We start from the raw sequence: 72,089 nt of genomic DNA, 5'->3' as shown, positions 1-72,089 counted from the left end.
ACAGATTTCTGTAAAAATATAGGAACATTAAAAAAAATCCCTTAAAACAGTGTACAAAGGACCCATCTGTTGCACAGCTATTACGCTAGACAACTTTTTTGGCGATGTATCTACAGCGTAAACACAGTTGACAAAGTGCCTGCCCTCAGGAAGCATACGTTTGAACGGGTGTAAGTCCAACCGTCAAGTAAGTGAGCAAGACAATTTCAGAAAGTGATAAACACTGTGAAGAAATGAATAGGACAACAATACAGTCACTCTAAGTTTATCTATGACTTTGGAATAGTAAAATATGAGTTATTTTACTTTTCTTTATGAGTTATTCTTTGGGGATATGGTTATAGTGTTCTTTCCTTATCCACAGGTAACAAAGATATTCTGTATTTTCTCCTTCCTTCCTTCCTTCCTTCCTTCCTTCCTTCCTTCCTTCCTCACTTCCTCCTTTCCTCCCCCTCCCTCTTCCTTTCTTGCTTGCTTGCTTTGTAGTTGTTTTTTAAATCTAGGCATTTAATATATTAGGTATCTATTTTTGTACATGGTGTAACATAGGAAACATTTTATTTTTTCTCTGTAAACTAAGCAAAAGTTTCCAACAACACAAGTGAATAATATATCTTATCCTCATTTGGTCATGATATATATATATATATATATATATATATATATATATATATACACACACACACACACACACACACACACACACATATATATACACATACATACACATATATATGTATATGTATGTATATATATGTATATATATGTATACACACACACACACATATATATATATATATATACGCACACACACACACATATCATGGTATATTTGGTCATGGTATATATATATGTATATACACAATGGTATATAGATATATAGATATAGATATATACACAATGCATTTCATAACCATAATTCTGAGCTTTTTATTGTTCTGATTGTTCTTCTTTAGGTTAATACTAAAGTGTATTTTATTCACACAGCTTTGTCTTATGCCTTAATATTAAGGACAATTTTTTCTTGTCTGTTTTTCCTTTTGCAACTTGCTTCAGCTATCTGTGAATATCTTTGTATCATACAAGTTGAAGAATGAGGTTAGAATATTTCTTCCCAAAATTATTTGGAAGTTCCTATTGGAATTACATCGAACACTAGAGTAATTGGGGGCGGGGGGGAACTGACATCTTTACAATGTCTGTCATCTACTTCATCAATACTTATATATGTCTTCTGTGTCTTTTAATAAAGTCAAATTTTTTTATATTAAAGCAGGATGGATATATTATGGAGCAGAATGCAAAGTTATGGATTTTAAAGATAAGCCCATAGGGCTTCAAGGAAATATCCCACTTGCGATGTATGGCAAGTCTCCTTATCCAGACTTTCTCACCACTGGGTCTCTGTCCTCTGTGCATAAAGACCTGGTTGAACAAGATTTAGGGGCACTGCCTTTCCCCATTTCCCTGCTCTCTTCTGCCTGCGGGGCTAAGTGGATGGGTGCTGGAGGCAGATCACTTGTGTTCAAATCCCTGACCACAATGACTAATTGTGGAACCTGGGGCATGTGCACCAACCTCCTTCAATTTTTAGTTTCTTTCTTTTTTTCTCCCCAGGAATAAAATGAAGAATCAAATAAGATAGTGCATGCCAAATGCTCAGCAGAGTGCCAGATGCTCAGCAGAGTGCCAGATCTGGAGTGAGTGCTTACTTGTTAGCTACTATGCCGAACAATTTTAAGCTACAGTCACCATAATGTAGCATGTGAGTACCCGCAAAGGCAGCTGCGGTCTAAAGCTATTCTTTGTTCTGTTCAAAATGTATAACTATACATTTGTATAGTTATAACAAAACGTATAACAAAATGTGTAACGATATCAAATGTGGGAGGGTAAATAGTCTCGGTAAATAAAGAACTGAAATAAGCCATAAGAGAGTAAAGGTGAGGCGACAAGAAGCTGATACAGTACGACATACTTAACAGAAAGGAGATAAAGGGTTTGCAGTGACAATTAGGAATCATTTCGTTAGTAGGTATTATATTGGGAGTGACATTAGGGATCCAGAGGCCGAGAGAGACTGAGGGTGAGTCCTTAGCAAGAGTTTTCACTAGTCTGGGCCTGGGGCGAGGGCAGAAGCAACAGGAAGCAAAGGGTGAAGGGTGTTATATTAAAAAGTTAAGCTGTAGTTGGGGAGGAAACCACAGCTCTGAAGATGACATTTTCTTGAAGGAATTGGTGAAGGCAACTGCGTGAACAAGTAGGTGTTGGTGCTGACACTGGGGAAGGTGGTTGCCCGGGCACGGGGCTTTTTCCGGTGAATTATCTCCGAAGTGAACATCCCACTCCCTTTAGGCCCCACTGGGAAGAGCGTGGCCCCCAGATGTCCAGCTCTTAGGAGCAGTCGCCTCTATTGCTACTGGAACTCTGAATAAATACGCAGGGTTAGATCCAATACTGATCAGGGGCCCCTGGGTGGCTCAGTTGGTTGAGTATCTGACTCTTGACTTCAGCTCAGGTTGTGATCTCATGGTTTGTGAGTTTGAGCCTCACAGTGGGCTCTGTGCTGACGGCTGGAGGCTGCTTGGGATTCTCTTTCTCTCTCTCCGCCCCTCCCCCACTCTCGCATACTCTTTCACTCTCTTTTTCTCTCAAAATAAATAAATGAACGTTAAAAAAAAAAATCAAACGCTAAGCCGTAGCAGTTGAAGCAGGGCAGTGGTGGGTGTGGGTTGAAGGGAGAACTCAGGCTCTCTCTGGACATGACTTTCCTTTTAATTGTGGTCTCAATAGTGATTTTTCTTATTGCGGAAACGTAAGAGTAGGTAATTTATGCTTAGTGTTTGTTTATAAAGCTCTTTTAGTGAAATTGCATTTTTATTGAAAAAGCATCATTACTATAGATCCTAGAAAATACTAGGAAACAGTTTAATGGTAGGTCAGGTGGCCAATATGATTAGTTCTTGGTAGAAGGAATGAGATTGAGAGCATAGTCTGGAACACATAACCACTTTCCAGGGGGCACACACGTATAAATTCAAATTATAAATATATACATTGTTGGAAGAAGGGTAAATAGATTTGGTCGATACCTTGGGCATAATACTGTCAAGCTTTCCCCTGGATCATTCCCATCAGCACCCACACTTGATAGCATTTCGCCCATCTAACAACCAAAATAAACAAAAACGCTCCCTGGATCCAGTTTCCTCCTTTCCGCTACAGTCCCTTTTCTTTCCAAGCCTCTATGGTGACATTTGGGAGGGAGCTGTATCCCAGCGCTGTTCTGCGTAAAGGATTATATGTACCGGCTGCCTCCTGTTCTTCTCCCAGGCTCTCTTGAACTCTCCTCAGTAAGGTTTTCACTCCTACTGGCCCACTGAAGCTTCTCCCTTCCGGTCATCTGTGCTTGTCGTGTGTTAAACCCAGCTGTCACTTCTGAGTCCTCATTTTCTGACCGATCTCCAGCATTTGACAAAATCGCTCACGCTGTTCCAACAAATACTCTCCTATCTTGGTTTCCAGGGCACCACATGCCCCCGGTCTTTCTTCTGTCTTTCTGACTACTTCTCAACTTCTCTTGCTGTTTCCTCCTCGTCTCCCCATCCTGTAGACTTCGGGGTGTCCCAAGGCTCAGTCCTTGACCTCTTCTCCGTTTCTGTTAGCTCTCACTGTGTTTGTGCTTTCATCCCTTATCATGGCTTTAAATGCCACAGATATGCTGATGACTTTCAGTGATTACTTCCAGCCCAATATTTCCTCTGAACTCCTGACCTAGCTCCCTGTCTATGTGACATTTCCATTTGGATGCTTCCTAAGTGTCTAAAACTCAACATGTCCCAACCTCTTCATATTCGTCCTAAAGCCAGCAGCTCCTCTGTTTCCTTCTCTCAGTTAATAAGAGGAGACACCATTCTTTCAGCTGCTTATATCAGAAAACTTGGTGTCACCCTCGACTTTACTCATTCGCTACCGTTCTACACCCGGTTTGTCAGCAAATTGCATCAGTCCTACCTTCAAAATAGAATCAGTGTTTGAGCCTTCCTCACCAACCCCCCGCCACCACTGGTCCAATCCTCCCTCACTTCCCACTTGGAATAGCCTCCATGTGGTGTCTCAGTATCTATCCCCCTGCCGTCTATGGTTAGCACAGCCACCAGACTGACCCGTTGACCTAGGTCAGATCGTATCACACCTTTTCACCTTCTCATCCAGTGTCTTCCCCCCCACCCCCACCCCCAATTCAGAGTCAAAGTCAGTCTTTAACAACAAACTATAAGGCCTGGAATGGTCTGGCACCCTGTCACCTCTATGACTTCATCGGCTACCTTGTCCCCTTTGATTTCTCAAATCAGCTACTCTGGACTTGTTGGCTACTTCCTGCCTGGACCAGGCAAACCCCTGCCTCAGGGCCTCTATTATTTTCTATCTCTGTTGCCTGCCTAGAATGTTCTTCCCTCCTTTGCATGCTTGACTCCCCCATTCCCTTCAGCTCTTTTGTTCAAAACTTGTTTCCTCGGTGGGGCTTTTTCTAGCGACCCTCTCTAACAATCTCGGTTACCCCTTCCCCAATATTTCATTCTCCTCTTCCGTGTTTTGTTTTTTCTCTTTAGCACTTTCTGGTATATAATATATTTTACTTGTTTAATTCTCTTTATTGTCTTGCTTTCCGGCCAAAATGTTTGCTCTTCGAAGTCATGGATTTGGTTTTGTTTACTCTTGTGGCCCCAGTTCCTAGGGGAAAAAAGAGACTGACATGTTGCAAGCCTCAATAAGTATTTGCTGCGCCGATGAATGTAGCTAAACGAATTGTGGGCAAAGGTAAACATTTCCTAAGAACTCACTTCTACTACTGTTCTTTCCAAACATACATTTACAAAGGATGCTTTCATCCTCTCTAGATGAATGATGCTGGCCGTTGGTGGCCACAGAACCACTGTAATCTTTAGCCACCAGAACTTTCAGATACAGAGAAGCGACAGCATTAATTGCCGCTGCGTGTGTGTCTTAATCGGTCATTTATCAAGGACCTATTTCGTGCCTAGGACTGGCCATCTGTTGCACTGTCACTAGAAAGGGGACGTCCGGAGGCCCTCAGCTTTATCGTTTCCCCACTGAGCGACCCTGCGTAGATTTAGAGTCACTAAGTCTTGCCGGGCCTCAGTTTCCTCCCCGTGAGTGGAGACAGTGGTATGCCACATTCCTGCGAGCCGTTGAAGGGTATGTGAAAGTCTAATACAGGCATTATTGCACACCGCTTGATATCGCCACCAAAGAAATACACCGTCACTGGAAATAATTATAGGTATCACAGATTAGAACCACTATGTAAATAAAGACCGTTGCTCCGGTATTAAAATGTTTTTACCATGTGCGCTTTTGCAAGCATTACAGATATGGCTGCCCATTCCTTCCCCTCAGCAGGAAGTAGGACTTGTCAGGGAAGACAGGGGCCAGAAGAATAGAATTCCGCCCCCCCCCAGTTTTATTGAGATACACTTGGCATACAGCGCTGTGTGGGTCTCGGGTGTACAGATCATGGATTGACTTACACGTACTGTGAAGTGACAACCCCAGCAAGTCTATTTGGCAGCCATCATCTCATATGGATACTCCAAGGCCAGCAGTGGGATGTGGAAAACCACCAAGGAAGAGTCTTTAAGCTCCTTTTCACATCCTCATAGGCACTCAGTGGGATGAAAAATGCCTGTGGCTTCACAGGTGCCCGGCCAAGGAATGTACCGTGAGATGGAAAATGGCGGTCCAACCAACAAGCCTTCTTCAAGGGGCTATCATGTTCCTGCCCCTGAGGGGAGTACAGGCGAGACTGGGTCAATGGTTTTGGTTGGCTGGCCGACAACCTCATCAAGATTCTCTTACCTTGTATCTGATTCCATGTACCACTCTGCGTAAAGACTCCAGGGGCTCCCCCCAAACACCCCAAAGTTGACATCCACATGCGTTGGTTTAATAGGCGAAATTCTTTGCCATCTGGCCTCTTCCCACCTCTGCTTCTCGCATCTCACTCCACACCAGCTTGTCCCATCAATATCCACATCTTTGCTTTCTCCATCCTCTCCATACCATTGGGTTTTTCCTTTGTCCAGAAAGCTGGAGCACCCTTCCTTCCTTCTTTAACTAGAAATCCCGACTCATCCTTTGAGACTTACCTGAGTGATCAGTCTTCTTTCCTTATGTCCCACGCTTACCCACTCGGGGAGATGCCCCTTCTCTGTGCCCCCGGAGACCCCTTTGTTGTTTTTAGTTACTGAATAGTTACTCAGGGTTACAGTTTTTTTTCTTGATTCACTCATTGTCCCCAGTACTATCACTGGGCTTGGAACTGCTAGATGCTTAGTAAAATGTCCATTGTATGAATGGGTAAAATATGAGTGAATTGTCAAATATGAGGTAATGATTGCAAAACAGTTTTACTTGTTGAGGTGCTTGGGTGGCTCTGTTGGTCAAGCGTCTGACTTTTGATTTTGGCTCGGGTTGTGATCTCATGGTTTGTGAGATCGAAACCTGTGTCGGGCTCTGAGGCTGATGATATGGACCCTGCTTGGCATTCTGTCTCTCTCTCTCTCTCTCTGCCCCTCCCCTACTTGTACTCTCTCTCTCTCAAAATAAATAAACATTTGTTTTAAAAAACCCCAATTTTAATTGTTGTGTGTAGCCTAGGACATGAAACCTGGAGCTCACATACAGTGAATATCCAGAGGCATAACCTCAACTGCCATACCTCTGGTCCCAATGCCCCTCAACACCACGGAGTTTGATAAACTACTTTCAGGGGTTCAAGGAGCATCCTAGTCAGACTCACACTGAGAAGGTGCTCAGGATCCCCCCCTCATAAAGTAAAGGTAGTGCTTCTCCAGAGTTGCGAGGTAAAGGTCATGGAGAGCCACAGGGCCATAAAGGTATCAGAGGAAATGTGCCTTTGCCACATGCACCCCACATAATACAGTACACACAAAGCACATCACGTTAGAATGCTGTAAACCAGAGTCACATGGTGAAGTATCAGGAAGAGAGAATCACAGTGGGACACGTATGTCATGGCGAATGGAACAAAAACCAGCTTTTCCGTGCACACCACGGCTCACCCAGAGCCACGCATTTCTAGAACGGCCCACCTGACTCGGTTGGCTCTTTTCCCAGCCTGCTGGTTAGGCGGCTGCATGGGTGGTCCCGCACCCGGGGGGGAAATGTCTAGCTGAAAAGAGGGGCCCGAGAACCTTAGAGTCTCTCTCCCCTGGAAAGTCTAATGAGAACCAATTCCCTGGTGGTCTAGTGGTTAGGATTTGGAAAGTCTAATGAGTAAGATTTCAGGTGGGTGAATAGCAGAGGCTGAGAAGCTTGGTGGTGAGGAGTAGGCCAGCGTTTTCCCCCTCAGCCTTTACGTCTCCTCTACACAACGCTTTCGAAATAGAAGCCATTTCCTCTCTGTTCTACCACCTGCCCCCAGCGTCAGCTTCAAGGTGGTCTACCACAAACATTCTATACCGACGGTGGAGAAACTGCCAACCTTCCTGCCAGGCACTACACCAAGCAGGGGAAGATTCAGCCCGGGCCAGACCAAAGAAAAAAAATCGCCTTTGATGTTCGGCTGGTCAACACAAAGAGGGAACGGAGGTGGCAAGAAGCTCTTGGAAAAAAACACATCACCTCTTGAAGTCTGAATGTACACAGGGGAAGGGGTACTGGTGATCTGGAGACTCTGCTTGGGAGATCCCTGAGTATGGGAAGTTTTTTCTGGACCTAGAACCAGCGTAACACCTAGTCCTGGTAGGGACTTGAAAATACTCAATAAACGATTGAATAAAGGAAAGAGGAAAGACGGGATTATTCTCCAGAGGATAACTGGGTGCTTTCCACGTAGGGGGAAACTGAGTAGAAATCAAATTTTGTCTTGTTTTCTATGGGGGGAAGGGTCAAAAAACCAAACTAAACCAAGACCAAAGCAAAAAACCAAAAAACCAACAAACCGAAACATCCAGGAGGGCTCAGCTATTTCCCTTGAATAACAATGGAGAGTTTGCACCATGGAAATCACATAATTGCTTTGAAGACACCATTTCCCACCACACAGAGGAGATATTTTAAGTCATGATTAAGACTTAATTGGGATGGGGGCGGCTTCTTTAAGGGTCAGGGTCTAGGTATTGAATAATACTCTCAGTTGTTATCATGGGTGGGGAAACTGCACAGATAGTTGGAATAGACCATCCTAAACGCAATTTGACTGAAGGAAGTGGTATTCCACACAGAGGGAACAGTGTGCAAGAAGGCACTGAGGTATGAGAGAGCAATGTCTAACAAGTAACTTAATAAATGAGGAAGGATCAATAGGATTTAGACAATGATCCTAGAAGTTCTAAGCAAAAGGAGAAATGTAGTAATTAATTCTATTCTTATGAACCAGCAACTATGGAATCATGGACCAACTTTCAAGAAGAGGTGCCTGAAAATCAGAGCTCGAGTTTAAGTATATAGCTTTTGAAGCCACCCTTACCTAGAAGCCGCCTCTGGACCCTTTCCCTCCTCCTACCTTAAATAAAATGTCAAAAAGGTACTGCATTCTTTGATTCTTCCTGGAATAAACAAATCTTCAGGTTGCCTCAGTCGTAGAGTGAGAAGGAAAGGAGGAGTTTGTTTTATGGCTCTGTTACTGAATCTCCGTATTTCAGTTTGAGTTTCAGAATGTTCCTTGTTGGCCTTCCTATTTTTTTTTTGTTAAAAAATAATTTAAAAAATTAAAATTAAAGAAATAATTAAAAAATAATTAATTACATAATTACTTCTTTTGATTTGGTCTTTGATACCCTAGTTATTTTGGACACCATTCATCTGTCTGCTTGGTTTCCCTTCCCGTGTCCTGAAAACTGCCCCCGTCGCCATCCCATATGTGAGAGAAACCATGTTCTTATAATAGAGTCTTCATCCCCCTGGCAATGGCTGATTGATCCAGGAGTGAGCATTTGACTCAGACTCTGGGCAGAAACTTGGGACTGGGTGTAAGTGATTCCAGGTTTAGTCTGGATGGGACTACAAACAGAAAATGGAAGCCAGGCTTCAGCAAATGGTTCTGGGAAAACTGGACAGTGACATGCAGAAGGATGAACCTGGACCACTTTCTTACAGCATAATAAGCACACAAAAATAAATTCAAAATGAATGAAAGACCTAAATGTGAGACAGGAAGCCATCAAAATCCTGCAGGAGAAAACGACAACCTCTTTGACTTCGGCCACAGCAACTTCTTACTTGACATGTCTCTGGAGGCGCGGGAAATAAAAGCCAAAATGACCTATTGGGACCTCTTTGAGATAGAAAACTTCTGCTTAATGAAGGAAACAATCAAGAAAACGAAAAGGCAACCGAGGGAATGGGAGAAGATTTTTGCAAATGACATATTGGATAAAGAGTCAGAATCCAAAATCTATAAAGAACTTATGAAATTCAAAACCCAAAAAAAGAAATGGGCAAAAAACATGAATAGACACTTTTCCAAAGCATCCAGATGGATAACAGACACATGAAAAGATGCTTAACATCACTCATCATCAGGGAAACACAAATCAAAACCACAATGAGATACCACCTCACACCCGTCAGAATGGCTAAAATGAACAACTCAGGAAACAACATATGTTGGCGAGGATGTGGAGAAAGGGGAATGCTTTTGCAGTGCTGGTGGCAATGCAAACTGGTGAAGCCACTATGGAAAACAGTATGGAGGTTCCTCGAAAAATTAAAAATAGAGCTACCCTACAACCTAGCAATTGCACTCCTAAGTATTTATCCAAAGGATACCAAAATGTTGATTTGAAGGGGCACATGCACCCCAATGTTTATAGGAGTGCTATCAACAATAGCCAAAGTATGGAAAGAGCCCAAGTGTCCATTGACTGATGACTGTATAAAAAAGATGTGGTGTGTATATATATATATATATATATGCATATATATACATATATACACACACACACACACACACACACACACACATACACACACACATACACAATGGAATACTCCTTGACGATCAAAAAGAATGAAATGTTGCCATTTGCAACAATGTGGATGGAGCTAGAGGGTATTATGCTAAGTAAAGTAAGTCAGTCAGAGAAAGACAGATCTATCATATGATTTTACTCATATGTGGAATTTGAGAAACACAACAGATGGCCATAGAGGAAGGGAAGGAAAAATAATATAAAAACAGAGAGGGAGGCAAACCATAAGAGACTCTTAAATACAGAGAACAAACTGAGGGTTGCTGGTAGGGTGTTGGATTGGGGGATGGGCTAACTGGGTGATGGGCATGAAGGAGGGCACTTGTTGGAATGAGCACTGGGTGTTCTATGTAAGTGATGAATCACTAAATTCTCTTCCTGAAATCATTATTACACTATATGTGAACTAACTTGGATTTAAATAAAAATAATAATAAATAAATGAAGCGATAGATAAATAAAAATAAATAAAACACCTTTAAAAAGAAAAGAAAAAAAAGCCTCATGGTCTCAGAGTTGCACGTAGGGCTGCCCGACAAAGCAAATAAAATTACGGACGGTCCAGTTAAATTTGGATTTCAGATGAACAGCATATGGCTTTTAGTACAAGTATGTTCCAGGCAATAGTTAGTATATACTTATACTAAAAATATGTGTTGTTTATTTAAAATTCAAACGTGACTGGGAATCCTGAATTTTATGCGGCACCCTGGTTTCAGGAGACTTCAGAAGAATTCGGTCCAATCTTGATACAGAAGCATGCTCTGCAGAGAAGCATTTCAGGTTCCTGCCCCACAATTCACTCAACCCCCCATCTTCAAAGAGCAACAAATCATGTAGGAACAGAGTGTGCCTGGTGAGCGTTTTGCGTTCACATGAAAAATCTGGGGGGGGGGGGGAGGGGAAAGGAAGGCTAAGTGTCCAGGTAAATCAGGAAAAAATCCCATTCAGGTATTTGTTCAGCAAAAGCAAAAGCAAGTATTTTCTTCTCTCGTTACTGAATTAAATAGGTAACCATCTTCACAGAACCTGACTCTAAAATGTTCTGTTAGGAATTTTCACTGTCAAGTACATAAGATTTTGCATGATATTAACACTATATTAATAACACTCACTAATATATGTTGAGTGCTTAATGCATGCCGGAAACAGTTCTACATAGTTGGCACGTGCTAACTCACTTAATTCTTGCGTCAGGTCTGTACCGTAATTAGTATTATCGCTTCTTTTTTTTCTATATAGAAAAACGGAAGCACCGAGAGGTTAAGTGCATTAAGCAACTGGCTGAAGTTCACGCTCGAGCTCCGTGATTGTGCATCTGTAACCATGTACAATCACAGCACTAAATATCTTCTCGAGCATAAACCTGTGTGTAGAAATTTTCTTGTCACAAGACTCTAGCATATGTTCAAATGAAAATTTTTGGTTTTAGTTTTCAGGGAACTTCGGAATGGAAATTCTGTCCTTTAACGTTCCATCGTGATTCTATGTGCGCTGCCCTTGCTGTACCAATTTTTGTCGTTGAAGAGTAAAAATTAGGGGAGTATTTTCAATTTATTTATTTATTTATTTATTTATTTATTTATTTATTTATTTAGAGAGAATGCATATGAGCAGGGAAGGGACACAGAGAGAGAAAGAATCCCAAACAGGCTCTGTGCTGTGAGCACAGAGCTCCGTGTTTCCAGCACAGGGGGTTAGAACTCAACAACGGTGAGATTATAACCTGAGCTGAAATCAGGAATCGGATGCTTAACTGCCTGAGCCACCGAGGGGCCCCAGGAAATATTTTCTTTCTTTCTTTGTTTTTTTTTTTTATAAAGTTTATTCATTTATTATTTCTGAGAGTGTGAGTGACAGAGAGAAAGAGAGAGAGAGAGAGAGAGAGAGAGAGAGAGAGAGAGAGAAGCCAAAGCCTAGACTCCGAGCTGTCAGCACAGACCTTGACATGGGGCTCGAACTCACGAACAGTGAGATCGTGACCGAGCCGAAGTAAGATGCTTAACCGACTGAGCCACCCAGGCGCCCCAGAAATATTTTCTTTTGTTTTCAGTCTGCTACTTTCATCTGAGGATTTAAATGTAAAGAGCGAAAGTGTTTATAGTGAAAGGCAAATGAGATTGCATCTTCCTGTTCTTTCACCCTTTGTCCTTCTAATGTTTCTTTTATTTTTGAGGGAGGGAGGGAGGGAGGGAGAGAGAGAGAGAGAGAGAGAGAGAGAGAGAATCCAAAGCAGGTTCCAGGCTCTGAGTTGTCAGCATGGAGCCCAACGTGGGGCTCGAACTCAGGAACTGCGGGATCATGACCTGAGCGGAAGTAGGATGCTTAATCGATGGAGCCACCCAGGCGCCCCACCCCCACCCCTGGCCTTTGTCCTTCTGTAAAGCAAAACATTTCACCAAACCAAGTTGTTTTAACTTCTGCCTGGGTGGCCTAACGTCAGCATTTATGGAAATGTGGAGGGAGCCGATAAACCAAGGAAAGCAGTTCTGGGTTACCCGACATTAGAGACAGCAAAGAGTGACTGGAGAAAGTTTGCTTCATGTGACTAAGTTTAGCTTCTGGGGAAGGTCTCATGGTGGTCTGAGTCTAGGGAGGAATGGTTTTGAAAGTATTCATCACCGCTGGTGACGAAATTTTACTGCAGTTTTGGTTACTTTCAATAAACCACATAGACCCGCTGTGGATTAGACTGGGGGCAGCACGCATGCGTGTGTGCGCCTGGGGGCGGGGGGGGGTGCGGAGTGAGGGGGAGGAAACTGGTAATAGCTGTGGTGTGATTTGCATCCTTGCTGCTGCTGCTCTCTTAGGTGAGGAAGCAGGCTTCAGCAGTGGTCCTCTCGCTGTCAGTAGACCTTTCCGCCTGTGGTTTTTTGTGCTACTTTATAAAAAACAATCCCAGATGTTGTTTTACTCCTTTTCGGTTGAGGTGGATTCTGGGGGGTATTAATGGTTCTCCTCCCCAGATGTGGGTGAAAACAAGAAACACGTGGGCATCACTGATTTAACCCAGGAGCTGCACTTCTTGGACTCTGTCTCGAGAAATGATTGGACAACTGCACCGGGATCTATGGGAAAAGATGTTTCCTGCAGTCTTGGTAAAAATCGCCCTCTCCCCGGGGCGCCTGGGTGGCTCAGGTCATGATCTCACGGTTTGTGAGTTCGAGCCCCGCCTCGGGCTCTGGGCTGACAGCTCGAGCCTGAAGCCTGCTTGGGATTCTGTGTCTCCCGCTCACACTCTGGCTCTCTGTCTCAGAAATAAGTAGACACTAAAAAAAATTTAAAAAAAAATCGCCCTCTCCCATTCAAGTGTTCTGAATGCCCATCACGATGAGATTAGTGAAATGAGTTTTGTTACCTGCATCAGAGATCCTCGACGGTCATTAAAATTGATACGACTTCTAATTTTGTGGACTTGGAATATGTCATGAATATTTTAGGTGAAAAGAGGCTAAGGGCCCGTATATAGAGTATATTTTCATTTTTGTCATCTATCTGTACCTATGTGCCTAGCAACTATTCTGGAAAGACTGGCACAGAAGTACTGGGAATGGTTATCTCTGGATAGTAGAATTTTAGATGGTTTTAACTTCTCTTTTCTGTTTTCCAAACAATTTTCTAGATTCAATAGTCATCAAATGGCTCATACAAAACAGAAATAAATAGTCCATATTACTTCATCTTTGTTTCTGTAAATACCATTTCCACAATGCAGCCATCCCTAACTACTAGAACAGATATAGAGAATTTTTCCAACGATATCTGGTCTAATGTAACTTCAATGGACCCATCTTAGTGGGAAAGGTTATACTTGCTCTGATGAATTTTATGCTCCCTTGTCAAAGATCAGTTGGCTCTATTTGTGTGGATCTATTGCTGGTCACTTTAGTTCGTCCCACTGATATAATGATCTATCCTTTTACTAATACCACATTGTCTTGATTAGCGCAGTCATTGACTTTTCAGAAGTTGCTACGGCAGGTGTCCTAGAGAATGTGACCTGTACATTATCCAAGATTCAAACTCGTGCCTCTGACCAGTGCCGTGAGGACCCACCTGTAGGCAGTCCCATAGTGTAATTTGGGAATTATTCCTGACTAAAACATGTTCTGTTGTTTGCAACGAAGAACTCGCATGGAAAGAATGATCTCTGTAGAGAGAAAGTCAAGTTTTATTTTTTTAGTAGTAGAAGCTCTATGATTTGAGAAGAATAATTAAACATTAGTACAACACCCAAACAAAAGAAAGAATCAGTGAGTCTTCGAACCAAGGTGGACCCATAGAAGTTACATATTTACACTAAAATATCGTTAGAAGTCTCTGTACCTGTTCTCGTTAATGAGGCATGGGTTCGCTGTAGAAGTAGAATTTCTAGAAACGCTTGCTCCATATAAAACAGCACCTCCACCCTATTTCCAAAATCTCTTGCCACCTGCTTTATTTTAACTCATGGCTCTGTATCATCACCACTTGACACATTTTTGCACATTCTGTGTGTTGTTCTTCTCGCTCTGCTAGAATCTAATGCCGGTAAGAGCTGAGGCTCTGTTTCACTATTGAATTGTCAGCCCCTCAATAAATATTTATTAACTGCATACATAAATAGAAACTAACACTCTTGTAATTTGATTCTTTCCTCTCAGAACTAGAAACAGAAGCCCTGTTCCGTTTAACTCAGACCTAGCTACTTGACGCTGGTAGTGGCCCAGTGTGACCAATAATATAAGGGGGAAAAAGCCGATGGATATGGAGACTAGAATAGGCCTTAAAATATAATCTGGCCAACCCACCATCTTTTTACAGATGGGAAAACGAATTTACAGTGATGGACCTTCTCCCTCCCTACTGATCTCGTCCAAATCTGAACTCGTAGACCTAGGTTGATTGGTTTACTTTCTGCCAATGATGGGTTAGAAGTGGAAATCTGTGTTCTCCCTTGAGGAAACAGGACTGAGATATGAGAGCTTCCATAGACATAGGAAGCCATATTGCCACTATTACGACAAATGCCCATGACAGACACCAATGTGCAAAGGGGGGGGGGAATCCACCTTAATATTTTTAACAACTAACTCCATTATAGGCATAACAGCTGAATAACTAATTCACTCTCTTCTCCCCACTGAAAGGGAAAAAAGTGTTTTCTCCATTTTGACATTTTCTTCCTTGAATTTCTGTATGTGCACTTTTTGGGATGGGGAGGCTCCTGCCAGAAATGCCTAAAGTACACCTGTCACTTTTAAACTGCTGTCAATACATTCACTTCTAGGAACTGTTTATTAATAGGATTAGCATTTCCTCACACTAGCATTTTAAGCACAAAATAAGCAAAGTTTACATATTTATGCAATGCCTTCCATGCCGGTTATGCAAATGTAATTACCACTAGCAAATTTGTTTTGGCTGAGAAAACTCCAGATGCTGGAAAAACATCTAAAGGTATTTTTTTTTTTTTAATGTTAGGATTATCAACTGATGCTATCAGTGGGATAATGATTCCATCTTTGGCTTTGACAGTAAACCCAGAAATTCATGAACGTGGCTATTCCAGCAGGAAATAAAAATATAAGGATTAAAAAAATCTCCCAGGGGCACCTGGGTGGCTCAGTAGGATAAACATCTGACTTCAGCTCAGGTCATGATCTCACAGTTCTTGGGTTCAAGACCCGCATCGGGGTCTGTGCTGACAGCTCAGAGCCTGGAGCCTGCTTGGGATTCTGTGCCTCCCTCCCTCTCTCTCTGTCCCTCCCCCGCTTGCACTCGATCTCTCTCCACTCAAGTCATGTCATTTACAGAGTGTCCATCAAGGAGTAGATGTGCTCTAATCAACGTGGGTTTCCCCCATTGTATTGTAGTTTTAGACCTTTGCTCTAACTTCCACTAAGCCCTGCTAAGGATGTGACAGAGTAGGCCTTGGTTTCATCACTGTAACTTGTTTTCACATTTGTAAAAAAGATGGTGGACCAGCAAGATGATGATGATGATGATGATGATTATTATTATTATTTTTCACGTAGCCTTCACACCCAGTGTGGAGCCCAATGCAGGGCTTGAACTCACAAACCTGAGATCAAGACTTGCGCTGAGGTCAAGAGTCAGATGCTTAACTGACCGAGACACCCAAGGGTAGGCCTCTGATGAGACAGTATTTGATCAATTTGATTCTCCAGCCAACTCTGGGGACCCCTTCAGATTCAGTCCAGTATTGTACCTCCTAAGGTAACACGCGCAACTCTCAGAATCCGCCTGGGTTCTGCATGACAGATGTTTACTGGTCGTGGCGTTAACACTCTATAAAGTGATTGAGCCTCTGTCATCAGGGAGTCAATTTTGTTTTTTCACTCTGTCCTATCAAAAACAAAATTGAAGAAATTTTCACTAGAGATGAAAAGAAAAGATCCTTTTGGTTAGTCAGACAATTAGGGATCCATGGCACTCATTATTCGACCATAAGGAGGTCTTGCATTTGTGACTGATCCTTTGGGATCAGATGAAAATGTCTTCCAGCTGGAGGTCAAAGGTATCTGGTGGCATGCCCATATCTTCGTTTTGATATGTCAGATACGGGGAGGAGACCAGGTACAGGGCGGCAGAGAATCATAGGTTTGGCAGACGCCAAAAAAATCAGTCATTATTATTCATCGAAATAAAGTCACAACCTCTGATGAAAACTACACATCTCTTCCTTGTCACCAGCTTCTCTGGAAGACTTGGCTCCGGTCTCAGAGTCTTTGTGATGATTTCAGTGTTTGCCTCTTGATCATATTTGCTGCCATTTATGGAGTCCCTTTTATGATCCAGACATGTTGCATGTTCTGGTTCTAATGCTGATGCCTGTGAGGCGGGGAGAATTTTGATTCTCCCTTGTGAGAAACCCCTCGTAGTGGCTGAGCTGGGATACGGAAAAGACCCACTGACCTGGTTTTATAGCTCATGGTTCCCAGGGCAGTGGTTTCTCAGGGAGAGGGTCCTTCTGAGGGCTGCTGGCCATGGAGGTTGGACCTCAGGTCCTGGCCAGTGCGTGTTTCTTTCCAGGCCAACTGAGTCTGCTTAACATCCGATTGAGGAGATCCATAAATGCTTTCAATTCTGCACCACAGAGGATTTTACGTTGATGGCAGATTTCGTGACCAAAATGACAGCCTTCTGATAAACCCAAACCAAAAAACCCTACGCCTTTGCTTACGGATTTTAATTTCCTGGCAAAGTGACTAACGTGACATCATAGAGACTAGGAGCCTTTCTTCTTCCCAGCCTAACCTTCCCTGGATGGTTGGTTATTTTGACTCTATGGCTTGTTCTGGTGAGATGGCCCACTGACCTGGGAACAATGAGCAGTGTAATTGAGACTATGTATCAGCAACTTCTGTGTGGTGGTCAATGTGCCACATTGCCTCTGTCACCTTGAGCCTGTGGACTCCTGACCCTAAGTGATACCTGCCTATGCAGTGCAGAGCAGTGGTTTTTAACCTGTTGATAACCACAAGCCATTTAGAAATTTCTTTGAGATTGGTGTCCCTTTTATCGAGACACAAGGGTGAATATGAACCCACTGAATGAGAATATGCCTGCCTGTCCATTGCACATACTTTCACTAACAAAGAATAAATAAAATACCTATAAATGACACAGGAGCTTGAAATGTCAGAAGCTAGGTCTTACTGGGTTTCTTCCTCACCCTGTCAGCCTGACCATGAGATCGGTAACTTCCTGGGGGAATTCTCATAAATGTTTTGGTGTATTTCTTTACGCCTCAACCGCCCCCCACCCCCCCGCCGCATGTTTTATGTAGTTGAATTCTACTGAACATAATTGGCTTCAATAACGCATACAAGTCGGGGATTCAAGCTTTTTCTGTAAAGAGTCAGGCAACAAATATCTTAGGCTTTGAAGACCATGTGACTCAGCGACTCTGTTGTCGTAGTGTGCAAACAGACATCAACGATACACAAGCAAATGGGCATCGATGTGTTCCAGTAAAACTTCATTTACAAAGCATGAGCTAAGCATCTTGTGCTGACCCCTGACGTATGCTGTTGAAACAAACTTATTATTAATAATATCTATCAGTTATAGATAATATCTGTCTAGCACAGTTCATTAGAATTCACTAATGAGGGGCGCCTGGTTGGCGCAGTCGGTTAAGCGTCCGACTTCAGCCAGGTCACGATCTTGCGGTCCGTGAGTTCGAGCCCCGCATCAGGCTCTGGGCTGATGGCTCAGAGCCTGGAGCCTGCTTCCGATTCTGTGACTCCCTCTCTCTCTGCCCCTCCCCCGTTCATGCTCTGTCTCTCTCTGTCCCAAAAATAAATAAACGTTGAAAAAAAAATTAAAAAAAAAAAAAAAAGAATTCACTAATGAAAACACCCCCCCAGCATGGGGGTTTGACCATCCTCCATAATTTTATGGGTTTGACTATCGTGACTCAAAGTCCATGGCAGGAAATAGCTATTTTTTTCCATGTAATTCTTGTATTTTGGAGGGTAAAAAATTATCCTTGCACAATATCTTATGTAAAAAAATAATAATAACCTATCAAAGAAAAGTTAAGCCATTCCTTATTAGGGATTTCTGGAGCTACCTGGCCTCGGTTATCATATTAAGTGGTTACTGAATAAGACATTTTTTTTCTAAATTGTGAAAAAAAGATGTACAATTTTATTGGTAAATCAGCAGAAGCAGAGTAGTAATCAGGGAGGAAATGACCAGACACAGGATGTGTCCACAGGTTGGAGAATTCAACCGAAAAATGTATCATCCAACTGGATTTCTACCCAGCACCAGCTTCTCTGTCTCCATCGGTGTTGAATTCACCACCAAACTATCTCCAACCCTTCTTGCTCTAGGACAGGCTCTAGCTTGGACCCTGCCATGGTTAGCACCTACCCCTATCATCCTACACCATGCCTACACCATACCTCCCTAGACAGAATCCATGCTCTAGATTGGTTTCTTTCTTTCTTTCTTTTTTTTTTTAAAGGTTTTATTTTTTTAAGTAATCTCTACACCCAATATGGGGCTCAAACTCATGGCCCTCAGATCAAGAGTTGCACATTCCACTGACTGAGCCAGCCAGGCACCTCTAGATTGGTGTTCCTGAAATGCATCTGCAGTAGGTTTAAGGCTTCCGTGAAAAAGGCTTCTGTAACTTAAAAGTGTTTAGGAAATGCTGGGATAGCCATGTTTTACCACGGCACTTCTCAGAGCTTTTAATATGCACGTGATTTCATGATGTGCAAAATTTCCCAAGGTTATTAGAAACGAACTCCCTTCTTGTTTTTTTCACAGAATAATTTACAGAACTAGTGTTTGGTATGAATTATTTTGAGAAATCCTTATGGATCTACCTGTCTTGTTGTTCTTCGGAACTTAGCTTCTTTGTGTACTCCCTTAGGGACCTTCTCTGCTTCACAGGGTGATAGTCTATCATGTAATGTATTAACCATAGTCCAAAGTTAATACCGGAGAGTGGGGCTATATGCCTTATTCATCCCAGGAGTATTTGAGGCTCCCGGACATCCAATGTTACATTTCAAGTAATTGATCAGGCTACTATAGCACTTGTCACGTTGCAATGCGTTATGATCGATAGATGATAGATAGATAAATAGGTAAATAGATAGATAGATAGATAGATAGATAGATACAGATGCAGATCGTTCACCAGAAGATGAGTCATGACTTATTTTTTTCTTTTCTCCTGTTTCTAAGACAGTATCTTACACGTAGTAAGAACTGTCTTCAATAAATAATTTTATGAGTGAGTGATTTTAATGGAGGGATTTTAGGTATTATGCCAGAACGATGGGAGAATTTCTTTGGGTCAGGTCAGCTTTTGGTGGAAACTCAAAAATCAGAGTATATTATTGACTTATTTTCATATTACTCACTGGCAGCACCTGTCAAACTGCTTAGAAACTCCTGGGAGCGCACATAGGTTACTTCCTCAATTCGTATTAGATGCTTCTCTCTCTCTCTCTTTACTTACCTTGAACTTAAAGATAAAAATGTATCCACAAACTACCTAACTTTCTTAATGTCATTTTTCTAATTGCATTCTTGTCTGATAGACTGTGGTCTAATTTACATGGCGAAAATGAAAGAGCATGGTTACAAAGTAGACTTGTCATTTGTATGTTATCTGAGTATTTTGTTGACATGATATTACCAGTTTCCACCGTATTTCCGTGAGGTTGATGGATGTAAATGTCGGAGCACTGAGTCACTGAGAGGCCCAAATGGTTGGCTGATCCTTCAAAGCTAGTTTGTGGTAGAACCTTTCCTGATATTCATGTCATAGGGTTTCTTTTATTCCCTCTTCAGTGGTGTTTCTTTGTGACATGTCACTTATTTAATAAGTCAGAAACATGTAGCTGAAGTGATAAGTAGAGTTGTGTTCATGATTGATTTGGTGAGCGTCCCCAGAGAAATATCAGAACTACAAGATACTTTCCCATCATAAAAACTCCTGGTCTAGATCTTAGACAAGATAAGAGAACTAAAATGTTTTATCTGTATTTTTAAGCTGAGCTTTTCTGTCAGAAAACATATTCTTGAGGTTTGCGGGGAGTATCTGTGGCTCCTGTTGGAAATTAGAATGGCATAAATATGTATGTAGCTCGGATCCTCACTTTGTGTGTGTTACTAGCATTGCAACAGTCAGGCGATTTAGTAGAAAAATAGTTGTAATAAATATGACAAAGCACTTTCACCAATGAAAAAGAAAGATACAAACATCCCCGTGGAAATGGACAAACATTTGAAGAGGCAACTCGTAAAAGATTCTCAACCTCGCTAGTAGTCAAAGCGACTGAACAACAATAAGATAGAATCTTCAACCTTTCATCTATAAGTTTGCAATGGCTGAAGTGATTGACGAAACCCACCGTTGGTAGATCTGGGACAACAGGTACCTTCATGCCTTGTTGGTAGGGGTGTAACTCAGCTCCCATTTTTGACTTTATTTTTTTTCTGTTATTCTTTTTTTTTTTTTTTAAGTTTTTTTTTTCAACGTTTATTTATTTTTGGGACAGAGAGAGACAGAGCATGAACGGGAGAGGGTCAGAGAGAGAGGGAGACTCAGAATCGGAAACAGGCTCCAGGCTCTGAGCCATCAGCCCAGAGCCTGACGCGGGGCTCGAACTCACGGACCGCGAGATCGTGACCTGGCTGAAGTCGGACGCTTAACCGACTGCGCCACCCAGGCGCCCCTCATTTTTGACTTTAAGCTGCAGTTTCATACATCATACATCCATACCCATGAACTGGCTGTCCAGGTAATGAATTTGGCTTTGTAGACCAGTGGACAAGGAATGACCACTGAGAGTTATCTTATGTGGCACTAATTTGCCAGCCAACTTCATGTTTACCTACTCAACTTTTGCGCATCTTCTTGAGAAAGCAGTGTGTGTGAAATTAAGACACCATCTTGTGCAAATTTCCTGGGGGGAACTTATGATGAAGAGATACACAGAAAAAGTATGAAAAGTTCAAAAACATGTATATTCTCCTTGCTGGGTGGTCTAGGGTTAAAAAAAAAAAAAAAAAAAGAAAGAAAGAAGCCAGGGGCTAGCAGCAGGGGAGTTGTAGTGCATCAGAAGACATCTAACAGGGCATTGGTTTTGTGGGTTCGAGCCCCACATCGGGCTCTGTGCTGACAGCTTGGAGCCTGGAGCCAGCTTTGGATTCTGGGTCTTCCTCTCTCTCTGCCCCTCCCCCGCTCATGCTCTGTCTCTCGCTCTCAAAAATAAATAAACATTAAAAAATATTACAAAAACAAAAAAGCTGGCTTTGGAATCTGGAAGGCCTGAGTTCGAGTCTTCACTCTATTATCACTCAGCTTTGTAATTGTGAGTGAATTCCTTAACCTCTCCTAGCCTTAATTTTTCATCTATAATATGTAAATAATGACTCTACTCAATGTATTATATTGTGATAGGGATTAAATGGGCTAATGCCCTCAAGAGCTTAGCACAGAGCCTTATGCACTTCAAGTGTACAATGAATCTCCAGCCATCGAATGCTGTAGAAAGGTAGTGAAAGGATATAATATACACAGGTATTTACCTAGAGAGCTGTATGGAGGAAGGTCCATGGATAGTGGCTAAATTGCCATCTCTGGGCAGTGGGATTTGGGTGAATTTTTCTTTTTTTTCTTTTTCTTTTCTTTTTCTTTTTTTTACTTTTCTGTAGTGTCTGATTTTTTTTTTTACAACAATTATACTGTTTTTTTTTAATCAGAAAAAAGATAACAAAATGATTTGAATTTAGGGAAAGAAGCTAAGTACAATTTAAGAGAAGTTATACTGGGAGCATGTTTTAAAGAAAATAATAGTCACAGTAATCTTTCTTTTATTTAAAATATTTTTTAAATGTTTTTTTATTTATTTTTGAGACAGAGAGGACAGAGCATGAGCAGAGGAGGGGCAGAAAGAGAGGGAGACACAGAATCCAAAGCAGGCTCCAGGCTCTGAGCCGTCAGCACAGAGCCTGACGCGGGGCTTGAACTAACCAACCGCGAGATCATGACCTGAGCCAAAGTCGGACGCCCAACCAACCGAGCCACCCAAGCGCCCCTCTTTCTTTTATTTTTATCTTTAAAAAAAATGGAACCTTGTGCACGGCTGGATTAATCATAGCGGATTGGCTGCATCCAGGCATGCGAGGCCTTAACTGTTCTTTCCAGGCACGGATCTCAATTACATTTCCCAGATGCAACCCCCTTCTCCCACTCTCTCCTTGTTTCTAGGTGGGACCAGATACCTAGTTCCTCCCAGTGAAACATGACCAGAGAATAAATGTCACTTCCAGATCAAAGTAGTAAAGAATAGGCATGCCTTTTCCATGGTCTTCTGTTCCCTGTCCGGCAGCAGGAAGAAAGGACTCCCAAGCCTCGAGGGCTGGTTTTGCCCAAAGGTAGCAAACCTCCTACTGGAGGGAGGCCTCCAAGAGAGACAGCTGACCAGGAACATCTGCATTGATCTTTGTGTGAGTGAGTAGTAAGCTTTTATTAGTGTTATGCCCTTGAGAGTTTGAGCTGATTTGTTACAGCGTTTGGTCTTATCTGAGTTCTACCATTATACATCATCCTCTTTGGTCTGTGTATGACCCTCTTGGATTCAATTCATTACATCGTATAATGTACCACCACAAATCTACCCCCAATGAGAAGAACATTCCGAATAACTTACATCTATGTGCTCCTTCCCTTTGATCTATATCTATATCTAATCTATATCTATATCTATCTATAGATCTAGGAGTAGAGTTTTTGGAGCTGCACAGTATTTAAATGTTCAGCTTTAAATGATAATGCCAACTGCTTTTCTAAAGGTTGTACCAGTTTCTAATGCCATAAGTAATACACGTTGTTCCATATCTTTGCCATCACAGAAGTATTATTAGACTTCTCAATTCTGGCCATTTGAGTAGGAATAAGATGGGGTCATGCTGTGGTCTTGATTTACATTTTCACGATCACTAGTGAGCTTACGCCAAAATCCCTCTGAAGAAAAAGATAAGAAAAGAGGGTTTGCCTTGCTAGAAATTAAGGTTAACTTATAAGGCCACAGTAAATAACCTAGAGTAGTGTGAGCCAAGCATAGACAAATTACCAATGGAACAGACTAGAGAATTTAAAACAGATGCACATAGATGTGGACCTTTGATATATGACAGTAGTGTGGGAAAAGGAGAAGCTACTCCAGAACCACAGCTAGAAAATTCAGTTATCCAAAGAGAAAAGAAATGCATTTGGATGTCTATCTCACATCGCATACAGAAGTAACCACCAGAAAGGTTAACCATTTAAGTGTCCAATGCAAGACGTTAAAACCGTTAGCAGGGGTTGGTCTTTCTGGCTTTGGGGAAGGGAAAAACTTATTAGGGCACAAAAAAACAATAACCACAGAATAAAACATGGAGAAATTTGGTTACATGAAAGTTAGTATTTTTTGTTTATCAAAGACATGGCAAAGAAAGTGAAAAGAGAAGCTACAAACTGAGACAAAATATTTGCAACAGATGTAGCAGACAAAGAATTAGTATGGTGAACACATAATTTTCACATATTGCTAACAAAATAACAAATTATCTAGTAGAAAAATGGAATGCATTCTACAGAAGAAGACATTAAACATTTTTTTGTAATGTTTATTTATTTTTGAGAGAGGCAGAGACAGAGCTTGAGCGGGGGAGGGGCAGAGAGAGAGAGGGAGACACAGAATCCAAAGCAGGCTCCAGGCTCTGAGCTGTCAGCACAGAGCCCAATGCAGGGCTCGAACTCACGGACCATCAGATCATGACCTGAGCCGGAGTCGGACACCCAACCGACTGAGCCACCCAGGCGCCCCCAGAAGAAGACATTTTTATGTGGATCATCTATTATGTATGAGGAAATACAAATTAATTTTTTTTCAGATGAATAAAAATATTCAGATCAAAAACTAAAAAGGAAAGAGAAGATATATTGTGTTTCCTTACTTATATCCTTCATAATTTGTATCTTCTTCCCTCAAAAGTGAATGGATTCCTTCAAAAATGGATTCTACCATTCCATTGTGAGGTCACACACACACACACACACACACACACACACACACACACGGCACTGATGTTTCAGAGTATAAATGTTTATGTTTGCTTGTACTTATGCATGCTTACTCACTCATAGGCTTATGTACTCTTAAACATTTACATTTATTCCAAATATATAATCCAGCACCTTCTCTGTGTCAGGCATTGTCCTAGACTCTGAGGAATGAAAAAGATGAACAATTTCTGGAAAGAGATGGCAAATTTTAAAAGTCAGCAAGTAAATTATTGTTATATTACATGGTGCTGAGTACTATGAATGGAAGTAGAGAAGCAAGGGGAGAGCAAATGATACCAGAATTGGCGTGTGGGTACAGTTTTCAATTGGGTGGTCAGAAAAAGCCACAGTGAGACAGCAATGGGAGCGAGACATGCTTATGTCTATGGGAAGAGAATATCAGGCAGAGTAAACAGCAAGTGAAAGGGCTTAGAGGCAGAAGCACGGCTGGCATGTCTGAGAAACAGCTAAGAGGTCATAGTGACTGCAGAAGAGGGATAAGGGAGAAAGAGTGGCAGGAGACAATGTTAGAGAGTGAGAAAGGAAGGCATAGGTCATGGAAGCATTTGTCAATTCTCGTGAGGATTTTGGGTGCATATAATTATATGCATAGTAATTTTATAATTTTTGTATCCTCTTGATGAATTAACCCCTTTGTCATAATACGATGTCCTTTGCCTCTTCTGACATTTTTGATATAAAGTCTATTTTGTCTTAGTATAGTTACCTCTGCCCTCTTTTGGTTTCCAGTTGCATGGAATATCTTCTTCCATCACCTTACTGTGAACTGATACGTGTCCTTAAAGCTGAAGTGAGGCAACACATAGTTGGGTTTTTTTTTAATCCAGTCATTCTATGCTTTTTGATTGGAGAATTTAACCCATTTATATTTAAGAAATTATTGATGGGTAAGGACTTACTGATGCCATATTTTTTTTTCTGGTTGTTTTGCAGTTCTCTTGTTTCTTTCTTCCTCTCTGTATTTATTTGTGAGTTAGACTTTTAGCAGTGTCATTCTTTGATTCCTATCTCTTTATCTTTTGTGTGTCCACTATAGGTTTCTGCTTTGTGGTTACCATGTGGCTTGCATAAAACATATTACAGATATAACAGTCTATTGTAAGCTGATAACAACTTAACTTCAATTGCATATTAAAACTTTTTATTACCCAACCCCCCACATTTTATGTTTTTATGTTATAGTTTGCCTCTTTTTTATATTGTGTATCCATTAGCAAATTATAGTAGCTATATTTATTGTTAATACTTTAACAATTTACATTTGTAAATGTTAATACTTTAACATTTACACTAGAGTTAAGTGACTAACACACATTGGAGCACCTAAATATATCAAATAATGGTAAGAGATCTGCAGGAGAAAGAACCAATAATACAAGAATAGCAGGGGATTTCAATACTCCACTTTCAATAATGGGTAGATTATTATTTTTTTTTTAATTTTTTTTTTAACGCTTATTTATTTTTGAGACAGAGAGAGACAGAGCATGAACGGGGGAGGGTCAGAGAGAGGGAGACACAGAATCCGAAACAGGCTCCAGGCTCTGAGCTGTCAGCACAGAGCCCGATGCGGGGCTTGAACTCACAGACCGCGAGATCATGACCTGAGCCGAAGTCGGACGCTTAACCGACTGAGCCACCCAGGCGCCCCTAATGGGTAGATTATTGAAACAGAAAATCAATAAGGAAACATTGGACTTGGACTACTATTTAGACCAAATGGACCTAAGAGACATATACAGATCATTCCATCCAATGGCAGCAGAATACACATTCCTCTCAAGCACACACAGACCAGTCTTCAGGATAGATCATACTGTAGGTCACAAAACAAGTCTTAGCACATTTAGGAAGATTGAAATCATACCAAGTATGTCTTCTGAGCAGAAGAGTATGAATTAGAACTTAGTAACAGGAAGAAAACTGGAAAATTTACAAATATGTGGAAATTAAACAATGAACTTCTGAAGAAACAATGGGTCAAAGAAGAAATCAAAAGGCAAACTAAAAAATATCTTGAAACAACTGAAAATGGAATCATAAAACTTGAGAGATTCAGGAAAGGTGGTTCTAAGAGGGAAGTTTATAGTGATAAACACTTACATTAGGAGAACAAAAGATCTCAAACAACCTAATTTTACACACTTCAGGAAACTGGAAAAAGAAAAGCAAACTAAGCTTAAAGTTAGCAGAATGAAGGAAATAATAAGGGCCAGAGAAAATAATAAGAAAATAATAAGAGCAAATTCTTTTTTCTTTTTTAATTTGATTTTATTTTCTTTGTTTTCTTTTATTCTATTTTATTATTTAATATTTCTCAGTTTTAAATTTTTCAAAACTTTTTTCCCTTCTCTTTTCTTTCAGTAATCACTTTAAATGTAAATTTACTAAATTCTCCAATCAAAAGACATAGGCTATCAAAATGGATAAAAAGCAAGACCGATCTATATTCTGCCTACAGGGACTCACTTTAGACCTAAAGACACCTGAAGATTGAAAGTAAGGGGAGGAGAACCATCTATCATGCTAATGGACATCAAAAAGAAAGCCAGAGTAGCCATACTCATATCAGACAAACTAGATATTTAAAAAAAATTTTTTAATGTTTATTTTATTTTTGAAGGAGAGAGAGACAGGGTGTGAGTGGGGGAGGGGCAGAGAGAGACAGACAGACAGACAGAATCTGAAGCAGGCTCCAGGCTCTGAGCTGTCAGCACAGAGCCCGACATGGGGCTCGAACTCACAAACCGCGAGATCTTGACCTGAGCTCAAGTCGGACGCTCAACCGACTGAGCCACCCAGGCGCCCCCAGACAAACTAGATTTTTAAACAAAGACTGTAACAAGAGATGAAGAAGAGCATTATATTATAATTAAGGGATCTATCCACCATGAAGATCTAACAATTATAAATATTTATGCCCCAACTTAGAACACCCAAATATATAAATCAATTAATCACAAACATAAAGAAACTAATTGATAATAATATCACAAAGTAGAGGACTTTATTATCCCACTTAAACAATGGATAGATCATCTAATCAGAAAACCAACAAGGAAACAATGGTTTTGAATGACACACTGGACTGGATGGACTTAACAGATAAATTCAGAACATTTCATCCTAAAGCAGCAGAAGACACATTCTTCTTGAGTGTACATGGAACATTCTCCAGAATAGATCACGTACTGGGTCACAAATCAGCCCTCAACAAATATAAAAAGATCGATATCATACCATGCATATTTTCAGACCACATGTTATGAAACTTGAAATCAACCACAAGAAAAAATTTGGAAAGACCACGAATACTTGTAGATTAAAGAACATCCTACTAAAGAATGGATCGCTTAACCAAGAAACCAAAGAGGAAATTAAAGAGTACATGGAGTCAGTGAAAATGAAAACATGACAGTCCAAAATCTCTGAGATGCAGTAAAGGCGGTCATAAGAGGGAAGTATATAGCAATCCAGGCCTTCCTAAAGAAGGAAGAAATGTCTCAAATACACAGCCTAATCCTTGTCTGGAAAAAAAAACAGCAAATAAAGCCCCAAACCAGCAGAAGAAGGGAAATAATGAGGTTAGAGCATAAATCAATGATTTAAAAAACAAAAAACAAAAAACAAACCAGAACAGATCAATGAAACCAGGAGCTGGTCTTTGAAAGAATTAACAAAATTGATAACCCCCAAGCAAGATTTATCAAAAGTAAAAAGGAAAGGACCCAAATGAATAAAATCATGAATTAAAGAGGAGAGATCACAACCAACACCACAGAAATATAAGCAACAATAAGAGAATATTATGAGCATTTATATGTCACAAACTGGGCAACTTGGAAAAAATGGATAAATTCCTAGAAACATATAAATACCAAAACTGAAACAGGAAGCAATAGAAAATTTGAACAGACCCATAATGAGTAAATAAATTGAATCAGTAGTCAAAAAACTCCCAAAAAGGGTCCAGGGCCAGATGGCTTTCCAGGGGAATTCTACCAAACATTTAAAGAAGAGTAAATTCCTATTCTTTTGAAGCTGTTCCAAAAAATATAAATGGAAAGAGAACTTCCAAACTCATTCTATGAGGACAGCATTACCTTGATTCCAAAACCAGACAAAGACCCCATTAGAAAGGAGAATGACAGACCAATTTTCCTGATGAACATGGATGCAAAAATTCTCAACAATATACTAGCACACCAAATCCAACAATACATTAAAAGGTTATTCACCACAATCACATAGGATTTATTCCTGGGATGCAGGGATGGTTCCATATCCACAAATCAATCAACATGTTACATCACATTAATCAAAGAAAGGAAAAGAACCACATGATCCTTTCGATAGATGCAGAAAGAGCATTTGACAAAATACAGCATCCTTTCTTGATAAAAACCCTGAAGGAAATAGGGATAGAAGGAACATACCTCAAGATCATAAAGGTCATATAGGAAAGACCCACAGCTAATATCATCTTCAATGGGGGGAAACCTGAGAGCTTTCCCCCTAAGGTCACAACAGGGATGTCCACTCTCACCACTGTTGCTCAGCATAGTGTTGGAAGTCCTAGCCTCAGCAATCAGACAACACAAAGAAATAAAAGGCATACAGATTGGCAAGGAAGCAGTCAAACTTTCACCCTTCACGGACAACATGATACTCTATGTGGAAAACCCAAAAGACTCCACCAAAAAATTGCTAGAACTGATATGTGAATTCAGTGAAATCACAGGATATAAAATCAATGTACAGAAATTGGCTGCGTTTCTATATACCAATAATGAAGCAGCAGAAAGAGAAATCAAGGAATTGATCCCATTTACAATTGCACCAAAAACCATAAAATACCTAGGGATAAACCTAACCAAAGAAGTCAAAGATCTGTATGCTGAAAACTATAGAAAGTTTATGAAAGAAATTGAAGAAGACACAAAGAAATGGAGAAACATTTCATGCTCATGGATCAGAAGAACAAACATTGCTAAAATGTTGATACTATCCAGAACAATCTACACATTCAATGCAATCTCTATCAGAATAACAGAATTCTTCACAGAGCTAGAATAAACAGTTCTAAAATTTGTATGGAGCCAGAAAATGGAACCATAATGTTGAAAAGAAAACCAAAGCTGGAGGCATCACAATTCTGGACTTTAAGCTGTATAACAAAGCTGTGATCATCGAGACAGTATGGTACTGGCACAGAAACAGACACTCAGATCAATGGAACAGAATAGAGAACCCAGAAATGGACTCGCAAACGTATGGCCAACTAATCTTCGACAAAGCAGGAAAGAGTCCCCATTGGAAAAAAGACAGTCTCTTCAGCAAATGGTCTTAGGAATACTGGACAGCGTGACATGCAGAAGAATGAACCTGGACCATTTTATCACACCATACACAAAAATAAACTCAAAATGGATGAAAGACCTGAATGTAAGATAGGAAACCATCAAAATCCTAGAGGAGAAAACAGGCAACAATCTCTTTGACCTCGGCCACAGCAACTTCTTATAACATATCACTGGAGGCAAGGGAAACAAAAGCAAAAATGAACTATTGGGACCTCATCAAGATAAAAAGTTTCTGCACAGTGAAGGAAACAATCAACAAAACTAAAAGGCAACAGACAGAATGGGAGATTTTTGCAAATGACATACCAGATAAAGGGTTAGTATCCAAAGTCTATAAAGAACTTATCAACCTCAACACCCAAAAAATGGGCAGAAGACATGAACAGACAGAAGACATGAACAGTGAAGAAATGGGCAGAAGACATGAACAGACAGTTTTCCAAAGAAGACAACCAGATGGCTAACATACACATGAAAAGATGCTCAACATCACTCATCATCAGGAAGACAGAATGAGATACCACCTCACACATTTCAGAATGGCTAAAATGAACAACTCAGGAAACAACAGATATTGGTGAGGAGGCAGAGAAAAGGGAACACTTGTACTGCTGTTGGGAATGCAAACTGGTGTAGCCACTCTGGAAAATAGTATGGAGGTTCCTCAAAAAATTAAAAATAGAACTACCCTATGGCCCAGCAATTGCACTACTAGGTAGTTTTTTAAATTTTTATTAAAAAATTATTTTAAAGAATGAAATCTTTACATTTGCAACTACGTGGATGGAACTGGAGGGTATTATGCTAAGTGAAATTTAGTCAGTCAGAGAAAGACAAAAATCATATGCCTTCACTCATATGAGGACTTTAAGAGACAAAACAGATGAACATAAGGGAAGGGAAACAAAAATAATATAGAAACAGGGAGGGGGACAAAACAGAAGAGACTCATACATATGGGGAACAAACTGAGGGTTGCTGGAGGGGTTGTGGGAGGGGGGATGGGCTAAATGGGTGAGGGGCATGAAGGAGGGCACTTGTTGGGATGAGCACTGGGTGTTATTTGTAAGTGATGACTCACTAAGTTCTACTCTGAAACCATTATAACACTATATGTTAACTAACTTGGATTTAAATTTAAAAAAATAAAGAAATCCTGTGCTCATGGGTTGGAAGAATTATTATTGTTAAAACGTCCAGAGTATCCAAAGCCATTGATAGTTTATATAATCCCTATCAAAAATCCAATGGCTTTTTTCACAGAAATAGGAAAAACAATCCTAAAATTCATGTGGGATCAGAAAAGATCCTTAATAGCCAGAGCAACCCTGAGAAAGAAGACAAAAATGGGAGGCATCACACTTCTTGATTTCAAACTATATTCCAATTCTATTGTAATCGAAACAGTATGGTATTGGCAAAAAAACAGACATACAGTCCAAGGGATCAGGGTCAAAAGCCCAGAAACACACCCATACTTACATAATCAATTAATATTTGACAAGTGAGCCAAGACTACTCAGTGGGGAAAGGACTGTCTCTTCAATCAATGGCGCTGAGAAAACTGGATATTCACACGTAAAATCGTAGAATTGGACCTCTATCCCAAACCACTCACAAAATTTCACTCCAAATGGATTAAACATCTAAATGTCGTCCCTAGAACCATAAAACTCCTAGAACAGAACATAGGAGGAAAGTTTCTTGACATTGGTCTTAGCAGTGATTTTTCAGATACGACACCAACAGCACAAGCAACGAGGTAAAAAATACGTAAGTGGGACTCTGTCAAACCCAAAAGCTTCCGCACAATATAAAACAACAACAACAATCAACAAAATGAAAAGGCAGAGTGGGAGAGAATATTTGCAAGCCATCTATCCGATAAGGGGCTACTATCAAAAATATATCGGCAACTCCTACGACTCACTCATTAGCAAAAAACGAAATTATCCAATGAAAAATAAGCTGAATAGACGCTTTTCCAAAGACTTACAGGTGGCCAGCGGTAATGTGAAGGTGGTTGGCCATTAGCGTCCGCGCATTCGCACGCTAACACATCAGCCTGTTTTGTCCCAGGTTTCTATTTTCTTGTCGCCTAATTCTTCCCCACCAGAGGCCGTAGTCCTGCTTTGAAAAACTGGAAGTGAATAATTCACTCTGAGAGTTTAACCAATTTCGTTTCAATATGCTAAAGAAAAATTCAGCCGTGGGTCAAATTGTCTGTTTGATTGAAAGCCTAAGAGGAAAATCACAGGCACAGGAGCCTGCCATCTAGTGGGAGACGCAGAAATATAATTGAGCAGGGCAATAAACTATAAAAACGGTGGTGGAGACAAAGCTCCAAGGGAGCACAGACGATGGCGCAACTCAATTTTATCTAGAGAATTCAGGAAAACATGCAGTTTCCAAGTATGGAGCTGGGATGGGCATTGGGAAGTGATATGTGGGGGGGTGTAAGCGCGGATGGTATATTTGGTTGAGCACACACACATTTGTTGAGACTAGGAGGTTCGGGAACTGTGCGTGAGGGGCAGAAAGGGAACCTGAAAGGGAAACGTTCTATTGATCTTGAACGACCTTGTGTATGAGAAGAAGAGACCGGAAATAGATTCTGTAGGCAATGGATATTGGCAAAGAGCTTCTCAGGAGGGAAATGACACCATTGAGACATTAGAATGATTAGTCTGGCAGTGTCACGACAATAGATTGGAAAGGGGGGGGGGAGACCTGACACTGGGAAACCAGTTAGTCTACTGCAGTGGTCCTACCGAGATTGACGAGGGCTTGCCTAGAGCCACGTGGAAAGAGGAGCAGGTGTACTGAACAGCTACCTAGAAGGTATACTTAGTGCACCTTGGTTGAGGGTGACATGTGAGTGGATAGCAATGAGTCTACGATGGCCCCAGGTTCTGTGTTTCGATAATGGATGGACAATAGCATCATTTTCCAGGTCAGGGAGGAATAGGAGGAAAAGCATTTTGAGTGGAGTACCAGGAAGGTGCCACGGATATACTTGAGTCCTGCTAGAGGTCTGCGAGTGGAAACTACATTTGGGGAAGACTCCATGGCGACAGGTAGCAAGAACTAGAAGATGGTCTTACGATTTTGCCGAGTGATTCTACCTCTGGTTACTAAGGGGAAATGACTCCATATCTGTTAATGAAAACTTACCTTATAGACGGGATCTATGTGACAATGTTAGAAGGGAGGGGTTTAATGTGTGTGTGTGTGTGTGTGTGTGTGTGTGTGTGTGTGTGTGTGTGTATCACAAAGACTGTGAAGGACCGTGCGAGGATATTTTACACTGATGCTAAAATAGTATTTGGTCACAAGTGCGCAAACATGTGTCTACACAAGTGCGCAAACATGTGTCTACCCATAGAGACTTACTGGAAAAATGTTAAAGATGAACGCTGGCAGGATGGCATGATCAGAGACCATTGTCTCTTTCTTTCTTTCAAAAGAAAGTTCATGTCAGGCCAACTACTTATCAAGAGCTTTTTAGAAGGTAGATATTAATTTGTAATAAAGCAAACATGTGCATGCAGACATGCTCCAAACACTCTTATTTAACTGCTTCTTGGGTATGGGGGTGGGGGGGGCGTGTAAAGAAATGGGAGTCATTCGAATGAGGGTCCGGGAGAGAAATGAGAAGAAAAAGGGGTTGAGAAACTCAGGGCCCCAGCAGCAGCCCTTTGTCCCCCAAGGCGGTTTCTCTGGATGGCATCAGGGACCTGGGGGGCCACGGTGGGGGAAGCCTCACGTCACAGCGGATGTGACATGAGACAGGTGGGGAAGCAGGACCGCTGTGACCACCGCACCTCATTTCCTTACACTGTCCCCACACTGGGCCACGGTACCGATGTGTCCTTGGGCCATGCCTGCAGCGGAAGATTTGAACTCAGATCGGTGACAGGAGAGGAGACAAAACCACATTCCTCATCTGCTTGCATTTGGTTTCACTGACACATTCACCACAAGGGGCCAAGGCCACAAGGTGTGGGGTTAGCGCGAGTGGGGGGGCGTGGGGGGGGGCAAAGGAACTTTTTCTTCGGAGAGAAAGGCATCTGTACTGCAAAGACTTTCCACGATTCCACACCCACCCCGAAAGCCCCCTCTTACCACAGGAAGTGCGCTCACCACTGGAGGAATAAAGAGGCTCTTGAGAGCGGTCGCATCTTCACTCTGCCTGCACAGCTCAGAAGGACTTCAGCCATGAGACCTCTCGTCCTGGCCCTGCTCGCCATCTGCTTTCTCACCAAATTCATGGCGGAAGGTAAGCCGATAGGTTCTGCGTGAGACGGGCAACAGATAATGCAGGCAGGTGGGCACACGTCTGGGGTCTGAGTCAGGTTCTGACTCGAGAAAACTGCTTTCCCCGGGGTCAGCCTCAGACTTCCCCTGCGCAGAATGGGAAGGGTAATTTTGCTTTCGGGGGACTTGATGGATGCCGAAGACAGACAGAACTCGCTTAGAGTCTGGGCTCCAACTTTTCGTAACTGGGTGACTTGAGGGTACGTTTCGTAGCCTCTCTGGACCTACACTTACTTGTAAGTTGAATATCATGACAGACACTCTCACCTGGGCTTAACATGTAAACGAAAAAAATTAGGGCGACTTAGCAGATTTCCTCATGAGTAATAATTTCTTGATTAACGTTAGCCGTGGCCTGGTGGTGATGATTGTCTACGCCTTTGTAGCTTTTGCCTGTTTAATAGCTCCCTTGATCCATTCTCAGAATTTTGGAAATTTTCGCCACAATGCGAGGATGAATTGGAGGGTGTATGTCTTGAGGCAAATCATAAATTTCTGTTTGAAAAAATGAATGGGAGCTCATGCCTTCATACCCAGGAAATCAGTATCACCTTCAAGTAGGAAGGAGAGTCTATGATTACTGCTATGAATGTTGTTCCCATTAATGATAAACTTCTTTAGTTTATAAGAGACCATGTGATAAGGGCTGACAGATCAATGCCTTATACCCATTCAGAGAATCCTGTAAGACAGACCAAGATGAGACCTAGCTATACTAAGCCTCACCTGACTGTTCTACATGTTTCTTTCTTTTTTTTAAGTTTACTGATTTATTTTTGAGAGAGAGAGAGAGCGAGAGAGAGAGAGAGAGAGAGCGAGAGCAGGGGAGAGGCAGAGAGGGAGGGAAAGAGAGAGAATCCCGAGCAGGCTCCGCACTATCAGTGTGGGACCCGACGTGGGGCTCGAACTTACAAACCCGAGATCACGACCTGAGCCAAAATCAAGAGTCAGACGCTTAACCGACTGAGCCACCCACGCACCCTTACGCATCTTTATTTCTTAAAGGATCATTTCCCCCCACAGTTGATTGGAGTTTACTTCTCATGGCTCTGGCAGTAAGAGGGACTATCCTTCGAGTGTAATTAAGGTTTCAGCTAACTCTCCTTTCAGTCTCTTAATTTGTAGCCAAGTTTCCTCCCTGAGTCACTTCCCAAGTTTCTACCCTGAACGACCGACCGCTACGCGTCCCACTGGGGTTTAGCCTCTAGCAATCTGTGCTCTGACTCAGCTCAGCAATATGAGCGAGGGCGATGCCTTCAGCCATAACACACGCGCACAGACGCTGCTGGGAATAAGAAGAGGTGGGGGTTTGGAGTCTAGAGGATTCTTGGGGTCTTGGGGAATCCATGTTAGGTGCTTCTCAGAGAAAAATGCTGTTTCCCAAGCAGTGCCCCACATCAGGCTCAGTGCTGACAGCTCAGAGCCTGGAACCTGTTTCGGATTCTGTGCCTCCCGCTCTCTCTCTGCTCATGCCCTGCCTCTTTCCCTATCTCAAAAATAAATAAACATTAAAAAAAAAGAGATTCTACCAAACTCTTAATTATTATTACCCCTCCCCAGTTATTTCCCCTTCTTCAATGTCAGATGGCTGTCTAAGCTGAAGCGTAATCCCCCTTGTGGGGGTTTCTACTGAGGACGAACAGTTGATGAACGACATCCTTTATATATCTCACACTTTAACATTTAAAATAATACATGTGGCTCCCCCACATTTTCTGTTGCCTTCCCCAAATTACTCTTTATCACATCACCCTTTGTCAGTTTATTCGTAGCATTGCAACATTCATGCTCTTTGAAACGATATTTTATTTTTGTTTGCTTGGTTTTCTTCACCAGGCGTGGGGAGTGAAGTTCTAGAAAGGAGCATCTGCGTGAGCCTGACGACCAAGAAACTGCCAGTTAAAAACATCAAGACCTACACCATCAAGGAGGGCTCCATGAAAGCAGTGATGTGAGTTTGTTTCCCCAAAAGCTGGGCTTGATGGGACACAGCGTATAGAAATACTGCCCTCCTCAGGAAGTTGGCCCAGAGGAAGACTTCAAGCGAAGCAACAGCCCCTTTGTTTTTCTGTATTAGCCACGTCTTTATGGAGCACCGAGTGGCAATTTTCGAAAGCAATTTGGCAATCAGATAAAGAATATCATCCTTCTGTCTGATTTAGCTTAGCGGAAGAGTCTGACTGGGAATCGGATGAATATTGTGCTTCGTTCTGAAGGCTGGGTTGGGAGATGGCTGGTTTGGGTCGGGATCTGACCATAGGGCCACACTGGTGTGAGATGCTTCCCTTCCCCTCCTTTCCCTCACCCCTCCCTTCCCTTCCCTTCCCTCACCCTCCCTTCCCTTCCCTTCACCTCCCTTCCCTTTCCTTATGGTGTGCTAAAGTCGGGCGCCATATTTTAGCAGTTACTGTATCTTGAGGAAATGCGTGACGAACCAGCCTACAGGGAACCATTGTCTTTCCAGGATCTCATTTTCAGAAGAGCAGCTCCCCCAACACATAAGTGCAACTTTACCCAAAGAAATTAAATAAGGAAATCACCTTTGTCCCCAAAACAAGACGGATGTGACTGACTCTATCTTTGCCTTGCTTTGCAGATTCATTACCAGACGTGGCCTCAAGGTCTGCGCGGATCCACAAGCCGAGTGGGTGAAAAAGGCAGTAGAAAATGTGGACAAGTCCACCAGAAGAAACATGAAACAGACCAAGCCAACAGGAGCCCAACATTTCACCAATTCAGCTGTGACCCTGACCACATAGTGGCCTTCTGGAACCTTGTTCCCTCGCTAGCCCGCCAGCTCATTTCCCCTTACAAACTCCTGGACTAATTAGATTGTATTCACTTTTTATAAAAGTGCTGCACGAGTCCACTTATTTTCTTGTATTTTTATTTTTTGTGTCTCTCATATTCATGTAGATGCTTTAATTAATAAATATTTATTACTCATAAGAGTCTCAAGGCCTATGCATTGCGTGTTGGGAAAGCGTAATACATCACGTAAGTTCTAGCTCCGTCCTAACCGTACCTCCCTTCGATGGAACTCATGACGGGAGCGATTTTGGCCATGTCTGTCAGAGACGAGAGCTGTATTCACCATTCTCGGGTTCCAGCTTGCAGTGGTTCTCCACACTCGAGTCACAAGTGACAATGGTGACCATGGAAACGATTTAAGATCTACCTCAACCTGTTTTCCTAATAGAGTTCTGTTTGTGGAATAAGGGAGAAAATACTGTCGTTGCATTTCTATCCTGAGCGTCCACCTACTCAAAAAGTGGCTTCTGGGGCGCCTGGGTGGCGCAGTCGGTTAAGCGTCCGACTTCAGCCAGGTCACGATCTCGCGGTCCGTGAGTTCGAGCCCCGCGTCAGGCTCTGGGCTGATGGCTCGGAGCCTGGAGCCTGTTTCCGATTCTGTGTCTCCCTCTCTCTCTGCCCCTCCCCCATTCATGCTCTGTCTCTCTCTGTCCCAAAAATAAATAAAAAACATTGAAAAAAAAATTAAAAAAAAAAGTGGCTTCAGTCATGTTTGATCTCTAGCAAATTCTCTTATCCCTCTATGTTTCTTTGGGTCTTCCGCGAAAGAACGCAGACACAGGACGTGTCGGTTCTTTGTCAAGGTAGCAAAGGTCAGACGTTTGGTGAGAAGATACTTTATTCAAATGACCGTCAATGCTCTTTGAATGGGCAATGCTGCCTTTCTGTGACATCTGTAATTGTCACCACTTCAGGGAGCGTTCTAGGCACGCTTGCCTGCCAGTAAGCTTTTAAACACCTCAAACACTGTCAACCTGGAACATTCCTTGAATGTGATCACAACTTGCGGTAAAGTTTTAATGAAACGTGCATCCAGGCGCTCAATATCCCAGACCCACGCTCTCTCACGTTTTCATTAAATTGCCGATTTGATTCACGTTTATGGCTATACTACCCCAGTAGCTGGTGATGCGGACATCTAGGTCTGACTCTAAACTGCAGGAACTTACTGTGCTTTGATCATTTGAAGCGAAGAGAGAGGACTTACTACTCTCTAGTCCTCAGGGGGCACTCCACGCTATCAAATGCTTTCAGAGAGTAACTGAGGGCAGCTGGTTGGAATCAGCTCACTTCTAGTCATTCAGCTAGCGAGCCAGAGCGGAAACCACCAGAAAGCTGCTTCCCAGGACACTGTGGACCCATCTATCCCTCCCGCTTCAATTTGCCCACCCTAAGTTGGAAAGCCGGTCTTGAAGAAACGAGCACCAAGGCTAAAATACTCGCTTTGTGAGGGGCGACTCACGGCAAAGTCACGGATGGGGAAGGCACGGATTCTTGAATGAGCTGCGTATGTGCCTCTCCCCAATGTCTCCCAGATGCTACAGGTTTTCATGAGATCATGGGATATGTGGAAGAATGTATGTATGTGCGTCTTGTTAACTTACCACATTATCTAAAGAGGTGCTGTGTGATGCCGAGGGGTTTCAGCCAAACGTTGTACAGCACCTCCCTCCTTCTCTCTCTCTCTCTCTCTCTCTATATATATATATAGTCAAAATTTAATTTTTTTTTTACAATTTTATTTATTTTTGAGAGACAGAGAGAGAGACAGAGCACACGTAGGGGAAGGGCAGAGAGAGGAGACACAGAATCCGAAGCAGGCTCCAGGCTCCGAGCTGTCAGCCCAGAGCCCGACGCGGGGCTCGAACTCACGGACTGTGAGACCATGACCCGAGCCGAGGCCGGACGCTCAGCCGACTGAGCCACCCAGGCGCCCCATGTATATGGTCAAAATTTAAATAGCACAAAAGGGCTGCCAAGGAAACCCACAGTCCCCGGCCCTATGAGTTCTCTTTTCTAATCTTCCTCCTTACAAACAACTGCTTTTCACTCTTTTGGCGGAGGGTCCTTCCCATAGTTACCTTCAAATCACCAAGAGTTTCACACCACTGTCTTCCAGGTTGTCGATTTGGACATTATCTGTGACTGCCTCTACGAACCACGAGAACTTAGCTCACTTAGCCCCAAGTTTCTGCCGTTGTCTCTGTATGATTACGTGGCTATTTTCAGTTCGTTCTGTTTATAGCTTTAAGTCATAAACCTATCATTTATTTCTTGTCCTGTCACCTACGGGCAGCATGTCCTGACTTTGCATGTGTTAGTACCGTTCTGTTTTCTACAGCAAAGACTTAACTAGGGGTGACTATGTCACCAGCGCTAGTGGATTGCTTTGCAGCTGTTAAGACAGTGAATCGCATAACCGACCTCGATTGGAGACAAAACCACGAACGCGTGCAAATTGTGAGGCCTGCAGCTCAGATCCGAGCCCCTGGAGGTGTGGTCCGAGTTCAAGCTCGTGACCACTAGGTCGTGCTGCCTTTCTCTCCTCAGAGGCCAGTCCCCTGAAGGCCAGACCACATACACAGAACCCACGAAGAGATGAGCAGGCCTACATAATACCTTCATCGAACCAACTAATTAATCCGTTCGTGTTCTTTCTCGCACTCATCCGGCAGACGCTTACGTGTGCCTGATGCACGCAGTCTGGATGCTTTTCTGGGCCCTGGGATGCAGGGGGGGGAGGGGGGGAACCAGACACAGTCCTTCCCTGTGGGGAGCTTACCCAGCTCAGGGGACAAGTTCACCAGAGGGCCACAGGGTGACGAGAGGGAGAGCGGAGAGTGGGGGCAGTCGCCCACACGTGCAAGGCTGTGGGAAATGAGCCTGGTTTCGAAGTAGAAATTGAAAGGCAGAGAATGAGGTGGGGGGGCTGGGGAGCCAGTTGGGAGGTGGTTCTGGACCTGGTGACTTTTGAACTTGGCCTGGCCTGGGGTGACACGTTTTCCCTTTTCCTCTCGGGCCTTTTCTGCTTAGCCCGGGTGCCCGTTAGGGACGCGTGACTGCCTGACTCTGACCGGGTGGCTCAGCTGTCACGCCAAATGCCTTAGGCCAGCCAGTTGGGTCCCCGATTCCTGGGCCGCGGGCGGCCAGGGCCGGGATGCGGAAAAACCGCATTTGTGGAATCACCTTATTATTTGCATTATTTACTGGCTAAGATTGGATCTGTGGGACCAAGATGAGTCAACCACCAAGAGGAAGGAGGAGGCTGGGTTGAGAAGCCATAAACCTGGTATCGGTGGGGGTTTTAGAGATCCACAGCCCAAACCTTTTGATTTTTCGGTTTCCTGCGAATTTGCTGAGCCCTTGCCAAGTACAGGGGGCACAGGATCTGGTCCGCTGTTATGGAGCCCGCGGTCTCGTGGGGGAGAAAGGGCAGTCCCCAAAGCCGTTCCCACTTGGACATTCCCAGAAGCTCAGCTCAGGGCTGGTCTCTTCTCAGAGCTTTGGGATGTCCCCAGCCTAGGTGACGGCCTCGCATGTGCCCACTCGGCCCCTGGGTTTAGCTCTGTTATGGCTCATCTCACTCTGAAATACCAATTACTTTTCTTTATTTCCCGTCTTCGTCGTGGAGGTAGGGACTGTGAATTTGATCTCTCTGTTTCCTAGTGCCTGGCATAGTGCCCGGGACATCGCAGGCTTCCAATTGGTGGGATATAGACTACATTATACGTATCTCTACTCTAGCAGTTATCGGAAAAAGCAATAGGCATGGAGAAGAGAGAAGAGTTCAAAGTGCCCCAGGGAGGCTAGGAAAAGCTCTGCAGAAGAGGTGATGTAAAAATTGCACCTTTACACCCGAGAAGGAGCTTTCCGGGAAGAGATGCTACAGGCCGGTGCTCCTTCCCCAGGGCGGGGTCCCAGGTATGAAAGCCCGGAGGCAGGAGAATCCAGGAACGTCAAGGGACACTGCTTCTTTCTGGGACTGCTGGGGTGAAGACACAGGGGGTCATAAAGGCAAGGTCGCTGAGGCTAGACTGAGAAGCCCCGAATGCCCTGGAAAAGGGGAGGGGTTTCACGGGAGCACCCCTCGGCGGGGCAGCGTGATCAGATTGAGGTTGGAAATACTACCTTGGGGTGTGTGTGTGTGTGTGTGTGTGTGTGCGCGCGTGTGTGTGCAGAAAATGGTTGGGGGTGGGGGGGAACAGCGAGGCGACTGCTGCATCAGGCCGGGCTGGAGGAGGTGGTGGCCCGAATGAGGTGGTGGCGGTGGGAATAGGAGCCAGAGCCCCAAGGCGGGACCGGCATGGCTTTGGTTGTCAACCGGATGTGCGGGCGGAACCAGTGGGAGGAAGGAAGTGGGGCTGTTCCGAGGCTTCCAGCTTGGGTGGCTGGTCAAGAAAGAGCACAGGTGATTAATAAGATTTTCGTCGAATTTCTGGTGAGGTTACTAATGGATCCGGAAGTCAAACAGAAGGAGGAGGCCTGGGAGCGTAAAAAGACTGTATAGGCCCCAGCGCTCCAGTCATTCAGACAAAAACCCGAGCTACACTCTTATTCCCTTTTGACAGACCCTCTTTTGCCAAGGGCGAGGTAAAAATAAGACTGAGTATCTGTGAGATGCTCTGTGCCCCTTGGGGAAACAAAGGTACCCATAAATGGAATACAGTATCCGCTGGGTGAGTCACCAGTGTTATTTTAAGAGGGATTTGTCACTCGGCAGTGGGAGGCAAAGAGGAGAGGAGAGATGAATCTGTAATGAGAGAAGAGAGAAAAGGGATACAAAAAAAGGTTGGGAGTGGGAATCGGGGGTGACTGTGAGGCGGTGTTTGAGGACAGGGGGGCGGGGGGCAGAGGCCAAAGGGACTTGTCTTTTTTCTTTCCTTGGGAGGAACTAGTAAACATTGGGACAGACGGCTGAGGGGGGGAGGGCACAGGAATGAGCAGGGGTGATGAGCGAGGCCAGACTGAGATGGTCTTAATCTGAACCAGCAGATGCTGTGTGAGGGGCCATTGGATTCTGTTTCTCTGAAGACTGGATGGGGGTTGGGGGGGGAAAGGGGTAGATGGGGGAGGGGAGCACTGGGAGACTAACCCAACATAAGCAGTGGGGGAAAGAGAGAAGCCAGGGGTCCTCGTGCGATCTCCCTCCCCCTTTCTCACCACCCCGGGGTAGATACTAGTGTGGCCCTTAGGAGCCTTAGCTCCTCCTGGACTCCTGTACTGTCTTTACCACTTACTATACAGGTGACCACGGGAAAATTCCTCAATTCCTCGGTGCCTTCGGCCACCTCATTTATGAAATTGGAGTAATGATAGTGCTGAAGATTATCGTGAGGGTTAAAGCAGTTAAAACACAAAGGCCTCGCACAAAGGGAAGGCTCAACGAATGTTAGCTTTTATTATCCCTAAGTGGGTAGGATGGGAAAGGATGTGGTAAAATGGAGGGTGGGTGGAAAAAGGAATAGATACGTGGCACATCCACCAGATTTCCTGGAAGCTGACACATACTGGCTGCGGCCTCGGTCTCCATCATTTAGGCGAAACTGGATTGAGTTTCCTCCACTTTCTTTATAATTGCATCTAACCCACCAAATCCTAGAGTGTTCTATGGAATACTTATACCACGAGAGTCGCCATTTTTTTTTAATACAAGCTACTATGGCCATATTGCATTTAGGAAATGATCACACTATCCCCCCTCCTCTTGGAGGATCACGGTGACGTAGCTTCTCCCAGTCTCAGAGAAGTACTGTGAAAAAGACAGTGTTCAAGCTCACTTATCTCACTGCGTCCTCAGGTTAAGCTGAGTACAAAGCTCCTTTCCCTATACCATTTGCCAACATCCGAGGAACACCTACGTTTTTCAAAACACTGGAGACCGAAAATCTACTCAGATCCATAACCTTGCAAGAACGGAGCTGCAATCCGGTAACGGCACCAACACAACCAGAACGAGGCATCTACTCCAGGTCTGCTCATTTCTTGTCTCTGGTGGAGCCTAGAGACCCACTTTGGAAAATGTCTGTTATCGTGGGGCTTGTGGGTGGGTGTGCGTGCATGTGAGGCGCTCCCGGACCCTTTGGTTCCTTTGTGTTGTCATTGACCAGGTACTGCCTAAAGTGTCTACTTACCAGCCCCTGTTGGATACCTACTATGAATGAGATGTCATGCCAAGTACTTTGGAGCCAAAGGAGAATACTTGAAGGATCCTAAACTTTCCTCTTCCTCTGGCTTTGCGTATGCCTTTCTTTATGCCCGGAGAGCGACACCTTGCTTCCTCTTTCCTCCTTCTCCAATCGTCACTGTCCATCTCAGATGCCACCTCCTCTAAGAAACGTTCCCCATGCTTCCAGCTGGATTTCATCGGTGGCTTCTCTCAACTTCCAGCCTTTTCTTAGGCTATTCGTTGTACTCTGTCTCAAGTTGTAGCTATTTGTGAATTTTTATCCGTCAAAAAAAAAACCACCAAAAAACGGGGGGTTGTTGGCAGGAGGGACTGTGTCCCATTCATCTCTGTATTTCCTGTAGTGCCAACAACAGGGCATCCCCAGAGTCCGTGCTCAACATACAGTTGCTGAGTTAGAGTTGTTAAAAGTAACATAAGGTGTGGTCCCTGTCACTGAAGTCATTTATGTTGTGGTTGTGGAGACAGTACGCACAAAGGGTACAAAGGTACCAAAGGGTACAAAGGGTACAACGGTACCAAAGGGTACAAAGGGTACAAAGGAGGGCACAAAGACAACAGAAGGTAGAGGTGAGTAGTAACTGGCTAGTTAATGGGATGGACTGAGGATGATCTTATATTTCTTTCAAAGAATCAGTTCCAGTTGATTGGTAGTGATCTTCTGTATTTGGTGAGATCTTGAGGGTACTTCTTGGCTCCGTGGAAGGAGGGCTGTGGTCAGTTATTGGTGTCTTCCTGGTGATATGAGCTCACTGGTGGCATGAATTTAGATTATTTGGTGATGCTTATGGTCAACAACGCATGAGGCTGAGAAGAAGCAGGTTATTAGGGGCCGATTGGGATTGGTCACAGAGAGCTTGTGCCATGGATAAAGATATTGCAACTGGACCATGGAGAGGGAGTAGGAATTACAAACTCATGGGGAGGGGCGCCTGGGTGGCTCAGTCGGTGGAGCGACCGACTTCGGCTTGGGTCATGATCTCATGGTTTGTGAGTTTGAGCCCCGCGTCGGGGTCTGTGCTGATGGCTCAGAGCCTGGAGCCTGCTGCTGATTCTGTGTCTCCCTCTGTCTCTCTGCCCCTCCCCCACTAATGCTCTGTCTCTCTCTGTCTCAGAAATAAACATAAAAAAAAATTAAAAAAAAAAAAAAACCTAACGGGGAGAAGTGATGTAAGAGAAAAGGTATGGTGGGGGTAAAAGACCAAGATATTTTTGTGGATTATTTAATGAATTTGCCTCTTCTCTTAGACTGTCAGTGAAGTCAAAGCTCATTTTTGCTCTCTTCATGACTGTATACCAATGGCCGGCAGTGTGCCCAGAACAGTACAAACACTCAGCAAATATGCACTGAATGAGCCAGGAGCATGGCCAGGAGGGTTAACCCGACAAGTAGGATAAATGCAAATGTGGCTTAGGAAGGCTTCTTGAGACTGAAGATTTACCTTTGTTTTTGCAGTCCCTCTGGAGAGGTGAAATTATTTAGGGGACAACTTGACTTCCCCTGAGACATCGGTGGTGTATTTGAGTCCCTCTGGGGAGGTGAAATTATTTAGGGGACAACCTGAGTTCCCATGAGACGTTGGTGGTATTTGAGTACTCTATTTCACAGCCGAATTAAGGTGATGCATTTAGATCCGTCTCCCATGATTGGACCTCATCACAGCCTTACACACCTGTACCCACGCCAGTAGGAAATGTAAGTCTCAGTAAAGCGTGGGTGCCCAGAACACGTTTCTGGGGCTGTGCACAGAGGCTCCCCAGGTTCCCAGGGAGAGAGCACTCTCACCTGTCGCAGGAGAGCAGGCCGTTTGTGAGTGGGCTTCAGGGCCAGGACATAGTCATGAACGGAGACACCTGCAGCCTGAATCCTCTCCTCTGGCCTCATGGCTCCACGAGGGGCAGCTCAGTTTGGGAGGAAGATTCATCTCATTCCGCAGGACAGTTGCATGAAAAGAGCTGTGTGTGAGGCCTCCCTGCACATCCCATCACAATGGGTTGAGAGAAACAGTGAATATTTACACATCCAAGCCATGGACTTTCCACCTGGACAAAATATGGGCCTTCGTGTTTGGTTTTCATGGTAAACAGACAAGGCAAGTGGTCATTAGTGTGGTGTCGTGACGGCTTTAATCACTCCGGTGATTATTTTTCTGCCTTGGCTGGAATTCTCGGACTGACTCCCTCATCACAGTGTTGACATTTTGTGGCGTGTCTGGAAGAAGTTGTCTCGGGTGTCAAGGAATCAGAATTACTTAAGTGTTTTGATCGACAACAGCAGGGGAATCTAATGGTTAGATTAGATGACAGGTCGTTCTACTCATTGCTACCAACAGTCCTTTCCCATTTGTCCAAGAAACCGTTCGGCCTATGTTTGGGTTAATGCTCACATTTACGTGGACTGAATGTGACTATACTAAATTTTACATCCCATGTAATAGACTTGTGATATTTAGTAAAGAATACTTTGAAGATGGACATTAGATCCTTTTTTTTTTTTTTTTGAACACTAGATTCTAAAGTGAGTCGCTTAATGTAGTTGGGATTGTTTCTTGATCTGCCTAGTGATTGTACTGGGGTGTTCAGTTCGTGAAAATTCTCTTAGTTGTTAACTTATGTGTATTTGTTGCTATGTGTGTTATCATTCAATAAAAATGGAAAGAAGTTCACCTGTTCTCATCATATTCAATACTGGAATTCTTTAAGAATCCACAAGAGTTAAATTTGACAAAATTTTGTATTTATGTATTTATTTAAGGATTTTATTTTTTTTAAGTTTATTTATTTATGACAGAAAGAGGGAGAGAGAGTGCATGCAAACAGGGAGGGGCAGACAGTGAGGGAGGGAGAGAATCCCAAGCAGGCTCTGTGCTCTCAGCGCAGAGCCCGATGCGGGGCTCAGACTCATGAATTGTGAGATCGTGACTTGAGCTGAAACCAAGAGTCAGATGCTTAACTGACTGAGCCACCCGGCTGCCCCTTAAGGACTTTATTTTTAAGTGATCTCTACACACAACATGGGGCTTGAACTCACAACACAAAGGTCAAGAGTTGTGCGACTCAGTCCTCCAACTGAGCCAGCCAGGGGTGCCCCAGTAGCAGATTGTCTTAAAGGTGAAAGTTTTAAGGTCCCTAGAAGTGGAAGAAGACAGCTATTTCCCATTACGTTCACCTTGAACAATTAATTTCATGGAGTTGATATAATATTAATCATAATCACCAGTGTGGAAATCTTGCTCCCCCTGCCCAATGAAGTGTTTCTCCATTTACCTGGTCAGAAGCAAGATCAACAAGCAGAGGAAAACTGCATCCAAATAAAAAGCTCCCAGGACACCCTTGATGTATCCCCCTGGCGTATTATCTTGATGCCTTGAAAGTAAGAAACAACGCCAAATGCCTCTGTTTGCAAGTGTCCTTTGTGAGAACATTTTCCCTGAGATCAGGGAGGAAGATGGGAATTGTAATGTTTACAAATGAGGACAAAGAGGCTGCCCAGCCAAGGACTCAGCCATGGCTTTGACTCTGGTCGGGTTCTGTGTTCTATGTCCTTCAAGTATTCTGCATTAAATATTTACTATTTTAATAATTAGGATCGATGTAAATAAGGATCGTTCGGCAACAGACACGCACAACTCTTTATCGAGTGTCCATCCCGTATAAAGCAGAGGGCCGGGTGCCTTGGGCAGTGGAAAGGATCCACAAATCCTTTCTAATTAAGTGTGTATCTTCCTCCAGCCAGGTCCTTGGCTTTCTCAAGTTGGGCGGGGTGCGTTTTAAAAATTACGAGCAAACTGCAGTAACTCTTGCATTAATGCTCTCTCTTAAGACACTGGCAAACTGTGTTCGAAGCTCTGAGGACCTGAATGTGGCACGGAAGTTCAAGAATAACGATGGGAGCCAAGCCATCCTTAATTAGCACAGCTAAACCCAGGGCCTGTGACTAGGGAGGGGCAATCTGCAAGGATCGCGTGAAGGTACAATGATTTCTAACTCCAGCTCCTACCGAATGAACGTGATGTATCGCTTCGTGCGCAAATATATAGTATTTTATTATTCTGTGTTGAAAATGGATGCATGAGTGATTTCAGGGTTTGCCGACAGGCTTCACAACAGATCTTGGGGGAGGAACCTTATAGACGGCCTAGGAATTTACGGCAAGGAACTTAAAACACTGTTTTGTAAAGCTGGCTGCGGATTTCGGATGGAAAAGCTTGTCTCTGTTTTGCTACTATCCTGTGTTGGCATACGAGCCTGGAATACTAATCGGCTTTTTTTTTTTTCCTCTTGGGCCACGATGGTGTCAGGATGCATTTTTTTTCTCCAAGCATCATATTAAGGTTGTGTTGAGCCCCATACTGGAATTGGGGTTGGTTGGCTGCAGGATGCTTACTTTGCCTCCGGTCGTAACCATGGTGATGACTCTCAGCCTGGGCTACATGACCGAGTCCTCTACCTCACCTTCTGGAACCCCAGGGAGAGGACGAGGGAGGATATTATTGGCTTTCTTTCTGGCTAATGGGTGTGGTCTTTGGAGGGAGCACCATCTTCTATATAGCACCGCCTCCATGTTCACAACATAGGGACGTCCGTTACCAAGGGACGGACATGGGGGCTTGGTAATAGCTTCCTGTGTTTTTGGAGGAGAGGTGGATCCTACTGCCATTACCCAAGGTGCCGTATTCCCTTTCTGTTCTTTCTTTTCTCCCTGGCCCTAACTAATATGCTCAGAGCATTCTGGTTTCATCACCGTGTCCGTAAGTACGTCTGTATGTTTGGAATATGTCGAAGCTATAAAGGAAGAGATGGAAGGAACAAAACTGCAAAAACGGAGTCTCTTCGACACTGAGATGAGCTTAGGCATAAATATTTTATTCTTTCCTGGATTACATCTTGTGTGCACACCTCTTGAGCAGAAAAACAATTTCAAAAGGTAGAGCTATCCTCTGATTACACTAATAAATCACACGGGTTGCTACGAAGATGTGTAATATATTACACTCTGGAGGAAGAAGGTTACCATGATGAATTGGTGTCATCCGTCTTGCATATTCCTGCCCTTCTAATCTTGATGTTAGATTGGGTTTATGTGAGCGCTTCGAATTTTTAATTTTTCTGAAGTGTGTCTATTTCAACTTTTAGGACAAGAAGGTTGACTTCTTTACGGGCTGGAGCAAATGTGAGAAAGCCAAGAAAGCATGGCTACATTTCTTAATTTTTTGTAGATCAGGCTGAGGTACACGGACTCAGAGAATTCAAAATCATTAAGACCATTAACTCTGATCTACGAGGAACGGAGGAAACAAAACTTTGCTCAGCGGGATCTGGTTTAACTGCTTTTCTTGGGAGTCTGTCTTGACGTAGTGATGATGACTCCATGGCATTGGAGTCAGACAGCCCTGGCCTCAAATTCCAGCTTGAATAATCACTGGCTGTGTGACTTAATCAACTGCGACACCTCTCAGACCTTCAGTGTCTCCCCCTGTGAATAAGACCTATCTCACGTGATAATTATGGGACTCAAATGAAATAAAGTGATGAACAAAACAGACCAGAGACAAGATCCCTGTCCTCATGGAACTGCCTTTCTAGGCAGGGTGGTGGGGAAACTGTGCGCGCGCGCGCGCACACACACACACACCAATCAAAATGTGTCGGGAAGTGATGAGTACTGTAAAGAAAATGAAACCATTGTAAAAGGATAGGGATGATGGGGGGCAGGGGGGTAAGGAGTGGTCTTCTTCTTTCAAGAGGGCATGGTCAGGGAGGTCTTCTTTGATAATATTGGGGAGACCTGAATGACATGAGAGTGGCCATGAAGACATCTCAATGAAGAATATTCCAGGCAGGGGGAGGAGTTAAAACAAAGACCCTGAGGCAGGAACAGGATTGGTATGTTGAAGAGCAGGGGAAGACCTGTATGGCCAGGACTGATGAGTGACAGGAGAATACTGGAGGGGGAGTCAGGGGGCTCACAGAACAGAGCAGGAGCCCCCTATTGGCCACAGAACTCCGGATTTTATTCCGAGCTGAATGAGGAGTCATTAGAGATTTCTGGGCAGAGTCATGATGCAATTTGTTTTATATTTTGAAAGGATCCATCAGGTGCATGAAAAATAGATTCTAGAGGGTCAAGGTGGAAGCAGAAAGTTCAGTTCGATTAGTAAAGTAACCTAAACAAGAGGTAGTGGCTGAGGTGGTGGGTAGGAGAGGTGGTGAAAAAATGGTCATATTTGGAAGATTGTTTTCTGTTTTTTAAACAACTCTGTTGAGGCATAATTTACATACCATACACTTCATCCATTGTAAATGTACAATCAGTAATTTTTGAAAATTTCTAGATTTATGCAACCATCACCCCAACCCAGTTTTAGAACATTTCCACCCGCCCCCAAAGATCCCCCAATTCCCGTTCACGTTTCACTCCTCCTGTTCTCACTCCTGGTCCCAGGCAACCACTAATATGCTTTCTCTCTCTGTGGGTTTGCCTTTCCTGGACGTTTCATATGAGTGGAATCATACAACATGTAACCTTTTGAGTCTTGGTTCTTTCACTTAGCATTTTCTTTTTGAAAATCTAGGTTGTGGCGTAGAACAGTAGTCTATTCCTTTTTTCTTTGCTGAATAGTATTCCGTTGCGTGAAGACAGCGCGTTGTGTTTATCTGTTCACCGATTGATGGTCATTTGGATGGTCTTCCTTAGTGACTGCTATGACTAATCCTTCTGTGAATATTCATGTACAAGTCTTTGTGTGGACATAGGTTTTCATTTCCCTTGGGTAGATACCTAGCAGTAGAATTACTGGATGTTACTGTACGCTTATATTTGGCATTAAGCATTTCTTATGTTGAGAAAGTGAAAAACTGTTTTCCAAAGTGACTGTATCATTATGTATTAACACTCAACAATGTGTGAGGACTCAGGTTTCTCCATTCACTCACCAGAGCTTGTTATTACCTTTTTTAAATTGTAGTCATTCCAGTAGGTATCTTGTGATTTTAGTTTGCGTGTCCCTCATCACTAATGATGTTGAACATGTATTGGCCGTGTGTACGTCTTCTCTGATGAAGTATTTAAGTGTTCGACTCACTTTTTGATTGACTTGTTTGTTTCTTTACCTTTGAGTTACAAGAATGCTGCTTATATTTGGGACACAAGACCCTTTGTCGTATTTATGCTTTACAAATATTTTCTCCCAATCTGTGGCTTGCCTTTTAATTTTCTTGACATATATTCTAAAGCATAACATTTTTAAAATTTGATAAGGTCCAACGTATCTACTTTTGGTGACATATCTAAGAACTTTTTTTTTCATTTTAAAGGCAAATCTAACGGAATTTGATGATGGGTTTGATGTTGGGTCGGGAAGAAAAGAGGACTCAAAGATGACTGAAGATTATGTTCTGAGCAATCAGAAAAAAAAGGAATTTTCATTTATCAAGTGAATAAAGACTGGGAAGGAAAAAGTTAGGCAGTGGGAACCCAAAGTTGTTTTAACCAAGTTACATTTGAGATCCTCATTAGGTGTCAAAGTGAGGGTGTGAACCAGGCAGTTAGATTTAGATGGTTAGAGTCCAGCTGTTTGAGATAGAAATACAAGAGTCATCACAGAAAGAGAGTATTTAAAACCACAGCTTGTACGTCATTCCTTAGGGTATGAATGCGCACAGAAGAAAAGATTTCAAAGCACTGACTCCTGGAGCACTTACATTAATAGAAGTGAGGGAGAAGGAGAGAAATCAGAATGGAGATTGAGAAGGGTGTCAGGCATGTCAAATGAACCATGAGAGTGGTGCTCTGGGGGCCAAGTAAAGAAACTGGCTCAAGGTACAGATACATGAGGGCCGTAGGACCGAGAATTTGTTGTTGGATTTGGCAACATGAAGGTCATTGGTGTTCTTGGCAAGCACAGTAGTCGTGGAGTAATAACGAATTACTCCAGTAGTCGTGGAGGACTAACGTCGGATTAGAACCGGGGAAAGAGAGAATTGAAGGAGAGAGTACAGCGTGTTGTTAGGGATGACTTTTAGCCGTAACGAAGAGACGAGCCACAGTGAAGAGAAGAAACATGAGACAGTAGCTGGACGGAAATGTGGGGTGGAGGGAGGTTTCTTTTCCTTCCGCGCCCTTCTTCTCTCCCTCCTTTCTGCTCCCCTCCCCCCCTTCCTTCCTTTTAAAAAATATGGGTGATACCACAACAGACAGGGGGAAACTGATGCCAGGAGAGAGGGGAGATAATTGTAGAAGTGAGATAGATCCCTGAGGGTGTGATTGCTGAGCCTTGGAGAATACGTGCCTATAGAAAGGAGCATGAATGGTTGATCACTGTAAAAACAAACCGGGTTGTTCGTAAAGAGAGGTGTACCTGCTGGCACTTGGTGGTGGGAGTACGGGGAAGCTTGCTTCTGTTTGATCTTATTGTTGCAGGGTTAGCAGCTGAGAGGGGAAAGGAGGAGAGAAAGGGATTGTTAGCTTGGGGAGAGAGAAGAGAGCAGAAAGTTGATGTCGAGGAGAGTGGGAGTTAGTGGATGAGATTGAAGGAGGGAAAAGGGGAAAAGGAGGGAAAAGGGAAAAAATGGACGTAAGGGAGACATAGGAATGATGAATCCTGGAATCGAGGGGAGGTGAGTGAGGACCTTAGGTGACAGCCAGTGGAAAGGCGGTAGGGTCAATGTATTTGGGGCCATAGTGGAATGCGGCCAAAGAGTTGTTGGAATCAGGATACTAGAATGAATGAGATCCAAAGATAGGGTATGTGGGTCAGAAACCAACACGACGGGGTGCCCGGGTGGCTAGGTCAGTAAAGTGTCAGACTCTTGGCTTCAGCTCAAGTCATGATCTCACGGTTCGTGGGATGGGGCCCTGAGTTGGGCTCCACGCTGACAGTGAGGAGCCCACTTGAGATTCCCTCCCTCCCTCTCTCTCTGCCCCTCCCCCACTCATTCTCTCACTCTCTCTCTCAAAAAAAAAAGTAAACATTAAAACAAGAAATCAGGGGCGCCTGGGTGGGCCGGTCGGTTGAGCGTCCAACCTCAGCTCAGGTCAGGGTCTCATGGTTTGCGAGTTCGGGCCCCGCGTCGGGCTCTGTGCTGACAGCTCGGAGCCTGGAGCCCGCTTCGGGATTCTGTGTCTCCTTCTCTCTCTGCCCCTCTCCCACTTGTGCTCTGCCTCTCAAAAATAAATACATGTAAAAAAAAGGAAAGGAAAAAAAAAAGAAGTCAACATGACAGAGGAGATGTCATCCTCTGGTGATGGCAGTGTGTAGAGTATGACCACAGGAGTGAGGATCTCAGTCACAGTGGAAAACAAGGGGTAGGGAAGGGGGAGAGCAGGCCAGTATTTGAAAACACAAGCCACGTGGATATTGACGCCGGCGAGAATCACAGCAGGTGTAATGAGACAGAGTCCAGCACCGGAAGTGAGCATTTTCAAGCAATGAAGGTCAGGATCCTTTGATTCTCAAGAGCCTGCAACCCAGAGGGTGGGTTGGTAGTATTGTCTCATGATCCCGTCTCCGGCGTCTGCAGGGAAGGCAGGGGAGAGGGAGGAGCAGCAGTTTGCAGGCAGCAATGAATGCAAGGAGGCTGCTTAATCTGTCGCCAGATGAGCCATGTTTGACGGGCAGGAGACAAAACGGCCATCGTGTGCCTGGTTCAGGGCAGGTGCGCCGAGAACATTCATTCCCTTTTCTGAGTCGGCAGCAGGCGCTTCCAAACCTGCGCATCTTGCTTTTCAAATTGTCATTTGCCTTCGCTTCCAGTCTGCGGCGGCATGGCCTTCACGCTACTTAAAATCTGCTTTTTAAGGCACATCCATGCTTGGTTCTGTTCTAGCGGACGGCAATATTTCTTGGGACGCGCGCACACACACACGCACACACACGCACACACACAGCGATCCTCCGGAACACCCTCAAAGCAGCCACAGACATGTCATTTTCCCTCAGCGTGACGCACTCTGAAGGTGGGGTGGTGGGTCAAACTTAGTTCTCTTCCTGTGGCTGTGAACTTGCGTTTTCTCTACGTGAAGTTACATAACTGTTTAAGGGACACGAAGCCACGAGCGAGGGTCCTTTTCTGCTGTTGTGTTTGCACCCAGGCAACGTCAGCTTTTTGGATCTAACAAGGTCCCGGGAACAGGCATGCAGGCTCTACACTCGTTCCCGGGCCCCTTACGAAGCCACATTCCTCCCAGCGTTTCTGGGGATCCCTAAGAGGGCTCTTAAAATGATGATAATAGCCCTACTCCTCGCCGCTGTGGCTTCTGCGACTGTGCAAGCTCAGCAGCCCTCATGGTCAGCAGAGCTGCTAGTCCCGCCACCTGACGGGTGTGCTGAGCTGAGTCCTGCCTCTCTAGCTGATCTGTCGCCTCCTGGTGCAGTGGCTTACCTCCAGAACGCTCTTTGGCTGTAAGAGTGAGAACGTGCGTTCCAAGGACGTGTAGGTGGGGGAGGGGAGGGTCCCATAAGAGGACCACTGAGCCCTGAGGTGTTAAAGCGGGTGGCCATGCAGTGGGTTCACACAGCCCCCCACCCCCCGCCATATATCCAGGTATCTGAGTTCACACAAGTTCAAAGCATCCATTCTCATAAACGCTCGGTGACTCCCTCCCATTCAGAGAGTCTGGTCATCACAGCAAAGGTCCTCTGTCCGTTTCAGACTCTGTCCCATGTTCCTGCAATCTCACGGCAACGCGACCCCAGTGACAGCTTTCTCCCCGTGACCATCACAACAAAGGGATCCAACCGCGATTTCTGCATGTATCCCAGAGCCAAGGATGGATGTGCTGTATGTTTTCCCTTCTTTCTCTCGGGTTTTCACCCCTCTTCTAGGCTCAATGACCCTGTTGTCGATCGCTGGATGCAAGTAGATGCTTGGGGGTGGGGTGCTGTCCCCTCCACAAAGGAGACCCGCTTGCCATGCATCTCATTGTGCCTCTGTCCCGCTGGATCAGATAGCATTTGACCTAAGCACACACCCAGCAGCTGAGAAGAAAAATTTATTATATTGGCATAAGAACTTCTGCAAAGAATGGGTAGAACCTGTGAATATTCCATTTTCCATCCCTATCGACTCAACCGGGCTAAACCCAATTTATTCATTCTGATATAGACCCCAGAGTCTTTTCAGTGTCAGCTCTCACCATACTCCCTGTCGGTTCTGTGTATCCCTCAATATGTCACGGTTATTAGGGTATATGCCTTTAAAGTATTTTTTTCCTCATGGGCTCTTACAAACTCCTCCCCCCCCAAAAAACCATAAAAAGTAAAATTTGTGGTTATAATACTAAATCTAGAGGACACACAAAAGTAAAAAGGAGAAAACAAAAATCAGCTATAATCTTAGGATCCATAGATATCACGGCGTCGTTACTAATTCTCTTTTGCTTTCCCTCTGCCCCTAGGATTCTTTAAAAATTGAATGGGGGGGCGCCTGGGTGGCTCAGTCGGTTGGGCGGCCGACTTCGGCTCAGGTCACGATCTCGCGGTCCGTGAGTTCGAGCCCCATGTCGGGCTCTGGGCTGATGGCTCAGAGCCTGGAGCCTGCTTCCAATTCTGTGTCTCCCTCTCTCTCTGCCCCTCCCCCATTCATACTCTGTCTCTCTCTGTCTCAAAAATGAATAAAACGTTAAAAAAAATTAAAAAAAAAATTGAATGGGGATTATATTTAATTTTGTGCCTGCCTCTAAAGATAGCAAATGTTATAAGCAGAGGTTCCTTTAGGATCTTATTCCTGATGGATTTGATTGAAGAAACAAACCAGGTGAAATAAAGTGAGATTTTAGTACAGCTAATATGAAGCATCCGCCGCTGCTGATTTTCCTTGGAGGCAACCCTGGAAGCCTGTTTCGGAGCCGAGCTCCTACTTACTCTACAGTCTCAGCCACAGGAAGAAGAAAACATTAAGCCAAAAAAAAAAAAAAAAAAAAAAAAATGCAGGCTGACGTCTTTTCCATTTTTGCCCCGCCTCAGTGTAATAGACCTGTGCCTTCACTTCCGGGGAGTGCGCCGCCAGCTGCTACGATTGGTAGGTGCCACTAGGACCTCAAGATGTTGGGAAGAGGGACAGATCATAAACGCCACTCAGTGGTTCTGAGTTTGGTGAGATTTTTGTCCCTACCCGAGAGATGTCTGCAAAATGACCCGTGGGTAATCCGAACTGGCTCGGCCAACTCCTATTTCAAGAGAATTGAGAAAAGGGGATTTACGGTCACCCTGTCTGCCTATTTTCCAGGCTGATGTTCACAATATGTTTTTTGGGGAAGGCTGGTTCTGCTGCTGTTTCGTTCTCCTGACGAGCCCTTGCCTTCCACGGGGCAGGACCACTTCATGTTGGAAATCAGCTAACTGACTTGATTTTGGCAAGAAAGGCTCGTAAATCTGAGGTACTAAAGAACACAGTGATGCAAACTCTTCTTAGAATATGTATTTATTTTTGGAAATGTGTAGTTATATACACGATACCCACAGGCTCCGTGAAACAAAGCAACATGTATGCTGACCGGTGTAATACACACTGAATTCCATCATTAAAAGAAATCTTTTGTTTGCTCTGACACCTCCACTTTTACGCTTATGAGGGGACTGAAATGTCAAATTTAGCACCGCGGGGAAAACTGTCCATCGGGTTCAGGAGGAACCGAGGCAAATGGTAAGTTTGATGGTAGGAAAGCATCCAGACCCACGTTGTTCTGTTGCGCAACCCCCGCTTTGCAAGTCAATCTCTTACGTCACATGTACCACAGGACTGATGATGGGCCCTGGAGACAAGCGTGTCCCCTGCCCCCTTCCCAAGCCAGCGGCATGAACAGTTAGTGAGTTTGTCATCTTTGAGATCATCACGGAGACACAAATAGCAAGTGTACATTTCAGTCTACAAACAGAAGTGTACGAGAAACCTAGTTTTCTTTGCTTTCCAAATCTCTCTCCAATGTTAATTTCAAGCCATGTTTTGCTAGGATGGGGCAGTGTCTTCTCAGCCAACTTGGAGTCTTCTCTCCCCACTACCATTATCATCCTAGGGTTTAGTCTAGCTTGAAGAGATATGGGAAAGCCATCGCATGGGAGCAAGGGTCCATCCAGTGCTCGGTTCACACGGGCATCCGCTGTTCCATGCAGCCACCATTGGGACATCCCCCCACTTGTGTCCACGTGATTGTCTCCTCTAATCCCCGGCAATGGAATCACGCCGCTGCTTTTGTGCCCCATCTGGGGTCCCAGAACTTCTTCCAAGGCCCAAGCTCTGTCTGTATAGCGTGGTCTTTTCTGGAAGAGCCATCCTCCTGCTCATCGCAAGACCCGGTTCGCCCTCACTTCCTGCAAAAGACCTCTCCTTGTCCCTCCAGAGTCCATCTCCCCTCTTTTCCCTTTAAGACTCCATGGTGTTCACCTAGCACTTGCCATGCAGGGATTGTCTTGTCCTGAGGGACCAGAGTCCTTTTCACAAGTGTCTGTAGGCCTTTCTAGGAATGGGCTCAGATCCTCACTGATACGTCTTCCTCAATGAAATTAGCACTCCATCCTGCCACCAAACACCCCTCAAGCTCACGTACAGAAGCAAAGAAAGGAGACACAGGTAACAAGGAGAAAATGCAGACGCACGTAGGTTACCAAGATTATGCCCGACAAACCAGAAACGTGCCGCGTATATGTTTGATCTTCTGCACTACACTATCACTCAAAGGCGGCGTCTCTGTGTTAATGATTTTTTTTTTATCTTCACCAGCATCCAGCCCAGTGACTCAGATGATGGATGCATCTGTTCTATGCTGACCCTAAGTACGATGAAGAAATAAGAGGGAAATTAAAAAGCAAATAAAAATCCCCACCAAAACGATATTTCTTCTTAAGATGTTGACCGGAAAACCGCAGACACAGAAACGATAGATAGATAAACCCTAATAATGGACTGCTCTATCAGCTCTGTTAGTAACACAACAAATTCAGTTCCGTTCAATCAGGGTTGTCTCATTTCTTCAAAGTGCTGCTGGACGAGGCTCTGGTGATAGAGAGAAAAATAAGACATGGTTATAGGGTTACATTTGATATGACTGCTTAGGATTTCCTAGCGGGTAGGCGTGTTATGCACTCATAAATAGGAACACAGATATGCAAGAAACTAGTATTTTCTTAAATAAAACATTCATTTTTAAGACGAACCCAAGGGGCCCAGCTAACTCCTAGAGAAGGGAAACATATAAGGTACGGGGGATCAGAAGTCACCTACAACCTCTCAAGTGGGAAGTTCCTCAAAAACCAAAACACGCAGGGGCGCCTGGGTGGCTCAGTTGGTTAAGCGTACGACTTTGGCTCAGGTCATATATGGTTCATGGATTACAGCCCCGCACCAGCCTCTGTGCTCAGAGCCTGGAGCCTGCTTCGGATTCTGTGTCTCCTCCTCTCTCTGCTCCTCCCCTGCTCATGCTCTCTCTCTCTCTCTCTCTCAAAAATAAATAAAACCTTAAAAAAAATTGAAAAAACCCCCCAAAACATGCAATATTGTGTTAGCTTCAGGTATAATAATACAATGTTGCACGGCAATTATACCTCAATGAAAAGAAAACAAACTTTTTAAACAAAGAAAAAAACCAAAAACAAAACAGATGCCATTCTTGGTAGGTGACTAAGGAGCGATTCTATGCATACGGCTGTATACAGATCTTTATTAAAACCCGAGTCACCGCTATTTGGATAGGTCTTGCACAGAATACACATACCCATTGTTGTGTAAACTGAGACACTTTGGGAAGTCAAAGGGAGCACTGTTCTTAACAATTACTCTGTGACCACAGCCGACATAAAGCTGGAGTGCGGCCATCCTCGTCCCACAATGCTGTGGCCATTCTCGTCCCGCAATGCTGTCGAAGTGAAGGAAAAGAATTAAGGGCAAACCCAAACATAAAGACACTTGAAGACCCTTAAAATCCCTTCTCAATATCAAACCCTCGCTGACTCAGAGGTAGATTCTCCTCTCCTTTGCAGTGAGAGGGAAACAGTTTCCCCAGAATAATTTCACAAAATTTCTGCCACCTCCAGAGCTTACCTTTTGTGAAGTCCCTGCACCGGGGCTTTCCTGTTTTCAGATCTGAAATTATAACAATGTTTACTTGTTTTGGGGCTGGTGGGAAAAGAACCAAAAAATGGTGAATATTAGATGCCAAGAAGACAGTATTATTTCAGTGTGTTTGCATGGGACGTTGAATTTGTGACGGATGCTGAGTATTGAATATATACTTAAGTAACTTCCCTGTAGGCGATTTTAATTTTTTTTCGCGTTTATTTATTTTTGAGACAGAGAGAGACAGAGCATGAGTGGGGGAGGGTCGGAGAGAGAGGGAGACACAGAATCTGAAACAGGCTCCAGGCTCTGAGCTGTCAGCACAGAGCCCGACGCGGGGCTTGACCTCACGGACCGCGAGATCATGACCTGAGCCGAAGTCTATGCTTAACCGACTGAGCCACCCAGGCGCCCCTAGGCGATTTTAATAACATACATTAGTTCCTTTTATAAAGTAGTACATACACACTTATTGTAGATAATTAAAAAAAAGTAAGACAGATATACAGAAGAAACCAAAATCACCTATCAACCCATAGAGAGAAAACACATTAGTATATTTCTATTTGTGTATTTCAGATAGTTGAGATTATACTATATATGTACCTTTTCCTTCTTTTCTTTAACTTTTTTTAAACATTTATTTACTTTTGAGAGAGGCCACTCCACATTTTTCAATACGGAGGGGTTTCATGCAGGAAATGTGAGGCTTATATAACCTTGTATACAGCGTCGCCTTGGAGGAGAGCACTTGGAAGAGATCAGGAAAGCCCAAGGTCTGGAAGCCCAATTATTTCTGCGATGCCACTGCTGCTGAGCACCTGCCAGAGGCTGGTCCCCCCCCCCCGTCCCCCCCCCCCCCCACCCTGTGCCTAGAACTCCCGCCAGAAATAATGGCCTCTCCTTTCCTTCCGCCTTGCAAACCACGAAAAGTGCCACCCACTGATCAGATCCAGACACCTGCTGAGAAATAACAGTATCCGGGCTGGCAGCACCTGTGACGTCCGGGAAAGCTTAGGCGGACAGGGAAGATAATGCGGCGCGTCGGTTCATGTCAGGGCCACAGGTGATGCGACAAATCCGACTTCACTTCATTTTTCTCCCTAATTGTACATTTCAGTTATTGCTCCGACCCGTGGCTGCGAATGGGACGGCGGTAGCTCAGATCGCAGCGCTCGCGGCCCCACCCGCATCCGTCTTAAGTACGCGCCCCGTGTCGGTTCCGCCTGGGGGCCCGGGACAGCCCACCCGCGGTTCTCCCCCCACCCCCGAGTCCACTCCCGGCCCGGCCGTACCTCCAGCCGCACCGCCACTGGAGGGCAGCACCTGCCCGCCACCCGTGCAGCGGGAGCGGCTCCGGGGCTGGGTCCCCCAGCCGCGGCCCCTTCCATTGCCAAGGCGCGGCTCCGGTCCCCGCCCCCCGCCCCTGCCCCCAGCGGGCTTCTCCCCGGAGGGACGGCTGCTCCGCGCCAGGGCCGCCGCTTCTTTCCGGAGCACCGCACCGCGCTTTCAAGGCCGCCGTCTCCTTTATGGCAAAGCATCTCCAGCCTGTGTGGATGCCCCCCCGCCCCCGCCGAGGGTGGACTTGACCCCTGGGCCTGGGTGGAGACCCTCTCCATCGGCCCCTACCTCCAGCCGGGCTTCCCTTCCGGAAGCTCCTTTCCCCGTGAAAATCAGCTCACGTGGGGCCCCGGGGTGGCTCAGTCGGGTTCGGCGTCTGACTTGGGCTCAGGTCATGATCTCCCGGTTTGTGAGTTGGAGCCCCGCGCGGGGCTCCGAGCCTGGAGCCTGCTTCCGATTCTGTGTCTCCCCCTCTCTCTGTGCCCCTCCCCTGCTCACGCTCTGTCTCTCTCTCTCTCTCACTAATAAATAGACGTTAAAACATTTTATAAAAGAAAATCAGCTTGTGCAAAAGGACGCCATTAACTGCCAACTCTGACATTTCTTGGCACGTGGGTTTATCGTCTGAACCTGTAGCACCCAGCGCTGCCAGGAAACTTTTGGACATCACTCTTTGCCCACGTTCTTCCCATAGATTCCCAAACAATGGAATTACTGTATACAAGAGAATAAACATGAAGGTTTGATACATACTGGCAAGTTGATTCCAAAACCTCTTACCAATTTATACATCCGCCAGCTAGTTAACAGTGCCTCTCCTGGAACCCTGGCTCACTGCACTTTTTGCTGAGTGGTATTTTATCTGTATCTATTTATCACCTAGGTAGATATTTCCCCATATTATATATATGGGATATGTAAAGTATACATGTCCTATTGCATAATGTATAACATTTACAACATAGATCTATTTCCCACAGGCTGCTTTGTTCACCATATTAAAGCGAATCATGCCCCAACCCTCTCTCTCACGTATATCCTTGAGGCTCCGAAAACCAACACCTTCTAAAACTGTGAGGAAAGTAACACCCTCCTCATATTTGTCTCAGTCAACGGTAATTGTGGCAGTTTTAATTGTGGACGGAATAAAAGGTGTTCTTCCACAAGTTGAGGGCGTAGATCACTAAGGAGTAGGTTGAGCCGTGGGTGGCCACAATCCCAAATACCAGTGGGTTAAACCAGATTTTTTTTTTTTCTCTTTGTCATAGCGGGTCTCCTAGTGGCTCTCCCCTGGTACGAGAGCATCTGAACCAGGTTCATCCACCTTCCTTTCCCAAGTTTGCATCCACCCAGCAGGGGGGAGGAGGGGAAGGCACGCTTCTGCTTGCTAGAAGATACTTTGCAGAAGCTGCACATACCCCTTCCTCTTAGAGCTCATTGCCCAGAAGGTAGCCAGCCAGCCAAGTTCAGCTTCAAGGAGGGTGGGAAATACAGTCTCTGTCCAAGTGTCAGATGAGTTCAGCAGGGAACACATACCAAGGAACAAATAGGGGTCCCTGTCCCAAAGGCACAGAAGTACAAGATATGTTGGGTTTTTTTCCTTAAATGGCACAGTTTACTTATTTCCTGGAATGCCTGTGCTCCTCCTTTATGTAGAAAATACAAAGCTGTGGATAAGAGCCTATTGTTCTCCTTTCTTTTAAGTATAGTCTGCTTTGACATAGATTATAGCTTCAGAGATATTTCAGATTCATTTTGGAATTCACATGGCTGCAATTTCTCATGCTTTGCTCCCTTTCCTCGCCCAGCCTCTCTGTCTTGCCGTCGACGGGTCTGAGAATACACACTCAGACGTAGCAGGTGACGTTTGCTTCCCGTCCTTCCCTTGACAAAAGAACAAGGAAAGCTTTCGAAAACATCAGGAGGCAGAGAAAGAAACTAAGAGAGAAGAAGGAGAGATAGCAGGTCTCTGCGTTGAGCATCTCAACTTAGAATGAATATAGCCTCCGTCATGCAAAATCAAAAACCCAATTTGGACGGGCCAGGGAGGTTTAATGGAAAGATACACATCAGGAGACTTGGCAATTTACAGGGGCAGGATCTCATCATGCTTCTGTACACATCTCGTGCATCTCATCAAGCACACAACAGGCCGAAATTACAATAATCCAATTTCATAAATTATTGGCCAAATAAGTGAAGACAGTGATGTAAATTTTGGGGATTAGAGACCGTAAGCCAAGAATAGGCACTAGCTTGAGCAACGGATCTCAGGGAGCCCTGAGTCTGCTTATCATCCGAGCCACTCGGCGAGTAGCCTTTCTGCTGACCAGTTGGTTGGGCCAGAGTTCTCTGATCACTTGCCTATCTTTCCGTTCAGTTTTCGCAAACCTCTCCTGAACCACATATTCATGCAGTGCGCTCTACTTGAGAAATACTTTCTAAATGAGGCAGTGTGTGTATAGTTGATACAGTGATGACGAACTTGAAGTTGAGGGTATTCGCATAGTAAGTGGCAGGGAGTGGGAAACTTCCTGCTCAAGGTTCAAACGCTCATCGTTTAGGGAGTCCAGCCCCCCAAATTCTTCCGAGGTCGGCGGATCTTCAGGTGCCCCCAAATCGGAGCTGTTGCTATAGGCTTTTAGCCTCTGGTTAAGGCTGGCTTCCACGCTGCCCCTAGCTTTGGGTGTCTGACCATGTGACTGAATTCTTGTGAACGGTGTGTGAATTCAGTCAAAACATATCTGGAAAGACATTTAACTGAAAACCTCAGAGTTCAAGGAGCTCTATTCGAGAGTATGCAAACGTACAAGAAGAGGATGCACAAAAAAAAAAAAAAAAAAAAAAAAACCCAGTGGAGGGGCACCTGAGTGGCTCAGTCAGTTAAGCGTCCGACTTCGGCTCAGGTCATGATCTCACGGTTTGGGAGTTCGAGCCCCGCGTCAGGCTCTGTGCTGACAGCTCGGAGCCTGGAGCCCGCTTGGGATTCTGTGTCTCCCTCTGTCTGCCCCTCCGCCACTTGCACTCTGTCTCTCGCATTGTCTCAAAAATAAATAAACATTAAAAAAAAAAATCCCGTGGGGTGGATCTGACGAGTCTTGACATGGGGGCAAAAGTGGGTTAGCCTGGGACATCAGGACTTAAGCCAGCCTGGGAATTGCTGGTGAGGGTCTAAGTCTTTGGAATCATTAGAAGCTCAGTCATAACAACAGGAGGAGGATGGGGCAGGGACTGTTTTTTCCTCTTTACAGTTGAGTGCCTGCCCAAGGTCATACAGTGCAGTGCAGGGCAGGGGGGAGGGGAGGGGAGGGCGCTGTGATGAAAATACAACTCAGGTGTCCCGACTTCTAGGCCAGGGCCCTTTCCATTATGCTGCAGCCGCCTGCTTCCAAGAGAGCCACATTCGATGCCCAGAAAATGCCATGCAGAAGCCTGCTGTGACTATTCCAAGTTTGAGTGGGGGTGGCTGGGGTATATGGTGGGTAGAGCCAGGGGAGGGCTGTGGGGAGGCCATCCTGCCATCCTGGATATGGAAGCCTTTTTTTTTTTATGGCTTACCCGGTTCCAGCTGGCATAAACAAGAGCTGAAGATTAAATGCCCTGGACATTATTAAGCCCATTAGGGTTCTGGATACCTCCCCCCAGACTTCTCTTTACCTCCCCAATCAAGTTTGATCAAATTTCTCACCTGTTCATGAAGAGATGTCCCTCTTCCTCGCCTCTCCTCAAGGAGCAAATATTCTCTCATCTGCTTTGGGAAGGAAAAAAAAAATTCTTTTAGTCCAGAGTTCAAGTCACCGAGAAAAAAAATGCGTTGCTGTCCTCTACCCTGCCTTGGGGGACCAACTTGTCTCAGTCCGCCCGGGACTTTCACAGTTGAAAATCTCATGTGCTCCCTTTAATCCAGGACAAACTGGGGTTCTAGGTCATTCTTGCTGCCTGGGGTGGGGGTCGGGGCACTGAAGCAGACCCTGCAAAATGCTTTGTTCTTGCTAAAGACAGTGGGTGTGGCTACCTACATCTAACAAAGGCAGAAGGATTGGTGAACTGGGCTGCTAGCCTCTTGCTCTGCAGGACAAGGAGCGTCCCCATGAAGGTGAGGGCAGGTTTTTTTTGAAGCCTGGTCTTCCAGTGTGAAGACCAAGGAGAGGCTCCTTGGGGTGGAAGAGAGTGGCTGCGGAGGTGGGAGAGGAGGGGCTGGGTGCCTCATGCTTGCCTGCAGGCAATTAGGCCTGTCTGAAGGAGCCCGGGGAAAATTCTTGTTCCCAGGGTAGAACATTCTGGTGAAGTCAGGCTGGGGGCAATTACCTACAACGTCAATTAGCCTATGGGGTAATCGACAAGGGCACAAACCAGTCTGTGCTTCCTTTCTCTTGGCTGGCTCTCCCTGGCCCACGCGAGCGGGCGGGACCCTCACCTGCCCTGCAGGTGCGGGGAGGCTTGCGCGGGGCCCCTTCCCAAGTGTTCCCGTTTCCTGAGAAAGAAGGGTTCCCTGCTCAGGAGGAGGCAAGGCCGCCTTTCTGACCTGTCACAGGGTATTTGCCGCGTCTGGATTTGTTGCCTCGGGGCGCGGCTCTTTGACAGCTGCAGAGGGGAGGACGGTCCAGCAGCATCGCAGCTTTCACCGTCTGGCCACGAGTTTGGATGACCGGGAAGCTGAATTCAGCGCCCCTGCGCGCGGGGCTTATGCAACCCGCCGGCAGCAGCTAGGCGCAGGGCTCCAGGGGGCGTGCGGGGGCAGGGAGGCGGCGGGGCGGGCACCGCACTGCAGATCGCAGCCGGGAAAGCGCGCTGGGAGGTTCGGCGCCCGCACCGCCGCAATGCGGAGCCCGCGGCGGGGCTGGCAGAGCGAGCCCCCGAGCAGCCAGCCCTGGTGCTCGGGCGCAGAGCCCTAAATCTGGCGATGCTCCGGGGGTGGGGCTGGGGATGGCGGGGAGAACTGCCTTGTGGCAATAGGTGGGGGCGTGCAGCATGGGAGGGAGCTCAGGAGACCGAAGAGAGAAGAGAAGGTCAGAGGCCTTCCGGCAGTTTCTAAGGGGGAAGGCAAGGCGGCAAGCCCCTGTAACTGATCAGCAGCAACTGTTTCTCTTTCGGGGCCGCTGCCCCGCTCTTTCTTCCCTGTAACTTGCAGCCACATCCCTCCCCGTCTTTGATCCTCCTAAACCACGGCCCAAGGCTGCCCCCCTCAGCTTCCCTGCTGGAGTCCTGTTTGAGGACCCTCCCATGCTGCACCGGGCAGGTGGTTGCAATTCCACAATATTTATTTGACTTGATTCTGCACAAGGAACCAGGTTAGGCCCTTCAGGGCATATTCCTGGCCTCTGGGTATTGCAGGGTAATGGTAAGAAACGACAAGGGCCCTGATAAATAAAGCACATAGCCAAACGTGGAACCTGAAAACCTCGAGGGAGTTACAAAGTATCTTTTGTATATTTTCTCTATAGCTTTTTTTCCCCTGTAGGTACAAACTATGAGGAACTTTGTCTCACCTCTGCAAATCTGATTGGGTAGTCCAGAGAAAGCTATAGGTTTTCTTTTCTTTTCTTTTCTTTTCTTTTCTTTTCTTTTCTTTTCTTTTCTTTTCTTTCTTTCTTTTTTCTGTTTTGTTTTGTTTTGTTTTGTTTTGTTTTGTTTTGTTTTGTTTGTCTATAGGTTCATTTCAGCTTCCATCCAACATCAGGAAATTCACTCTTTCGGTTTGGGTGGAGTAAGCCCGCTTTTAAAATCAGACAGACCTGGGTATAGGCCTTGGTGCTGCCTTTACTTGCTCTGTGTTCTTGGGCGCGTCCGTTCACACGGTCAGTTTTCTCAACCGTGAAGTTGGGCTGAAATAACAAGAGCTTAAGAGCACAGGCTCTGATGTGTCGATAGGAATCCACCACTCACTGACTGTGTGACCTGGGTAAGTTGCTGAACCTCCTGGTGCCTCAGTTTTTTCACCTGGAAAGTGGGCATGCTAATACTACCTACCTCCTTGCGTTGCTATAATGATTGAATGTATTAATAGATGCATAGAGCTTAAAATAGCGTCCAGCACAGAACACATAATAATGACGATAACAATTTCATCACAAGGTAGCTATGCCGTCTGAATTAGACAGTGCACATAAAAATATGGGGAGAATAAATATGCATACAGGTGACCATCACCCTCCTTTACTTCCAATGAGTTAGGGAACAGCAGAAGAGCCCTTCTGGACTAACATTCTGTACCACGGAATTGAGTCTAGCATGAGTAGATAATTTTTCCTTCTTTTGCCACTTTCCCTTTAAGAAAATGGAAAGTAAGGGCGCCTGGGTGGCTCAGTCGGTTAAGCGTCCGACTTCGGCTCAGGTCATGATCTCACGGTTCGGGAGTTCGAGCCCCGCATCGGGCTCTGTGCTGACGGCTCAGAGCCTGGAGCCTGCTTCGGATTCTGTGTCTCCCTCTCTCTGCCCCTCCCCTGTTCATGCTCTCTCTGTGTCTCAAAAATAAATAAAACATTAAAAAAATTAAAAAGAAAATGGAAACTGAAGTTGATATAGGGGATGATTATCAATATGACATAACTCTTATTACATTACAAGGTTATGCTAAAGCACACTTTTCGAAAAAGTAAAAAAATTATGATTCACATACAAATATAAAAATGAATAAACTCCAAATACATTATTTAACCCATTCATTAATTGGGGAGTGAGTAAGATGCTAACATCTGTTCAAAGGACGATCTGAAGAACACACACACACACACACACACACACACACACACCCCAGCAGGAATGCAGAAATGAATTTGCTAATTGATGCCACACTGGTTAACAATCTAGTGCAGGGGCACCTGGGGGGGGGCTTGTAGGTTGGGCGTCCGACTTTGGCTCAGGTCGTGACCCAGCGGTTTGTGGGTTCGAGCCCCGCGTCGGGCTTTGTGCTGACAGCTTAGAGCCTGGAGCCTGCCTCAGATTCTGTGTCTCCCTCTTCCTTCTCCTGCCCCACTCACGCTCTCTCTCTCTCTCAAAAATAATTAAATGTTAAAACAATTAAAAGAAATCTGTAGTGCAGCCAAATACAGCATGTGGGTTAACTTCTTTTAGGAGATGGAAACCAATCAAATCTCTACCAGACAAAATTCATTTGCATTTCTATAGGCAAGGATCGTTTGCTTTACTCTCAGTTTTCCAAAGCTTAACTTCTATTCCTCCAGAGCTCTAAAGCTGTCCAGTGAGCGGAGACAGGGGAAGATGCGCGAGTCCATAGTATCCAATAACCCTCAGAGAGTCTGTGGTGAGCCTTTGCCTCGGTCATTGCTGCAAGAGCACCCAGTCACGTCCCCGACAGTTAAAGATAAACCAAGTGATAAACTACCATGTTGGAAAGAGGGGCGGGGGATTTATTTGCGGGGACGTATGCACACTTGTCCGTTGATTGGGTAAAATGAGACGAACCTATATTTGTGATGTCACCTTATCCAACACCGTGGGTCCCCAGGATCAAGACTGCCATCCTTCAAATGTGAAACAGTTTCGAGGTGGTAGGTGACACCAGCAGAGGCTGTTCACAGGCTTCTCAGAGAGCTTCTGTGGCCGGCCCACTCCTCTTCCAGAGGCACTGAAGCCTTGAGAGAGAAATCATGCCCCAGGTCTGCAAGGGGGTGAGACGGAAACCCGAGGTTGGCTCGGACAGGGAGGATCTAGGCTCTTGTGGCCTGATCCGCCCTAAGCCCCTGGGCCACAAGCTCCCCATGACGTATGTCCGCTCTTCGAGCACCGTCTGTCGTGAGTCCGTGAGCCGTGTTCCGTCTCCATGAAGTGGGAGATTTTGTTTTCCCAGCTCCTTGGAATACAGCTATGGGCTGAGAGATCAGGGGGACAGCTTCCTCGGTTCCTTACTCAGACCACGTGATTGGGTCTCATGGGAAGTGATTCTAGGGGGTTCTCAGAGCCTGTTTTCCGTTGCCCTTGCCCGAAGACCGCAATCACAGTGCGGATGAGCGTTTTCCGTCTTACCATAGGAGAGGGACGCCGACTCTTGATAACGAAGCGGCAAATGGCAAGCGGACGTTCACTGTGGCTTCTCTGTCCGCAGATGGCCACTAGCGTGGGTGTGGGGGATGGAGGGCCAGAAGACACACTTTGTGTCCTGAACGGATGCCACCCTGTTCCGACCGCCTGCACGCTTCCAGGAGCCGCTAAGTGCTGTGCTAATGCCGTCTTTTCACGCTGCTGGACGAGGGGCAGGGGGCCAACGGATCTTGTTTCTTCCTTCCTTTGCTTCAACCTGAGCAAAGATCTTGTTTTTTCCTCCCTTTGCCGGCTGAATGGCTTTCCCCAAAGTATACCGGGCCCTTGGGATTTTTCTAACCGAGAGAGCATTGCAATTGGGCCGCATTAGAGATCCACGCTGATTTTGACCTTCAATCTAAATAATTAGAGCCTTCTTATCTAACTAAACAAAGAAGATCTGGGGCAGCACGGGACAGATTTAGAAATAACCCACCAGGAGATCAGAACTCTGCCTGAGGAGGACAGCACTGTGCTATAACCCAAATGGGAGAAAACTCATCAGATGGAGGCAGAGAGATGCCTCTCTATCTGCATTCCCCCCCCCCTTTTTTTTTCTTTTAACAGAAAAATGACTTTCAACAAGCCCCTTCAACAGACAAATCAACCTCAGATGAAATCCCCAGCGGACCTCCTTCCCTGCCAGGAATAATAAACTACTCCTGGGCTGAGCAGCTGTCCAGCATCACTGAGGGCTGGTGTTTCCTTCCCTCTAGTCCTGGGAGAGCCCCGAAGCCCCTCCTCTCGCTCCTGGCCAGTGCTGCTAAATTTAGCTCTTCCAGCATGTGCACAGTCTATATTTAGTGCCTGAGAGTCAGAGCTCAGCGGACAATTCATCAAGCCATCCGTCATCCCTCTATCCAAGCGACACGTAGAGAAAAATCCTTCCAAAGACCAGCTTGCCCTCCGCTGGGGTGGAAGCCATTCTGACGATGGGGAATCCACGGGGCCAAAGGGGTTTTCTCCTCCCGCAGTGGTGTTAGGACTGCCTGAGCTCACCAGGCCCGCAGCCAAGGGGTGGAGCGTGGCACTGGAGAGCCAGAGGGCAGCGGGAAGAGGAGGGAGGGAAGCCGGACTCGGGGAACGGCCTGCAGGTGTGGGTGCGTTTGTTCGGTCCCCTTTGCGATCGTAGGCGACCGGGTGTGGATCTTAAGGCTCTAGCTTAGATGCCACTTCTTCATTGGAATTGCCTTGAGACCACTCAAAGTGGGTTAGGAGCCCCTGCCCCGCTGCACACTGTGTAGAAACTACCCCCTGCACTGCAATGTGCAAATAAATCACCAGGGGGGGAGGGGCGGGGGTGTTGAGATGAAACTTCCCATTCTGTGTATCCGGGGCCTCAGATCCTGCATTTCTTATGAGCTCTGGGGGCAAGAGATGATTCCATTTGGACTTTTCCAAGAGGGAGCACATGTGTTCAGGAGCAGTGTCGCAAAGAATAGGACAGTGACCTGGCGTTATAGACAAATAAAGAAGAATCACGAGGAGGGTCTTACCCTGAGAACATTCGGAATATCGGAGGGCGCGGTGGTCCTTTGCCGGTAGCCATTTGAGAAACCCGAAAGGGTAGGGGATTCCTGAGAACAAAGGGGTGAGAGCATTTCTTAACCTTTGTTGTTCTCCCGGAGCATAGGACTCCGGTGAGTTTCAACCTGTCAGAGTGTAAGGTGGGGACAGTGAAGTGTGGAGTCGGGCTCGGATAAGCGACAGGGGTCTGTGGACCAGCGTAACCTGGAGGCGGTGGTGGTGTGGAACTGGCTGGAACCTGTCCTTGAGAGCTCATTGTTAAACATACAGCTGGTTGCTAAACCACTGGTAGGTTGAAATTGGCCATGGTGGGAGTATTTATACCATGAAAATTGGCAAACACTGTAAATCAGTGTTCCTCTTCTGCCCACTCATCTCCAGAGCTTACACATTTATCAGCAGCCCACTGCCCAGAAGGCCCTGTGGAGGAGGCAAAATTCGAAATGGACCTTAAAAGTTGGGAAAAGGAGCATCTTGTCTCTCTCCTTCACAAGGTAGTGCCAGAACAGAGACGGCACGATCCTTCGACTCCAAGATGAAGTGCCCAGAGTTGAAATAGAAATGAATTAAGCATTGCTTTAAGTAAGGACATACGGTCTGGACAAGAATTTTAATTTTAATTTTGAGATGGGACAGAAGGAAAGTTGTGACATGTCGATACAGTACTTGGGAGCCGTTCCCAAGCATCCAGAGAGTTCTGTTCAACAGGCGTCTTCCGAGCATCTATAATCTAGCGATTGTATTATGACATCTCTGTTGAGTGCCTTCTGAATTGTCCAAAGCAAGATCACTTTGTTTTTTATTGTTTGGTTGTATATTTTGTGGCATTATGATTACTCTTTAAACAATGTTTTTAATGTTTATTTATTTTTGAGAGAGAGAGAGGAAACAGGGGAGGGGCAGAGAGAGAGGGAGACACAGAATCCAAAGCAGGCTCCAGGCTCTGAGCCATCAACACAGAGCCTGGTGCGGGGCTCGAACCCACGAACCTTGAAATCATGACCCGAGCTGAAGTTGAACACTTAACCGACTGAGCCACCCAGGTGCCCATGGTTACCCTTGAGAAGTGTGACCATTGTATCTACCTCCTTTTTAGTAAGTAAGCTGATACCCTGCATCATTCAGCGATAGCCAACAACATAATTCAGTACGGGCATGGAGAAAAAGCCATGTTATGCCATATCAGAGTAAGATATTCAACACCTGTCGTGCATTTCTCTTTCAAAGGGGGCTATATGGTCCAGTCATTGTCCTTCTCATCCTTTTACCCTGACCGTCTCTTCGAATCACAGTTCTTCACTATTATTGTTATTAGAAAAATTTTAATTCCTGTATAGTTAACACACGGTGTTGGGGTAGTTTCAAGTGTATGGGTCAGAGTTCTCTCTCATAAGAAGAGTTCTCTCTCTCTCAATTGTTCCTTAATTTTTTTTTTTTAACGTATACACTGCTAAAATCAAGAGTGGTCAGACAAGAGTAAGATTATGTCAGGACAAACGTATTCCTCCTACAGAAACGGAAACAGAAACAAACCCTTCCGAGGATATATCAAGTTCAGGACTCTGCTTTGAAGAGTAAAGAGGAGGTAGGTAGACATAGGAGGTGGAAGGAATTCCTGTAAAGGGAGTAGCATTTCGTCGTGCTGTTAACGCTCTAAGGCATTCACGATTGTCGTCACCGAAGCATGGATAGGCTTGGGGTAAAATGAGACGTGGGCTAGAATAAGGAGGAAGAAGGTCAGAATCAGGCAGCGGTGGTCACACCATTCAGAGCTTTATGGTTTGATCTTACTTAGGAGTTGGAGCTTTATCCTAAAAGCTCCAGGGGACTCTCAAAGGATTGGGATCAGAGCAGCAGAAGTGTCGTTCTAGGCTGAAAGAGGATTACACAGAAAGCTAGTAGTGACCCCAAGTGAGGGGGCTCTGTGCGGAGACTGGCAGGTGGTTGAAAATTCAGTTCCAAAGGTGTTCAGGGGGTAGTGTCTGCCATCTTGGTGATGTGATGTGATTGATTGATTGATTGACTGGATTTGGGGATTGAGAGAAGGAAAAGAATAAAAAAGATTCAAAGGTTTTTGTGTCTAAAGACTGAATGGGTAGTGTACCATTTACGGATTGGGAATATAAGAGAATTTGGACCAAATGCATTCGACACATATCTGGGGAAGAGCCCCTTGGAGAAACTCACAAACGTTTATAATTCCTTTATGTTCCCTAGTAACTTGTTATGTATTTCAGCTGTAACGTGACGTAAGTGGCCTGTCTTCATGATGGTTAACTATGGGTATACAATAATGATATGTGTAAATCAAATAGTATATGACTAAGAATAGACAAATGTGAATCTATATACCAGTGAAAACCTCCAGTAGCTAGCCTTGCTCAGCCGAGTGATGAACTAGCTCACTGAGTCACGAGCGTGCTCACGTGAATTCCACTGACTGTCTTATAATCTCTTTTACTATCACTTAAGCTTCCATTTGTGATGAAACACACTTCAGATAATTATTTTATTGCTTGATCTTCTAAATCAGCAGTGGAAACAAAACACATTATTGTTTTTAACAAAATTAACTCACCGGAACCCATTTTTGAACACGTGGGGGTTTGCAAACCACCATTGTAAGAACATTGATATTCCTCATTGTTTAGTAGAGACCCGACATCGAATTAAGTATATGTGCTCCCGAGGGTAATATTGAAAACCCTTTTTTGAAAAAGAAAATCCATCCAGAATTAGATTCAGTTTTATTGTAATAGTATTTGATAGACCTACAAGTTTGATATTGCTTTTAAAATATATTGGCGCACTCAATGAGCATGATC

General features: G+C 44.7%; 1 protein-coding gene and 1 long non-coding RNA gene across 2 annotated transcripts; one reads left to right on the top strand and one right to left on the bottom strand.

Moving 5' to 3' along the window:
• The first annotated feature begins 34,091 nt into the window (after positions 1–34,091).
• XCL2 (X-C motif chemokine ligand 2) lies at positions 34,092–37,256 on the top strand. The gene is made up of 3 exons (XM_040451639.1): positions 34,092–34,272; positions 36,147–36,261; positions 36,907–37,256. The coding sequence occupies exons 1-3, from the start codon at positions 34,212–34,214 to the stop codon at positions 37,067–37,069; spliced, it is 339 nt and encodes a 112-aa protein (XP_040307573.1). The 5' UTR covers positions 34,092–34,211; the 3' UTR covers positions 37,070–37,256.
• Positions 37,257–55,710: 18,454 nt separating this feature from the next.
• Positions 55,711–64,876, bottom strand: LOC121015062 (uncharacterized). The gene is made up of 4 exons (XR_005783592.1): positions 64,223–64,876; positions 63,386–63,445; positions 58,342–58,416; positions 55,711–57,073 (listed from the first exon to the last, which is right to left on the bottom strand). It is a non-coding gene; the product is annotated as an uncharacterized LOC121015062 (long non-coding RNA).
• Positions 64,877–72,089: the final 7,213 nt, after the last annotated feature.

This window comes from Herpailurus yagouaroundi, unplaced genomic scaffold, assembly GCF_014898765.1.
Source record: "Herpailurus yagouaroundi ecotype Mexico unplaced genomic scaffold, PumYag 205, whole genome shotgun sequence".
Taxonomy (NCBI): Eukaryota; Metazoa; Chordata; class Mammalia; order Carnivora; family Felidae; genus Herpailurus; species Herpailurus yagouaroundi.
The sequence above is the reverse complement of the archived record's forward strand: the minus strand, read 5'-3'. Positions and strand labels throughout refer to the sequence as shown.

Coding starts and splice junctions, on each gene's coding strand:
- XCL2 (XM_040451639.1), top strand. CDS start 34,212: ATGAGACCTCTCGTCCTGGCCCTGCTCGCCATCTGCTTTCTCACCAAA. Junction 34,273..36,146: donor CACCAAATTCATGGCGGAAG/GTAAGCCGATAG, acceptor TTTCTTCACCAG/GCGTGGGGAGTGAAGTTCTA. Junction 36,262..36,906: donor GGCTCCATGAAAGCAGTGAT/GTGAGTTTGTTT, acceptor CTTGCTTTGCAG/ATTCATTACCAGACGTGGCC.